Raw genomic sequence first — 72,089 nt, 5'->3', positions numbered from 1 at the left:
GTCGGAATGTAATGACAAGTCCTTGAGAATAGTCGAATCGCTTTGGGTAGTCAATGTCTAATAGCCGCAGACAATCTATTTCTCGATCTTTACATGTTTTGATTCTGAGCTCGCAACTGCCGACTCTGATGACTCGTTGATTTTATGTGTTTATATGTGTTTAACTGTTTATGTGTATAAATTTTTAGATTTACGAACGACTCGCAAGCTTTGAATGATATGTTTATGTGTTTAAAATTTCCTCTCACTTCGATCGACACACACAGCCCGCATTGCTCTCCTATCTCAATACGCCAACAAGTCGCTACAATAAGAACGACATTATGCTACGATATACGCTTATACTATACTAATCGATATGCTATACGTGATCGCTATATACGAACGACTCGCAAGCTTTGAATGATAGGTTTCTGTATTCTGACTGCCTCTGTGATTAAATGCGTATGTGCTTCTGTGTTTCTGTGCTTCTGTGCCCTACGTGCTTACGTGCTGATGTACTTCTGTGACTACGTGAATCTGTGGTTATGTGCCTATGTGTTTATGTGATACGTGCTTCAACGTGTACCTAAGCTTTAGTAAGTAGTAGACGTGTAAGGGTGAGATTCGATTTTGATGTGTCTAAGACCTACGACGATGTTTGTTGCAGACAATGTCGTCATCTGGACACCGAACCCCACTTACTCGCCAAGAGAAGAGAGACAAACGTCTTGCTGCTATCATCGCCAAGCAAGTAGCAAAGGCTGTGAGCGAAGTGTATGAGAACGTCAGCAAATCATCTGAGGAGTCGAGAACCGAAGCTCCCAAAGATGCTGCCAAGACTGTTTTCAGCTTCAAACAGTTCAAGGCATGCGGACCAAAGGAATTCACCAGAGAAGATGGCCCTACAGCTATGTTTCAATGGTTTGATTCCGTCGAAGTCACTCTACGCCAAAGCGGTTGTCCAGAAAATCTCCGTACCCTAAACGTAACCGGCGTCTTCTAGTCCCGAGCTCTAGACTGGTGGACGGCCAAACGAAACAAACGCGGGAATGATGCAGCTTATGAGCTGACTTGGGAAGAGCTGAAAGCCATTATGATGGACGAATTCTGCCCTCCTCATGAACACCAAAAGCTGGAGGACGAGTTTTGGAAGATTAAACAGAAGGATGGAGACAACGTTGCCCTAACTGCTCGTTTTAAGCAGCTCAGCATTATCTGTCCCGATCAAGTCAAGACGTCAGACATGGCCATCAAGAAGTACATTCGAGCTCTACCCGATTGTGTTGCCGATTTTGTTCACGCCGTGAAGACATCATTAATTGAAGAGACTTACTTGCTTGCCACCGAGATCAACGACAAGCGAGTAAAAGCTGGTTTTTGGGATAAGCCCTCCAAGTCTCTACATCAAGCCACCACTGCACCGACCGCCAACACCGCCACTGCTCAACCATCAAAGTCATCACGACGCAAGAAGAAGAACAACAATAGCAGCTCCAGCAAAAAGAACTGTGCTGTCACTACCACTGCTGCTCATCTGCAGGCCGTACCGACTCAGCAGCAGTCTCATCATCGACCAGCACCAGTTACTCATGCACCGCCAGCAAAGCGTGCATACACAGGTCCCCACCCGCTCTGCCCGACATGCTCATATCATCATCTGGTGGGTCTTGCCTATCGTTTCTGCACTCATTGCAATCTGTACGGTCATTTCACTGCCAACTGTCGCTATGGTCCCCGCAATACCGCAGCTCCTGCCACTGCTCATCAAGCTCTACTCCCAGCCCCGCAAGGCCAACACGCGGCTCAGGCACCCGCGATCAATGCTCGAGTCTGCTTTGCATGTGATGATCCTAACCACTTTGAAAACATGTGCCCGAACAGGGTTGTGAAGCAAGAGCCCCAACAGCAACAGCAGCAGCCTCAGCAGCAGCAACAAACAGCACGTGCCAGAACCTTCAACATCAATGCTCGTCAAGCCCAGGCTGACAACAACGTGGTTAATGGTACGTTCCTTATGAATGGTATTTATGCATCGTGTTTGTTTGATACTGGAGCCGATACCTGCTTTGTGTCGTTCGAATTCGAGAAGCTCCTTAGTCGTAAGCGTTCTTACCTGCCCTCGTCATTCGAAGTTGAAGTCGCTACTGGAAGAACTGTCGCTGTTAACTCTGTACTTCGTGATTGTACCCTCGAGCTCAACAATCACATCTTCCCAATCGATCTTATTCCGATGCAACTCGGAAGTTTTGACCTCATAGTAGGCATGGACTTTCTTCGCGAAAACCATGCTGAAGTTGTGTGCTTCGATAAAATGATTCGATTCTCGCTCGCGAATGGTGATTTATTATGTGTATATGGTGAAACTGCTTCGAAGGGTCTCAAGCTCATGTCATGTGTCCAAGCTAGCAAGTATCTCCGCAAGGAATACAGAGCTTTCTTGGCTAACATCGTAGTAGCGGAGAAGGTAAAGAAAGAACTGGCGGTAGACCAGGCACCTGTTGTTCGTGAATTCCCCCACGTGTTTCCTGATGATCTTCTAGGACTTCCGCCAAGTCGTGATATCGACTTCCAAATCGACCTCATTCCTGGAGCTAACCCCGTTGCCAAAGCCCCTTATCGACTCGCGCCATCCGAAATGCGGGAACTCTCGAATCAACTCCAGGAATTACTTGAGAAAGGCTTTATTCGCCCAAGCACCTCTCCTTGGGGCGCGCCAGTCCTCTTTGTTAAAAAGAAGGATGAGTCGTTCAGGATGTGCATCGACTACCGGGAATTGAATAAGCTAACCATCAAGAACCGCTATCCCCTACCTCGCATCGACGATTTGTTTGACCAGCTGCAAGGTGCTACGTGTTTCTCGAAGATCGATCTCCGTTCAGGCTATCACCAGCTGCGTATTCAGGAAGAAGATATACCCAAAACCGCTTTTCGCACTCGTTATAGCCACTATGAATTTGTTGTTATGCCTTTCGGTTTAACCAACGCACCCGCAGTTTTCATGGATTTGATGAATCGCATCTGTAAGCCATTTCTAGACCGTTTCGTCATCGTGTTCATCGACGATGTCTTGATCTATTCGAAGTCGAAAGCCGAACACGCGCAACATCTACGCTTGGTTCTCGAGTTACTCCAGGGGAATCAACTCTATGCCAAGTTCTCCAAGTGTGAATTCTGGCAGGAGGAGGTTCAGTTTCTGGGTCACATCGTTAATAGTCAAGGTATTCATGTCGTTCCCGCGAAGATTGAAGCAGTTAAGAGTTGGATTACGCCTAAGAACCCGTCTGAAGTCCGTTCTTTTCTCGGATTAGCGGGCTATTATCGACGATTTATCGAAGGATTCTCAAAGATCACTGTGCTGCTTACCACTCTTACGCATAAAGACAAGTCTTTTGTTTGGGGAACTGAACAAGAGTCTGCTTTCCAAACCCTCAAGCATAAGCTTTGTAATGCTCCTATTCTCACATTGCCCGACGGAAACAATGACTTCATTGTCTATTGTGATGCTTCCAACCTTGGTCTTGGTTGTGTTCTTATGCAGCGGGACAAGGTTATAGCTTACGCATCTCGTCAGCTCAAAATCCACGAGAAGAACTATACAACCCATGATCTCGAGCTAGGCGCGGTTATTTTTGCATTAAAGATTTAGCGACATTATCTGTATGGTACCAAGTGTACGATCTACACCGATCATAGGAGTTTACAACACATCTTTGATCAGAAAGAACTTAATATGCGTCAACGCCGATGGGTAGAACTTCTCAACGAATACGACTGTGAGATTCATTATCACCCAGGCAAAGCAAATGCCGTTGCCGACGCGCTCAGCAGACGGATTTATTTGCTCAGCATTCGTAATACCCAAGCCCAATACGATCTCGAAACTCTCATCCGCGAAGCTCAACATGCTTGTTTTAATGAACGCACCTTGAAGAGGGAAAGAATCTATCACGATGGAGCTCAGCTTGTAAGCAAATCGAATGGGGTCTTCTATTTTCTGGACCGAATTTGAATCCCTAAGCGGACCGAATTGCGAAAGATTTTAATGGACGAAGCCCATAAATCCCGATATTCTATTCATCCCGGTGCCGATAAAATGTACCAGGATCTTCGCTACAAGTACTGGTGGCCGGGCATGAAAAGGGATATCGCTCTCTACGTCGGAAAATGCTTGCCTTGTGCAAGAGTCAAAGCTGAACATCAAAGACCCTCTGGCTTACTCGAGCAACCCCCAATCCCTATATTGAAATGGGAGAGCATAGCTATGGACTTCATAACAAAGCTTCCGCCCACGTCATCGGGTCACGACAGCATCTGGGTTGTTGTTGATCGTTTGACCAAATCAGCCCACTTTTTGCCAATGCGGGAAGACTACAAGGTAGAACGATTAGCTTGAATCTACACCGACGAGATCATTTGTAATCATGGTACGCCTCGTGACATCATCCCTGACCATGATGCCCGGTTTACCTCGCGATTATGGGAAACGTTTCAAGCGGCTCTCGGTACGACGCTTAACTTAAATACTGCATTCCATCCTCAAACCGACAGACAGACTAAAAGAACGATCCGTACTCTTGAAGACATGCTCTGTTCGTGTGTCATAGATTTCGGTGGTAATTGGAACAAATTTCTGCCGTTAGTCGAATTCTCGTATAACAACAGTTATCATACCAGCATCCAGATGGCACCATTCGAGGCTCTATATGGAAGAAGATGTCGATCGCCTATTGTGTGGCACGAGATCGGTCACTTGCAATTAACCGGTCCTGAGCTATTGCAGGAAACGATTGACAGAGTCCTCCAAATCCGATACAACTTGTTGAAAGCTCGGAGTAGACAGAAAAGTTACGCCGATAGAAGACGCAAGCCCCTTGAATTTGACGTTGGCGACTACGTACTCTTAAAGGTATCACCTTGGAAGGGTGTGGTCAGATTCGGCAAGAAAGGGAAACTAGCGCCTCGATATTTTGGACCTTTTAAGATTCTGGAAAGGATCGGAAAAGTCGCCTACAGACTTGAACTACCGGAGGAACTTAGTAATGTCTACCCAACTTTCCACGTGTCAAACCTCCGAAAGTGCCTGGCTGAGCATGATTTAATTGTACCTCTCGATGACCTTCAAATAAACGAAACACTGCACTTCGTGGAAAAGGCTGTCGAAATCATGGATCGCCAAACCAAGCAGCTCAGACGCTCGCGCATTCCTATTGTGAAAGTTCGATGGGAAGGCAAACGAGGCACGGAGTTCACTTGGGAACTCGAAAGCGACATGAAGGCGAAGTACCAGCAGTTGTTTAAGTGAAAGTCTAGAGAGAGAAAGCTCTCAAACGTGATTCACGGTGTTGTGCAGCTTTCCGCCTAATTTCAGGACGAAATTCCCTAAACAAGGGGAGGCTGTAACACCCCGTGTTTCCGAAAGTCAAATTCGAAGTCAAGATTGAAGTCAAAGGAGGAAAAGATCGATAATAGCAATCTGTCACTCCTTACTCAATTACTGTTTTGACTTCTTTGACTGTAATTATTCTTTTTTATGTTTTTACGTTAGTTGTATTATGTGGAGTATTTAATTACACTCGAAGTAATCGAATGTTATCGCTACGAACCGCTTTACGACTGTGAATAATAGGAAATAACAATGCCATAAAGTCAATTGATCAATAATCGAACTAATCTAATCATCAACGAACTCGAAACTCGAATAACGCAAGGGTTGGTTATTGTTATATGTGTGTGTGCTTTATGTGTTGCTTGTGCATGCTTACTTTATGTTATGTGAGGTAATCAATCAAATCGCAATCGAAACTCGAACCACGATCAAAACTCAATCGATCTCAATCGAAACCGAATTATGAAAATTGGTGGAGAAGAGATAGCGCGAGATATAGATGCTTGTATGTTTGATATAGTAGTTGGGATTAAAAGTGATTTGAATAGGAAACTCTATCGTACTCGCATCGTCTTCAATCAAATCGAAATATCAAAAATCGTCGCATCGAACACTCGAATCGTGCAGCTGATCGATTAGGCTACCAGCCAACCGATCAGACTGCTGTCCGATCGGACAGGCTGTCCGATCGAGCTGCCTGGCCGATCGGCCAGCACTTTCCTCTTTTGGCATCCTATAAATACCCCTGTCATTTTCATCCTTTCCACTTTTGGAAACCTCTGTCTGACCAGCACGCTTAGCTCATCCTCTTCTCAGATTTCTCCCGATTCTGGTAAGATTTTGTCCTAAATCTTGTACTTTCTTGATCTACACGCACTCCTACACCTTTCTATCTTTCAAATCTCAACTTTTAACCGTGAAATCATCGAGATTCAAGTGTTCCAGGATGATGTCATCATGGGTTCTTGAAGAACTTCATGTTTTGGCCTCAATCCAGCAAGAATAACTTGGATCTAGCCGATTTCCACATAAACAAACAAAGATCTTTCATAGATCTAAACATATACACGGTAAAAAGGATTGAAAGATGGTTTCTACAACTTTCTTTCAACTCTTTTACACTCAATGCCTTCAAACCGATAGAAACGGAGCTTGTGCCGACTTGCTAATCATTCCGGTGGTTGCATGGCTCAAGATCCGGATTCTACCCATGAGGTTCACCGATTCCGGGTTAAACGTTAAACTCCGTTCCGAACAGTTCACCGGCCGGATTTGGGTGATTCCTGTCCGACCAGGGGAAACAAGCTCCGTTCGATCAGGTGACACCCTTCTGAGAACTTGTTTTGCTAAAAGTACCTAACCGATCGGGTTACCGGCCGATCGAACGACCGTTCGATCAACCAACCTGAAAGGTAAAGATACTTCAATGTTTTCAAATGCTACAACGAAAACTTCATAAGCCAGCCATCATACACAAACACATCTTACTCTAAATAAGAAACAATCCACTCGAACATCCATCCGATCGGCCTAAAGACCGACCGGACAGCTGTCTGAACGGACTGTCCACCGAACGGTCAGCCGTCCGATCGGACTACCATCCGATCGACCAGCTGTCCGACTCTCCAACACTTGTTTTCCGTTTTACGCATTGCTTATCGTTATGCTATCAAACTATTCAGGCTAACCCTACTCTCAAGCGCTCCCTTCAATCCATCAACCGCCGTGAGTATACTCGAACCCTTTTTGCTTTAGCACTTTTGGGTGTTACATACGTTACTTATTCTAAAATCACAATCGAACACACTACGCAATGCTTTATACGCTAACCGTTATCGCATGTATTACGTGACTAAATGAATGCTTGTTTTTATGTTTACACGTGGAATGCTGTCTACCTGCCTTAACGACGATAGTACTATAGTTAGGACTCAGCACTCGTTCACACGAGGGTTGTTAAGGACAATTACTTGCATGGATTACTGTGGTAATCATGTATTGTGAACTGCCTCGGGCAGTCAACTCGCAGTCATTGGTATCGATAGATCCATGTCGATAATTAACACGCATCGTTTTCCTCTGTGTACGTGCTGGTTATGCGTAAACTAATTCGAACTCTATTATGCTATTATCAAACTTGTATGCTCACATTTACATTTTATGTATTGACTTAATTTTAACGTATGTGACAGGTGCTTAAGATGCTTATCTGCTAGGAAAGCGTGGCTAGAATAAAGCTCTAGAGCCCAACAAATAGTTGTCTGTAGTAGTCAAATTAAGGGTCTCTAGAAGCAGATAAACAATTGTTGTTTAATTAAATCTGAGTTGTCGGAACAGAATATTTTCCTGGATTTTATCTGTAATAATTTGTCTACTGTTTGAGATATGGTATGGGATGTGTTATTTAAATTAAATAGTAATGATAATTGTTATGGAAACTTCTGGACAATCTGTTTCGCTCAGTGCCATGCCCCGATGATTCCGGCATCGGTTGGGGTGTGACACCCTGGTAGAATGTCTATCCTGAACTCTACTTGCCTCTCAGGAGGTAATCTAGGTAACTCATCAGGAAAGACATTAGGATACTCAGAGATTATTAGAATGTCTTCAATCTTAGGCTTCGGATCATTCACAGTTACTTATGCCATGTAGATGACACATCCGCTCTTCAAACACTGCGATACCTTGAGAATAGACACATTGCTAGGAAATCCATATTGTGTATCTCCTTGAATAGTGACTGATTCACCAAAAGGGGTTTTGATAATAACTAGCTTTTTATCACAGGCAATTTGGGCTTGGTTATGCGACAACCAATCCATGCCTAAAACTATATCAAACCCAGCCAATTTCATTGGCAAGAGGGATAACGGGATAGAATGATTCTTAATGGATATAAATCATCCATCAAGAAGAGTTGAAGATGTTTCTAAGGTACCATCGGCAAGCTCTACCTCATATTTTATGTCTAGAGTCTTAATAGGCAAATTCAATAACTTACAGAACTTATGGTCTACAAAAGACTTATCAGCACCGGAATCAAATAAGACTCTAGCATAGTTATTATTAATGAGGAAGGTACCTGTTATGATGTTCTCGTCGTTCACCGCTTCCCTAGCATTCATTTGAAAAACTCTTGCATTCGTTTTCTTCGCCTCCGCGGGCTTCTTAGCATTCTTGGGGCAATTGGGCTTGATGTGCCCCTTTTCATTGCAACCGTAACAAGTTGCGTCCTTGATGTTTCGGCACTCAACAGACTTGTGCCCTTTCTTTTTGCAAATCCCACATGGTTTAGCCTGTGGGTCTTGGTTACACTTTCCAAAGTGCCTTTTGTGGCAAATCTTACACCTAGGCTTGTCGTTTGACTGCCCCTTTTTGCAACCCGAGTTCCCTTTGCTTTTCTTGTTTGTTTGAGGAGACTTGTCTTCCTCCCTCTTCCTCTTCCCATCATCAGTAGCTTTCTTTGCCCTACTCTTCACAATATCTAGAGTAAGGGACAAAGATAGATCCATAGCAGATCTATATGTGGCAGGCTTAGAAGCCTTAACATTTCCTTTTACTTCGGGGGCTAGACCACTGACGAAACGCGCAATGCGTTTGGGTTCAAGAGTGACCAAGTATGGTACAAGCCTCGACATCGAGTTGAAGCTGGTCACATAGGACCTACAATCCAGATCCTTCATTACCAAAGTGAGGAAGTCAGTCTCTATCTTCTCGACTTCATGTTGAGGACAGTAAGTGTCCTTAACCAAATCAACAAACTTGTTCCATGAAAGGTTGTACAAAGGGACCTTTCTAATGGCTTGCACTAATGCTTTCCACCAAGTGAGGGCATCGCCCTTAAAAGATTGAGACACAAACTTCACTATGTCTTCCTTAGCACATCCACTGATGTCCATCACAGTCTCCATTTCATCTAACCATTTCATGCAATCGATTGCCCCCTTTTCTCCTGTGAAATCCATTGGTTTACAGGAGACGAAGTATTTATAGGTACAACCCTTGGTGTACCTGGGAGTCGGTTTGAGGACAATCTGCTTCTGAGGTTCACTTCTCTGATTAGACGAGTGTTGAGACTCGTCTTTCTTCAGTGTATGCGAACGAGATAGGGACTTTGAATGAGTTTTGGACCGAACGATACTCAGCTCCTTGAACTTATTATCCACAGCTTGGGCAACCGCTAAGGTTATCATTGCTTGCAATTCAGCACCAGTGATATTAATCCTGGTATTGTTTTTTTCTTCCACGGGATGACTGTTTGCTTCATCACAGCTAGCCATGATTCATGTACTATATCAAACAATAATGATGTATTTAAATTATATAATGAATCATCGCATTGATGATCAGATGGTCATGGTATTATTAAACCATATAGACCATTTTAAATAAATTAATTCAATCATGATTTGCCTAGGCTATAACAGAACCATTATAAGCAATCAATAGGATTAAAATCCATTATATCTATGAGACGGAGGGATATAACTCACAACTGTCAACGTCATGAAAGACATTTTTATTTAGCACAAGGCTCGTCTCGAAGGACATTTAGATGGCACAAAAGGCCTTGTCACAAGGACGATCAAAACATAACCAATGATCTCTTGGATCATTGATCTTTTAAGGGTCGAACATAGTTCATCACCTTTTTGACAAGAAGTTTATAAATAAAACTATCATTGTCATTATTACACCTTTGCTTATAAGCATACATCTCTAATGGATGTTGTGGTGTATACATCATATTGATGTTTATTTGCCATGATTCACATTGATCATATAGGTTATACATAAGTAACTTGGAAAAATCCAAGTACATTTGGAAGCTTGTGTGGTTTCTCGTACCGCACAGCCAGGAATGTTAACATGTTTTCAGATGTTAACAGGGATTTATTGTCTTAAAAAGGTTGTACCATCATAGCCATTTAATATTTTGGCTAGGTTATACCTCTAAGAATTTTCTTTGGCAGATCAATTAAAAATTGAAATGATAAAGCATGATGATGTAATAAAATGCATAATTAAAATCCAAAGAAATTCCATTAAACATTAAACTATTACAAGGTTCCCTAAACGGGTCTCAAAAAGAACATACTGCCCACGCAGGGGCTACAGAAACAGAAATAAGTCCTCGCAGGGACTAAGTACTGAAAATAAAATGTCCTCACAGGGACTTGATTGAAAATAAAATAAAATATAATAAACGGCTTTCTATTTCTTTTTGCCTTTGATGAGACTTGCAAGGCCCTTAAGAAAGCTGTTATGCTTCTTTTTGGTTTCATCTGCTTCACGCTCAACCCTGTCTAACCTCTGCTGTATTTCTTGGGTTTGCTCCTGTTGAGGAGGGGAGGTTGCTGATATGGTGGGTATTGATACCCCTACACCGGATATCCAGTTGGGTAAACTGGAGGGTAAGAAAAAGGGTAAAGTGCATCATACTGTGCAGCAGTAAGATATGGATCATGGGTTCCATAATCCGTTGGGTATCCAGATGGGTTATACCCAGATGAACCTGGGTATGTTGGTATTGGGTTGTCAAAACCCACTGGCGGTGGTGGTGGTGCATAAGAATGTAACAACTCTCATTAAAAATCAATACTTAGGATGTTAATTAGCTATTAAGGAAACCCTAATTAAGATCCCCAGGCGATTCTGCACAAACCCTGAAAGTTTTAGAACAATCAGAATCAGGATTAGGGCGCCTAAAACTCAGGGGGGTATTTCCTACTTGATGATTATCCACATAACTCGTTGTAGAAATCTGATTGGTCAAAACTGTTAACTCAGCTAGGCTAGTCCCGTGGAGGGCAAGCCAAAGAAATATAGGTGTCCCTTACGGACCGTAAGGGATAAGGCATACGGTCCGTAAGCGGTTCAAAATTCGGCTATAAATAGCAGGCCTTGGGACTTAGATTTTGGCATTTGAACGACGAGAAAACTCTCTCTGTAGGCTGAGATATCGTCTAAACACTCCAAAAACACACACAATCACTAAGTGCTGCTACGATTCAGGGTATTAATTCGATCGCTATTACGATACAACGTCCGATCGATTGAAACTATCCAGCGTATGATTAAGTGCTGCTCAAATTGAGCTGATACTTTATTGATTCGTCGTGATTTCGACTTGAATATTTGAGTGCTGTTCGAATTCGGACTATGCTCTGTTATTCGTTGTGAATCCGCTGAATTGTTAAGTATTGCACTTTGTTAATCGTTGTGAGGGTTTAATCTCGTGAATTGTCGTAACTGCTGTATTGGTTACTTACCTAATTTCGTGTGCATTAGATTATTAGGCTTATCAGTAGGATAAACTCTACCCTTACAATCAAGGAAGATAAGCAAACCGAGCAAAGCAAAAGCAAAGGTGAGTTCACGAACTTTCTACAAGGCACGGCCATCCTCCAGAGGTAGGATGCCACTCCACTAATCTTCGCACACATGCCTGTAGGGCCGCGATACGATAAGATGTGACGTGATACGGATACTAACCTTCGCACACATGTCTGGGAGACCGCGATACGGGCTAGTAAGCCAGTGAACCAACCGTGAATTCACTCAACTTTGTTGTTGACTCGTTGTTACATGCCTTGCAGGTCGTTAGGTCCCTAGCTTAAGGAGCTTGCATTGGGAGGCGTCGTCGTTGTGGGAAAACTTATATTAAACTTATGTTTTGCTTCCGCTGTAAACTCAAACTATGACACCAATTGTATTGTATTGGTTTTTATAAATAAACTAAACTACATGCTTGTTCAATATGATTGGTGGCTATGATCCTGGGCATGTCACGCCTCCAAGGCGGGGTGGGGTCTTGGAGGGGTGTGACAGAGTGGTATCAGAGCCATTGGTTATAGTGAACTTGGTTTTAAAAAGGGAAATTTTTTTTGATAAAACCGGACTATAACCTGTACAGTAATCCGCAACGATGCTTCACTCCAAGTGCAAAGACTCAATACTTTACTGCATTCTGTAATATTCATTTTAAGTGTTACGGCTAAGGCTAAGTCTTCCCTAAGTATTTCATGTATCCAACTTTAAGAAATACCTATCTGACGAATAGCTGATAGTACCTCTTCAAGACATATAAGTGAATGAAAAATTTAAAGATTAGTTGAGAAACCACTTTAGATAGAAGACAGGTTAAGTTTCTCGAGCATAAAAGATTAGTACTGGTATCCTTACTTATTCGAGTAAATCTCGAGGACGAGATTTCTATAAGGAGGGGAGAATGTAACAACTCTCATTAAAAATCAATACTTAGGATGTTAATTAGCTATTAAGGAAACCCTAATTAAGATCCCCAGGCGATTCTGCACAAACCCTGAAAGTTTTAGAACAATCAGAATCAGGATTAGGGCCCCTAAAACTCAGGGGGGGTATTTCCTACTTGATGATTATCCACATAACTCGTTGTAGAAATCTGATTGGTCAAAACTGTTGACTCAGCTAGGCTAGTCCCGTGGAGGGCAAGCCAAAGAAATATAGGTGTCCCTTACGGACCGTAAGGGATAAGGCATACGGTCCGTAAGCGGTTCAAAATTCGGCTATAAATAGCAGGCCTTGGGACTTAGATTTTGGCATTTGAACGACGAGAAAACTCTCTCTGTAGGCTGAGATATCGTCTAAACACTCCAAAAACACACACAATCACTAAGTGCTGCTACGATTCAGGGTATTAATTCGATCGCTATTACGATACAACGTCCGATCGATTGAAACTATCCAGCGTATGATTAAGTGCTGCTCAAATTGAGCTGATACTTTATTGATTCGTCGTGATTTCGACTTGAATATTTGAGTGCTGTTCGAATTCGGACTATGCTCTGTTATTCATTGTGAATCCGCTGAATTGTTAAGTATTGCACTTTGTTAATCGTTGTGAGGGTTTAATCTCGTGAATTGTCGTAACTGCTGTATTGGTTACTTACCTAATTTCGTGTGCATTAGATTATTAGGCTTATCAGTAGGATAAACTCTACCCTTACAATCAAGGAAGATAAGCAAACCGAGCAAAATAAAAGCAAAGGTGAGTTCACGAACTTTCTACAAGGCACGGCCATCCTCCAGAGGTAGGATGCCACTCCACTAATCTTCGCACACATGCCTGTAGGGTCGCGATACGATAAGATGTGACGTGATACGGATACTAACCTTCGCACACATGTCTGGGAGACCGCGATACGGGCTAGTAAGCCAGTGAACCAACCGTGAATTCACTCAACTTTGTTGTTAACTCGTTGTTACATGCCTTGCAGGTCGTTAGGTCCCTAGCTTAAGGAGCTTGCATTGGGAGGCGTCGTCGTTGTGGGAAAACTTATATTAAACTTATGTTTTGCTTCCGCTGTAAACTCAAACTATGTTTTGACACCAATTGTATTGTGTTGGTTTTTATAAATAAACTAAACTACATGCTTGTTCAATATGATTGGTGGCTATGATCCTGGGCATGTCATGTCTCCAAGGCGGGGTGGGGTCTTGGAGGGGTGTGACAAAGAAACCGGCGGAGGATCGTCTTCCGGCACCGCGTGCGAGGGTCTACCCATTTGAGGGTCCTCGAGAATAGGAGGGTAAGAACTTGAACCTTGAGGAGAACTGAACCGAGGTCCTCCCCGCACGGATATTTGTGCATTTCTCCTTCGTCTAGGCGGCTCAGGAGGTGGCTGAGGTGGCTGTTGAGGCGGCTCCTCAACAGGAAGAGGTGGAGGAGTGACAGCTTGAAGATGTGGCTCATTCAAAGGAGGTTGAGCCGGGGAGTTGTGATATGAAGGGGTGAATTCCCATTCATACTTTGATCACCATTCTTTAAATGAATCGGGTCCTTGGTACGGCGATCCTTGATATAGAGAACCGCTCGAGATGCTAATAGGGTGGCCCGGTGTTCCGGTTTGCATTTCAGGGTCCGGGTCGTCGTCCATCTCCATGTCATGAGGAAAGTGATCCTCGGGTCCCAAAGGGTTGTAACCCAAAAAGTCGTTGACGTAGTCATTGGGATTAAACTGGGCTGGAGAGTAGGTAGAATCCGAATGATGAAAGGAATGAGAATGCAAGGAATGGTAAGATTGATGGGAATGTTGAGAAGCATGCGAATGATGAGAGTCATGGGAGTGTTGGGAATGTTGGGCTCGTCTGGAACAGGCGGCCCGAATGATGGATGAAAAGAAGGTGATGAGCTCAACGAAACAGAGTGTCTCGCTGGTTCGAATGAATGACCCCAATGGTCACGGGAATCTGAACTAGAAAACGACACAGACGGGGTGCGCCGATGGGAAGGTCCCGCGTGTCCTGACGGTCCACCTCGCATTGGACCTTTTCCTTTGCCTCTCACTCTTGGCGGCATTGTTGATAATTAATCCTGTCAAAACAAGTAAAACAAAATAAAATATAAACAGCAAAGGAAAGTTAAGAATAAATCCTAGGTCATTGGCCTAGACTCGGAAGTCTAAGGAATGTGCTTATTGTGTCATTGAGATTAAATACAAAAGGTTAGTGTTTAATTCACTCAATGTTGGCTCTGATACCAACCTGTCACACCCCTATATTTCCACATATTACCGGTGGGCCCGGCGGGGAGTATCATGACGTAGTTGATATCATCATTGTCAATACACACAATATAATAGCACAGCGGAAGGCTTGGTAAATAAACTATTACAAACCATAATGTCTGAGTGTCCGAATGAAAGAATATACAGACTGGATTGTAATAAGATCAACAGGCGGATCATAAATAAATACAAAGAGAACAAATAACAGACTTCAGGTATCTTAGGGATTTGCAAGATCCTCTTATACGACACCTAATAGCTCCAGCCTATTACGAGAGGTACCTGTCAATCAGTCTTTAGAAAATACGTCAGTTTACACTGGTAAATACAATTAACTAACTCTTTTGAAAACATTTATGAAAATTGATTTAAGTGCACATGGCACAAATCATTTATAACTTGGGACAATTATTTAAAGATAATCTTGTATACAGATTTACATGTTTGTCATACAATTGGGGCCGGTTGGAAGCCGGTCATGATTAACTGACTCACCACTTATAGAACCCACAAAGGAGTTATTCCCAACATGTGGGTTTATATATTTTAGCATTTGCATCTGTCAGGTGTATGCCTACACCCCGTGCATAGGTCGTGGTTATTTTCAAATGAAATGAGCCGAGGAAATCCAGGACACGGTCGAATTAACCCCCAATGTTTATGTTATCAAACAAGACAGATTAAAACGGGTTATGTAAATTTATTAATCACAATCCGATTAAATGATTTCATACCCGACCAAGTGGTATTATTATAATACCATATCCCAAGCCCGTATAAGGGAAAATAAGTTAAAAGTGTTTACCTGAGCTAATGTGATAGGTAACTCAGCAGTATAATCCTAAAGCTTTATGATGGTACCTTCCACTGTATGCTACTTAATCTGTATAGAAGGTTTAATAACCTATTAGGATGCTAACGGGTCTTTAGTTAAGTCAAAGACTTAGACTGGCTAGCTAGAAAGAAACTTTACGGTTCTAAACGCTAGATTAAGCGAAGACCGGAATAGAATGTGGTTTAGACCTGACAAGCTTGGATGCTTGTATAATATGGGTAAACTAAACACATTCTGGAATTTGAGGATTTAATGATAAGGTTAAACCCGTTTCGGCTATTTTATGTAAACTAGTCACATAAACCGATCCGAACGCATAAACGCGTAACGGGTAACCAAATGAATTATATAGAGGTCTTAAATGTTATTATGCTTAAAATATGTTAATACATCAGTAGGATGTTAACATATATGCCCAAAAAAGCAATTTAAACCAATTTAAGTCCCGTAAGGGCATTTTGGTAATTTTAATGTTTATAAAAGAGATTTTATAACAAACTGAAGTTCTGGTCTTTTTTAATCAGTAAAAATATTTAATTTAACTCATTACATCAGTAAGATATTACATATATGTGAGGTTTACCATTTATGGCCAAACTATGCCCCGAAAGGGCATTTTGGTCATTTCACATAGGCTTTTAAGGACATTTTTGGAAACCTGAGTTCATAACTTATACCTACTGTAATAATATTTAAATTTGTTTAAAAATTCAGTAGGTAACAAGTCTTAGGTGTTAAATATGGTTTTAAACCATACTATACACCTAATTAGTGTAAAACTCGCTAATTGACGATAATCAAGATGTTTATGTAAATCTGAGATTTTGATCAGTTTTAAATGCTCAAAATAATTTATTTAATGTATGAAATCAGTAGGAAAAAGTTTGGCACTCAAATCCTTTGTGAATCTCATTTTATGCCTAAAAGGGTATTATCGTCATTAACCGAATTACACAAGAACTCTATGTTTTAAACAGATTATAATCTGATCAAAAATCTTAAAATTCCTTAAAATAATATCTTAATAGTAGGTAATGAGTTTTGGTTCAAAATCCAAGTTTAAAGGTGCATTATGCAAGATATCACATATTAATAAATAAAAAGATACTAATTACGATATCGAGCATAACTTCTATTTGGGACCAAGAACTGATGTCAAATTTTCGGGAGAAGTTTAAATATCAGTAGCAAAGGTTTTTGTCCTCTCATATTTCTAAAAATCTAATTCATGTGTCAAAAAGGCATTTACGGCATTTATAAGCATATTAACAAACAAGTGCATATAATTCAAACTACTAAGGACCAAGCAATATAACTCCAGAGGGTTATACTACTGAGTAATGTGGTCCTAATGGAAGCTTAAAACATGGGAGAATTAAGCTTAAATGGGTCAGAACTGAAAGTCAAAGCAAAAGTCAAGCTTTTGCGACTTTCCGTTATAAACTGACCTTAGACTGATAATTGTCGGGTTAGGCCTGATTAAACATGTTCTAATATTAATTACCAAAGTCATTAGAATGTTAAAATATAATTTAGAACCTCTGTTTTATTAATTTAAATCATTTTTAAACTTTCTGTCCAGTTTGGTCAAACTGGTTTGACCCGACAATTAACTAGTCGACAATTAACTAGTCAAACGAAATAATTAGGAGGTGCCCTTTTAAGGGTTAATCACCTATCTTAATATGGTTCCATAACCACTTTCGTTTCAGTCAGTGGCTAGACCACTTGTGATTAAACCGAAAGTCAAAGCTTAATTACGATATGTTTGACTTTTCGGGTTTTAAGCTAATTAAAAGGACTAAGCAGGAATTAAAACTCTTACTAATGGTCCTTGCTATCTTTTCTACACTTGAAAATCTTCTCCTAATGCTTGCAAGCTCCAGAAGTGTGTTTTGAATTGTTGCAAATGAAGTGAGCACATGAACATGTGAATTTAGGACCCTTATATACTAATTTGCCATGCATTTGGATCTTTGCAGCTGTTATGGAGGCATCTAGGATCACTCCAGGTGTCCTCGTGGTTTAATAAGACCGACATACAGCCCCTGGTATCATTTTTAATGAGTTAAAGTCGGTTCTGAACATAAACCCGCAGCTGGCAGTTATTTTCTGAACTGGTAAGGGTATGGCTACCCGCGACGGGCAAAGCCTTAGTCCTTCATGGGTCGCCACGGCCTCAAATAAGTTTCCAAAGTTGGCAGTTTTAGTCCTTATGCTCTAAAACTCAATATAACTTTCATTTTTGGCATATAAGGCCCTTGTAGTTAATTTGTAGAGGTTCAATGGAGTATAACCAAACTCCATTAGGCTCGGTTTCGTTAAATATCACTATAAACACAAGTTTCATCAATTTGACACTTTTCACCCAAAGTATTAAAAACTTGCTTAATGATCTCGAAACCACATGAAATTTATACCACTTATTCTTGAGAGTATTTTTGAATATTTCGAAGCCTCGGTTTCGCTAAAAGGTCACTCAGAGGTAAGAATTAGCATGTTGACATGTTTAATCCTTGTAGTTTTATAATCTTCCGATTATTTTCACAAACGGCTTCTTATATCCAATTAATCACTCGTTTAAGAATATATTCTTCACGTATGGTCATTCAGAGGCTCAAGTTTGGTATGTTGACACTTTTAGTCCCTTCGCATACATATTTTTACTGTTTGTCAACTTTAGTCCTTCAAACTCAATATTTTACATATTCAGAGTTTAGGACACGTGTCCTTATATAATTGGACACGTTTTTACGTGGTGTTATAGCAGGAGACGAATTAGAGGACGACCCGGCTATCGATCGAGGAAAGGAGGGATTAACCCTACTTGACGAAACTCGACCCGTGGACTAACCTCTCGGTTAACCACTGTTTCATCATGTTTGAACATAGACATGAACATAAAAGTCGCGTTGTTGCAGGACATGTTCAAATTTTTATTTCATTTTTGTATATTTAAATCTTTTTTTATATTCTTTTTAAGAAGTATATATTTTAGGAGCCCATATTTTATCTTCGCACAGGGCCTACATATTTTCGATGATTTTTGGAGACGGCCCTGACCTTATACCTTCTGACTGGAGGATTTAAAAACCAAATAAGAGCTGAAAACAACCGTAATACATACCTTTTGCTCCTTTCAAAACACATTATTCAACATACTAAAAAGGTGATTCATAATCTTGTGCAATATTAAGAAATGAGTCAATTTTAGCTTCTTGTTAGGATTATGGCTGTAAACGAAACAACAAACACGAACAAGACCTTGTTCATGTTCGTTTGTTAAGAAATATATGTGTTCACGAACATTTCATGAACACTAATCGAACGATATTTAATGTTCGTGTTCATTTGTTAAGAAAATGGACGTGTTTGTGTTCGTTTGTGTTTGTTTGTTAATTTTAGGAAACGAACGAAAACGAACGTTGATAAACACAGACTAATGTTCATGAACACTAATAATGGAAACAAACGAACACAAACAAACGTTCATAAACATAATATATATTATACAATAACACTTATTAAATTAATTGTCTGAATTTTGAAGTATTTAATTAAAATACGAAAACTAAAAACACTAATGAACTATCGAACATAAACGAACACGTTATCGAACGTTCACGAACATAAATGAACGAACTCAGACTTTGTTCATGTTTGTTCATTTAACTAAACGAACAAAATTCCTTATTTGTGTTTGTTTGTTTATTAACGAACTTCCCGCCAAACAGTTCACGAACTATTCAGCGAACTTTTGGTTCGTTTACAGCCCTAGTGAGAATGATCGTGTTTGCTTGACAACTTTGATTCATTCCCATCCTCCTCACCCACCCTATGATTTTAATCCATCGTCTCCCCCATAAATAAATATCCCATTGTCTATGACTTCATCTTTATGTGCATTTCAAAACTAAATTATCCATCATTCTTACAAATTAATTCATATAGATTAACAAAAAAGTAACGCCCACCGTGGGGCTCGAACCCACGACCATCCTCCCCACCCACCCTATGATTTTAATCCATCGTCTCCCCCATAAATAAATATCCCATTGTCTATGACTTCACCTTTATGTGCATTTCAAAACTAAATTATCCATCATTCTTACAAATTAATTCATATAGATTAACAAAAAAGCAGCGCCCACCGTGGGGCTCGAACCCACGACCACAAGGTTAAGAGCCTTGCGCTCTACCAACTGAGCTAGACGGGCTTTTGTTTGTTTGTAGTTATTTATTTCTAATATTAAGACTAATATATATTCCATGATGGCATGTCAGAGGTTATAAATTTATAGCTTAGTTAATACCAATTTATCTCGAAATCTTCTTTCTATAGCTTGATAATTTTGTAAGCATCAATATTACAAATATAAAAAATTAAGAGTAAAATGTAAGACGATAGTTATAAAGGAATAAATAATTATTAATATATTATGAAAGCGTGAATGTGTCAACTTTTTTAATATATTTATACGTCAGTGTTCATGTCGGGTAAGTTTTATTTACTTTCACTGAGAAGAGTTCAAGTTAATGTGATATAACTCAAAACAGCTTACCCCTATTGATAACCACAACCTTGAGGCCTAAGTTGAGGATATGGTGGTTGGAGGAAAATATGTTTGTTGATATGGAAGATACCTCTGATACCCTTCGAGGCCATTAACATGACGTTGAGCTCGAAAAGTGTCGTTTTTGGAGTGCTGGAGGGACTATCCTTGGGCTGCTTACCGTAAAAGTTTAGAGGAACTAAGTTGGAATGTTGGATCCCAAAAAGATTAGGTTAATTAGTAACATACTCTCATCAAAGTCACCAAATTAAGGGCATGCAAAGCATAAATGGAAAATATTTCAAGCGGACCAGAGGAAGTTAAACATTCGGTATAGAATCAGTGGCGGATCTAAGAACTTTTTTCACTGGGTTCCTTTTGGTAGGTTTTCACTAATTCTCACTATTTTTTTCCAAATCATACGAGGTTCTCATTAATTTTTCCCATTTTTTCTAAATTGAATGGGTTCCTGGGAACCCACAAAAGTGGCCTAGATCCGCCCCTGAATGGAATGGATGGGAGAATGGATTATTACCATTCCATGGCGTTTGGTTAACGAATCATTACTTTGTGTTGTTTGGTAGGCAGGAAAAAAGAAGAAATAAGATCGGTGGTGAGTAGCAGGTTAGTCGGGTGCTAGTGGGTGGCAGTAGTGGCGGCGGCGGTGAAAGTGGGGGTGGGTGGTGACAATGATTTCTCAAAAGCACCGCAAGAAATAATTAGAAAAGCACCGCAAGAAATAGAGAAAAATGCCCAGATAGTCCCTGTGGTTTGCCCATTTTTCACCTTTAGTCCCTAACTTTTTAAAATTACACCTATAATCCCCAACTTTTGCACATTTGCTCCCGGATAGTCCCTGAAGTGGATGAAGGTTAGTTTTTAGTGTTAAATGGGTGTGAATTGACTAAAATACCCTTACTTTAAAAAATAACAATTAAAACATTTAAATAAATATACTTTAATATATATAATTGAGGTGGGGCAACCTACCATAAGACCGTGTGGTATGGTGGGGCTTGGGTTGGGGGCATGAGTTGACACGTGGAGTTCGAGCCCCCCCACCGCCTAGTGACGTGTCCGTGGGGTATGGCGGGGCGTGGGTGCACCGCTTGGGTTGGCAGGTTATTGAATAAAATTACAAAAAATTTAAAAAATTCACACAACATTTATAAAAAAAACTAAAATTTTATTAAATTTTTAAAAATTACATAATTCCTAAAAATTACAAAATAAAAAAACCTAGAGCGTTAGGTAAATTTCAGAAAGGGCGAGCTTGTCGAATGTCTTTCGCTCCTTGCCTCGAAACTCAATGTTCGCCACCGCCACCCGGTCCTCGTGGCTTAAGTCGCCGCTCGGAACGGCTTCGTAGTAGGCCTTGAAACGATCGAGCTTGGGCCGTAGCTCGCGCCATTTATGTTGGCACGCGTTGAGGTTGTGCTGGTCGTGTCCGACGTTATGTCGGTAGCTTGCGAATGCTTCAGGCCAATATCGTATTTGGCCGGGTTGCCGGCCCTTCATAGCGTCAACGACGCTTGTGACGAGAGCCAATTCTTCTTCTTGGGTCCAAGAGGCCATCTTCTTCGGGTTGGGGCAGCGGGTTGGTGGGATCAAGTGGGTTATGGTTGGGGTAGCCGGTGGGATAGCGGTGGATAGCGACGGTTTGGGATGGGGTAGCCAGTGGGGTTTGGGGTTACATTACTGTGGGGTATGGGGCTTGGGTTGGAGCGTGGGTTGGCTGAAAACGCCCAAGCCACCACCCCGGGTGGGCTTGGGTTGGGGCGTGACCCCTTGGCGGGAGTTTAAAGCCGGGCGTGAGGCGGGCTAGTGATCCTATGTGGCGGGCTCCTATTCGCTTGGTGGCCATGTCATAGCTTGGTGGCTTGTAATTTTTTTTTTTTTTTATAAACTGCCAAGCCACGCCCCAACCAAAGCCCGCCATACCCCACGGACACGTCACTCACCGGTGGGGGGCTCGAACTCCACGTGTCAACTCATGCCCCCAACCCAAGCCCCACCATACCCCACTGTCTTATAAGGGATGTTGGGGGTTGGGGTGACCGCTTGGCTTGGCCAAACGGTTGGAATTTAAAATTCAAACCCGCTATGACATGGCGGTGGACAGCGAATAGGAGGCCGCCACATCGGATCTCAAGCCCGCCCCACGCCCGGCTTCAAACCCAAGCCCCAAGGGCCACGCCACAACCCAAGCTCACCCGGGGTGGTGGCTTGGGCGTTTTCCCCCAACCCACGCCCCAACCCAAGCCCCATACCCCATAGTCTAACCAATTAACCACCTGCACCAAAACTCCACCATCTCCGTCACACGTACCTGCAACTCTTTTTCGGCAACCGTCATCAACTTTTCCGGCAACCGTGATCATTTTAGTTTTGTGTGCTTAAAGACATCACCAACAAGAAAGTTTTCTGTTCGGATCCCATTAATATATCTCATACTGAGAAAATCAGTTTACAAATAATATAATAACAAAAAAGTAAATTACGTTTTTAGCCTCTGTGGTTATATCACTTTTACTATATTAGCCCAAAATAAGAATTTTTAACATATCTGCTCCCATGGTTTCTATAAATAACCATTTTGGCCCCTAAGTCTAGAGATCATGTGGGCCAAAATGGTTAGTTATAGAGACCATGAGGGCAGATATGTTAAAAATTCTTATTTTAGGCTAATATAGTAAAAGCGATATAACCACAGGGGCCAAAAACATAATTTACTCAATAACAAAATAATAAAATTAGTATCAATCTAATAAGACATAGCAGATTTAAGAGGAACTAATCTACATACCAATGATGTTGTTGCTTCCACAAAAGCATGTACAAAGTCATTAAAAGAGTTTGGGTATTTATACCTAAACAGATTAAGGAAGACGAGGGCCCTCCCCCTAATTTAACTAAAGAGAAAACAAATAATATTAGAGGAGAATAGTGCCCAGATAGTCCCGTCAGAGTGGTAGTGGTCAACTTCGGAGTTACAGATCAGAGTTGGTTGTGGTAACGCCACCGTGAGAGTGGTGGCCGCGAAGGAGACGAGCTTGCGATCTAAAATCAAATATCTCCGGCAACATATCTCTTGGGTAATGGTGGAGGTTGTTGAGAGGTTGAAGATGGTGGTGGTGATTGTCGGTGGGTCCTAGCAGGGGCAGACCCAAGCCCAGCCCAAGGTGGGTGGGCGCACCCCCGGGGGAAAAAAATTTAGTGCTAAGTTCCGTCGAAAATCCCGTCCGCACCCCTTGGAATTTTTCGTCCGCACCCCTTGGAATTTTTCGACCGCACCCCTTAGGTAAAAAGTGTTATCAATTTATATTTTAATTTATTTTTAGTAAACTCTTATTTTTAAAAAAAAAAAATACTACCTAAATTATATAACTTTTAATACCTAACTAACTAAACCCAAATACCCATCCCTTACCCACTTATAATTCCTAACTAGCTAGCCCACTAAGTCTTAGCCCATTAACCAAATCCAACAATATTTCAAACTATAATAAAATAATTAAAGCCCAAAACCTTTAGATTTTCTCTCCCGCTCTCTCTCTCTCTCTCTCTCTCTCTCTCTCTCTCTCTCTCTCTCTCTCTCTCTCTCTCTCTCTCTCTCTTGCGTCCCTGCACTGCCAACGAACAACATCACCCAGCGACAACAGTCCAGCAGCCGACGATCACCGTAATCAGCCACCATACCACCGTCGTTTGACACCAAATCTAACCGGAATCCGAACACGGGTAAGTTTCTTTGTTATTTTGATGATTTTGGTTGATATTATAGGAGAAAAAAGGGTAATAAAGTTGTTAAATAGGTTTTAAATTTTGTGTGTTTTGACGTTGTTTATGGTTGTTTAGGTGATTTTTAGGGTGATTGTGTTGTTTATATATTTTTAGGGTGATTATGTTGTTTATATATTTTTAGGGTGATTACAACTTACGTTATCATTTCTAGGGCTTGAATAGTTGAAAATTAAAATTGAAACATTATGTTATGGAGCGATGAACTTATGTTATATAGAGAAAGAATTGCTTAAGAAATTAGTTTTAGATGATGTTTTGGATAGATTTAAAAAAATGAAAACTCGTAGGGTGTCGACGTTTTAATTATGTTTGTAACAAGTTTTGACATGTTTTTGATGATTATATAAATTTAGTTTTATGTTCGTTTGTTTTACACATGGCCGGCCCTGAAGGTGGGCGGGGAGGACCACCGGCCAGGGCCCGATATTTCGAAGGGCACGTTATTTTTTAAAAAACTCCGATATATATATGTAAAAATAAATAAATTAATAGGATACACCCATACAAACACCAACATAGGCCCGCTTACAAAACTATTTTTATGGTTTAGATTAGTTATTAGCCCATTGACATTAGATTTAGACGTTTAATGAGCCCAATACCCAATTTCGTTAAGGCCTAAGGGCCCGTTTTTTCAAGCTCGAACAGGGTACATGAATTCTCAGGACCGGCCCCACTTTTACATGACCTGACCCGATACGAACCAATTTTTTTACTTATATACCTAGGGGCCTAAAACTTTTAAAAATGTTCTGCACCCCTATGGAAAAATTCCTGGGTCCGCCACTGGGTCCTAGAAAAATGGTTGGAGGGGCTGATTGTTGGGGTATGGTTATGGTGGTGGTGGTGGTGATTTGATGTGGAGTGGATGTGTTGCAGATAAAGAACGAGAAAGAGAGAAAGGGGAGATGGGGTAGGGGCAAGGGTAAGAAAAAGGTGAGGGCCCACTTTTTTTAATATTAACTTTTTATTTATTAAATTAAAAGTAAGGGCATTTTAGTCATTTAACATCCACTTAACTGGACAAACTAACCATCATCCGCGCCAGGACTATCCGGGAACGAAATTGCAAATGACGGGGACTATAGCTGTAATTTTAAAAAGTTAGGGACTAAAGGTGAAAAATGGACAAACCACAAAGACTATCCAAGCATTTTTCTCCAAGAAATAATTACAAATGCACGAAATCAATATAACTATACAAATATAAAATTTATATTCAATGATCCAATGTTAAGTCTGTTTTAAAGCCATAATTTTAAAATTTAGGTTTTTGGGTCAAATATAGTATGATTTTCATAGCAGATCAAGAACTATCTAAATCTTTCTTTCAAAATCATAAACACCATAAACATTGATTTTAGGGGCCCTTAAATCTTGTGTGAAGCCGACCCCTAACCATATATATATTATGGTCCTGTTTGTACTAATTGACCATGCAATGGCTCTGAGCCTCAAACCAATTTTCTGGCTCTAAAAGATTCACATAAAATCACCAAGAAAGACCGAGCCAACTCGATAACACAAAAGAGAAAGACACAATCAAGCCACAAGATTTCGCATACCATTCACACCCAGTTTTAACCGGTCACTAGCATAACAAGTCACAAAAGGACTTAGACAACTTAAATCGCCCACAATCTCTAAAGCTACAACTAAAACAGCACTTAATCCATCAAGCAGCAGCACCATCATTCAGGAGCATCTGATCAAAATGCCAAACACCTGAAATTGGAATACGGTTACTATTTTTGAAGACTATGAACAACGGTACGTCAAATTAAATGACACCTAGACCTTCATAAATTAAAATGTGAAATGAAATTTTGAAACTTTTACCATGCCCTTTGCCGACTCTTCTTAGTTGAGCAACATACTCGGATATCTTCTTAATTGCTTCAACCTTTTATTAAAAAAAAAATAGATATTAGAATCACTATAAGCCCAACGGTTAACTTAAAGTGAAATTTGATATTCACCTGTTCACCAAGAAACTCACTCTCCACAAAATCAGCTAAATGCACATCATTGTTCTCATTGGCTACCTGTTTCATTCCAAAGTTGCATGTCAGAAACACGAATTAAGTTGCGGTTATGCTATATTTTAATTTTCTGTAATTTTTTGCACCTCATGGAGGTTTAGAAGTTTATCATTTGTCAACTTCTCCAATGACAATGCAAGCTCCATTGCTAGGAAAAAAAAGTAGTTAAAAACAAGTTAACAACCATAACTTTGATATTTGCTTATTAAAAACACAGAAGGTATATGTATATACAAAACTTACCATACAAAGCGTCTCCTTTCTCTTCATGATCAAACTCAGACAATGGCATTATAATCGATTGCAGCTTTACTTTCCCGCCTCGTTTGTTCTGCAAATTTAAAAAAATTCTACCAGTTTTATCCACACCCGAGAAAGTGCCACTACCCATTTTCTCACATATAAAGCAAATTAAACTAGAGGTAGCTGATAAATGCTCGAAAACCTGGTACTCCATTAACTTCTCAGCGTGTTCCCTTTCTTCTTCGCTAGACTCCTTAAAGAACCTATAACGTTTAATGTATCACAAGTCAATAAACCAGACAAAAACCGCGTTTCACTTGGTTATTGTAAAAAATATTAAGATGGGAGTAGTAACTTACTTGGCTAAGCCTTTGAGAGCAACATTGTCCCTATCAAAGTATGCATACATAGCGTGATACACATAGGAAACATTATACTCAACACTGAAATGAGACCAAAAAACAACAACTCATCAGTGATTCTAATTTGCCCTTCAAAAAAAAATAAACTTATATATGTTTATTATTATTTCTTTTAGAACGGCTAATTTTTTCTCCTTAAATACTTATACCTCCCAATGATTGAACGTCTCCCTACATGTATATGTTTGTTATTATTAATTTTACTTACATAACACAATATATATATATATATATATATATATTATTTAGATTTTTTAATCATATTAATATTAAATAATAGGCCCGCTTCAAGCTTGTGAGCCTGCTCGAGCCCCATAAGTGAAGCTTGGGCTTGGACTCATTTGTTAAACAGGCTTATTTTTTGGGCTCGAGCTCGAACCCGTTAAACTCAGCTCAATTTGAGCTTCTGGCGAGCCGCTCTCTAAAAACGGTTTCCCAGCATTAATGTATGACACTGTTTCTCCTAGGCCTTATATCAAACACTTGGTGGGCAATTTATCTTCACATCAACTTCGACTTTTTTTTCCCAAACAACAGACATTCACTTACCAAACATAGACTGACAATAACCAATCGCACTTTAATTGCAAACATTTACATAAATTAACAGTAAAAACTGAGTAATAATAAATAAGAAAACTCACTTGATCTGTTCATTAACAGAAGCTTCAGCCGCATCAGCATATTTCTGGCGAGCAATAGACTGTTGAGGAACCGAAGGTACAAGATTAAGTTCTTTCTTCACCTCCTCAAACGGCTCAAAGACAACCCCAGCAAGTGGGGCATGGTTTGAAGACCCACCCTTCGTCGCCGCACAGACGACGGTGGACGGCGGCAGAGACCGGTACTGGGTTTCATTGGAGGTGGGTCGGGTCAAGAAAGAGAGAGTGGGTGGGGCTCTGAGGAGCATTGTAGTTAGAGGAATTGTGAGGTTATGGAACAGGGGAAATGAAGGGTTTTGAGTGAGTGATGAAGAAGATGATGATTGGGTGGGTATATAGGGATTTAGTGAGGGATTGGAGCCGTTGGATGAGGGACACGTGGAGGGGTGAGATTGAGGAGGAGGAGTGGCGTGTGGTTGGCTTGTGGTGTATCTGGATATTTTGTTTTTTGGGGTTTTGTGGTGCGGAATCCGATATTGCCTTGATTGAGACTAGGAATGGCAAGCTTGGGCCGGGTATTGATAATCTTACGCCCGTATCCGGTTATAATTCTTTGTGCTATACTTGGCCCGTTATTTGTTGGATATTTTTTGGGTAATTATCCGTCAGGTATCGGGCATATCCACAGGTATCAGGTATACCTATTAATTTCTTAAAAATACCCGTTGGGACAAATGTGCAATTTTTACTTTGTTGTTTATATAATTTACTATTTTAAAGAGTATAACAAATGAAAATATGGTTAATAACTTACATATCACATTCAAACCACATATACTAAACTAAATTAAAACGATTACTTAATTAAGTAATTGTATTAGGACCATCTAATTGCATAAAACATCCACATAATAAAGGGTGATAGATTCCATATTCAATATATATGCTTAAAAATAAGTTATATGTTCACTAAACACTTGCCAAATACATATCCACATATGACTATAGAGAAGGTAATAAGTACATGTATTAAGTTTATATATATGGAAATCTATAATATGATACTTTCGGGTATTATTCGGGTAAATGGGCCGGGTATCGGGTGGGTATCACTAAATCTCATACCCGTACCTATACCCTAATTTTTCTATTTTTAAGCCCGTACCCGGCCCATACCATTGGGCTTCGGGTATACATGGCCCGTATGTTTCGGGTTTTGGGTATACCCGTCGGGCTTGGGTTTTTTTGCCATCCCTAATTGAGACTCATGATCAAACGAGAGGAGGGTTTTTTCCCCAAATAATAAAATCGCACTTTAATAAATAACTAGGATTTTTTAACGGTAAATTTAGATTATGACGAACCACTAGAGTATTATCATGGCATGAGTGAAACCACCCGATATATATACACCAATTCAGGAGAAAACCCAATAAATATGGGAAAGCCCTCTTTGTGGGAATCAAACCCAGACCTATTGGTTCCAGAGTTTTATCCTACCTCCAAGATGCCATTAGGCTATAAAGTCATGGGCAATAAATTACTAGTACTTTCAATTTTCTACCTAATTTGGTTTTATTTATTTTTTCACTAAAAATTTTCATAAAAATTTAATATGGCGGTTTGTTTAGTTTAGACAACATGGCGTGGGCGTCGTTTAGTGGCGTTTATGCCTTTCTACGCCGCACACACCAACCTGGGAACGGTGTTGTAAGTGGCGTTGTGTGTGGGGCGGACCATTTTCCACCAGCGTTGAGGCAATGGTTGGGTCGACGTAACGTGCGTCTATTGGCGCAGCTAATACCCGTTGGACCCCAAAGTCACAAATTAAATAAAAAAATCATATAAAAAATATATACTCCCCTATATAAAAATCCAAAATTTTCACAATTTTTCACCTTATTCTTTTCTAACCAACTTTATACTTTATAAAAAAATCATGCATCCACATAACCGCAACTTCGATCCAAATAATCCACATGGCCAACATCGAAGATCAAGTAGTTACGTTCAATAACATCCAACAAGAAAGAAATACCCAAAATCATTAAACATTAAATATGAACCAGATACGAGTAAAAATAACCCTCAAGCTACTCAAAAGTATATGAAATATTTATATGAATATATATATAGGATTGGGTTATATGGAAAACCCCATCTTTTTGAGAAAACCTTAGAAACCCAACCTCATCTATTGATTTTGTTTCATCCAAGTAGATCAATGGTTGAGCTTTTTTTGGTGTCTTTTACATTTAAATAAAACCATAAAATATACACAAGTAAAGGAGAAGGGCATTTAAGGTATTGAAATCTGACTTTTCTCTCACACACATCAACTTTATTTCTCTTACACACACATGTTATCTCTCTCTCCTCTCTCCTCTGTCTTCAATCAAGATCATGATGAACACCAAACACAAGTTTAGATCTTCAAGTTCAGATCTACATCGTGAGAAAAGAGAAAATGGTTGAAGATTGTTGTTTTAGAGAGAGAACGACGACAGGATGAAGGTTTTTAGAGAGAGGAATTTGTTGTTTTAAAGAGAGAAACAACAATCTTCATCATGTTCATCTATAACACCAAGAACACACATACAAGTGTGTGAGAGAGAAAAAGTTTGAAGTTATTGTTTTAGAGAGAGAACGATGGCACGATGAATGTTTTTAGAGAGAGAAAGTTGATGTTTTAGATAGAGAAACAACAATCTTTATCACAAAGACACACGCACAAGTGTGTGTGTGAGAAGAAGGTTTGAAGATCTTCTTCGTGTTCATCGGACGGTTCTAGATCCGGTAAGTGTTTTTAAAATATCATTTCACACTTGATTTTTTGTTGAAGTGGTTGTTAATATGTTTTTATGGGTTGAAAGTGTTCTAGTAATGGTTAATGTTCATGTAATTTAAATAAATCGAAAACTTTAGGATGAGATTTTGAACGGGTTTTTTTGTTGGTTTGGTTGCTTGTTTGGGGATTTTGATCTTGTCAATAATTGTTTTTTTGTTGGTTTGGTTGCTGGTTTGGGCTTTTGATCTGAACAGTAAGTGTTTTTTTTTTGTTGGGTTGTTTGATTTACAGAAACAGGTGCTTAACATGTGTTAAGCACCTGTTAGAATGATATATAACGTGTGTTGATTTACAGAAACAGATCCATAAAGATATTCAATTGATAAGCTGGATGGATGTAGGCGACGTTAATGGGGGGACATTGAATAAGTCACATCTTTTGGGAAAGAACTCTTCGTTCGTTTATAACATGTGTTAGTGCAGAACACCATAATGTAACCTGACATGTAGTATAACATGTGTTAAGCTCCCGATAGAATGATATATAACGTGTGTTAACCTTTGTTAATTTTTAAAAAAAACAAGAAATATCTATTTTATTTTTAATGATGTTTAAAATATCCGATAATGTGGATACCGAGCGTAACACTTGTACAAGTATTACATGTACAAGTTAGTATGTAACATGTAATATTAAACGATCCATTAATGGTAACACATGTACCGGTAATTTTGGTATATATAATATGAAACGGGTCATTTGTTGTGCACATTTTGGAATATATAACATGTGTTAAGCCTCTGTTATAATCTTTTTGTAAGTTTAACTTTAGGGCCTTAACACTGATGTACATGTAGTTACATTTGTGTTAATAAGTTTAACTGGCCTTAACACTAATGTACTTGTTTTGTTCATAGGTGAATGGATGTCTATGTTCAAAATAAAGATGGTTATCAACACGCAAAACGTAGCTAGATTTTTTTAACCTCTATGATAGTTTTTGGATCATCTTTATATATTTAAGTTTGTATAAACATTTTTGTTACCTTTAAGTATGATTGTAATGCGTGCAATTACTAACAACCCCTGATGACAAGTGACTTTTGTTTTGATTAACATTTGTAAATGTTGGTCACTTCATTCCTTTGGTACACATGTGTTACATACGTTAAAAAGGCAACGTTACATATGTAACAATGGTCGTTACATATGTAACAATGGTTGTTATATATGTAATATATTTAATGAAAAATAATAAACTACTATTAAACGTATGAGCTATTGTATCACCCTGTATGCAAGATATATTACCCCGAAGTGTAACACATGTTACAACATATAAGACAAAGTAGATCATGCCCTACGTTCAACAATGTAACACTTCTTATCCCGAAGTGTAACACATGTTACAACAGTATATGCACATCATAGTGTTACGATCAGTATATGCACATCATAGTGTTTTGCAAACCACTTTCATATACATTAATACAAGTCGGGTTACAACAAAGATTACAATGGATGCTTAACACATGTTATCATATGTATACAAGTCAGGTTACAACAAGATTACAATATTAACTAAGCCCACCATTAAACCCATCGCCCCCGTCGACTGTTTTCACCCTTATCACATGTTAAGCAACTACATGTTCCAAGTAATATCTATGTTAACACACGTTATATATCAACAGGGGCTTAACACATGTTATACATGAACACATGTCAGGTTACATCATGGTGTTCTGTTACAACATTACCACTAACACATGTTATAAATGAACGAATAGCTCTTTCCCAAAAAATGTGACTTATTCAATATCTTTTTTTAACACATGTCCCCGCATTAATGTCGCCTACATCCATCCAGCTTGTCAATTGAATATCTTTATGGGTCTGTTTCTGTAAATCAACACACGTTATATATCATTCTAACAGGGGCTTAACACATGTTATGGGTCTGTTTCTGTATTATAACACACAAAAACAACTACTATTCAGATCAAAAGCCCAAAACAAAGCAACCTAACCAACAAAAAATAGTTACTATTCATATCAAAATCCCCAAACAAGCAACCAAACCAACAAAAAAACAGTTACTATTCAGATCAAAATTCCCAAACAAGCAACCAAACCAAACACAATTTTTTAACATAAAAATGATTTCAACACAAAAATAATTAATCCATGGATCAAAATCAACAAGTTGGAAACCAAAACAAGTAATCCATGGATCAAAATTAAAATTTATAAACACCATTATTGATTGTTGGAGACATAAATCAACACAGAAGAATGAAAACCAAACTAAAATCAATAGTATTGAAATATTATTACCTATAAACGTCCTTCTTTCTTTTGAAACAAAAATCAATGGTATTGAAAATTAAAAATCTTGTGGCAGCATTCTTAATTCTGGAAAAAATAAAACCAATTGTGAAGAACGAAAATCAAAGTAAATGGCAATTAATTATCAAAACCAATTTATTATTGAAAGGAAACTAAAACCAAAATGAAAATATTTTGACAGCATCTTGATTCTTTGATTTCTTTTATGAAAATAACAACATCAACGGCATAATCGTTGTACAAACCTGAAACGTTTTCTTCATTGTCGTTGTCAAACTCGATGCCAAACTCTGGTAACATTAATTCAAGCATTGTTGGTGGAGGCTCCATGGTACATTAATGGTGGATCTCGTACTAAAGATCTTGTTTAAGAAGATGAAGAGGATTTGAAAATTTTTCCTTTTAAAATAAATAAGCTAAAAGAAATGGTGGTTGTACAATGATGTGAGATGCATTAATTAGAGTTGTCAAATCAAATGGGGGTAAGATCTTTTGGGTTTGGAGGTTAAATGTAAAGTTACAATTATACCCTCAAAAGCAAAAAGTATAGTCAAGTTGTTTGTGTATACATGGCTGATTGTAGGCCTTGTGATGGGTTTCCAAGGTTTTTTTAAAATAAATGATTTTCTATGTAGCATTATCTTACTTATATACATACATATATATATATATACTATATATAATATACATATCCAAAGGACTTCTTAAAGTCATTAAAATTTTCTTAAAACACTCCTAAAGCATGATGTACATCCCATTAAAGCACAACAACATATACTATCCCAATTATACCCTTTTGGTCACTGAAACAAAAAAACATGGACACAAATTAGGGTTTCACAAATCTCCTCATTCTTATCCGCCTCCGTCTCTCTCTCTCTCTTTCTCTCTCTCTCTCTCTCTTTTGCGGCGATTCAGAAACACGAAGCTATCTTCACCAGATCTGTTTGAGATTTTGCTTTATTCGGCTGCTATTGATGGTGGTTGTCTGGTTAAGTTGGCATTCCGACCACTGGACAGCCGTAAGGTAAGATTTGCTGTTGATTGTGGTTATTTCCTTTGAAGATTTGACTGTTGTTATTTCCTATTAACATGTGTTCACCACAGATCGACGGAGAAGAGGTGCAACTGACACTTTCGTCCTCTCTTCATTGAAACACATGTTTGTTTTCTGACCTACATCTAGACGTAATTGTAGTCTTAACAGAGGAAAATTAGGGATTTGAACTGGGTTTGAAACCCTAAAGCTGTAAATGAGTAGATAGATCCAGATTTGTTTTCCTGATATTGATTTTTGGATTTAGTTCTGGATTTTGGTGAGGTTTTGAGAGTAAAATTTGTTATTCTTGTTTATTTGGTAGCTTAGACGGTTACAGATTTGAATCCAGATTTGAAGGTTTGGTAGTTTGTATTAAAATTATGTTGTTTGGATCTAGATATGCACAATATGTTAATATTTTTGCCATTATCATGTTTTTTGAGATTCTGGGACTTGATATTTGTACAGATATAATGTTTGGAGATGCCATGAGGAGAGGAATCCTAATTGGTGAAAAAAAAAAAGATATACTACAGGTAACTTCGGCATTTGCTTCCTTATTTGGTACCTATATTTATGTTGAAAAAACAATCGATGGGAGTAGTGCGAGGAGAAAAACATTATCCCATCATTACGAGTTTTCCAATGGTAATTTTATATTTATTGAATTTAAACGAAGTATATCCATAAAACATGACAACAGAAGAAGGCTCTATTTATGTTCTACCAATTTAGGGATAAACACACTTTACATAAAAGATAATAAATTTTAGAATGTAATCGACAAAGTTCCCCACTTCTATGTGGATTATTTATTTGCCTTCATGCAAGCTTTTTTCTTGCAGGGATGTTAGGTGATTCATGCTTAAATTAACTGGCTTGGATGTTGTTGGTAAGCAACTCTTTGAATGATTCCAACTTTCAAGTTCAAATAAGTATGCCCTTTTACACAAATGACTTTAGCTATTGAATCACATAGGCAGGCTTGCTCAATTAATTAATGATCCGAGAAAATTATATAGTTTTATACTTATATAGATGCAAGAAGAAATAAAAAATAAACAATAATCAGTTTCTAATATATTTTTGGTATTGACATACAAGTGTCATTTTTCGAGAGAGTTGTAGAGGAATTTGGTATTCCAAAATTTGAGGATGATAACCTGCTTGGCGGTTTGGAAATAGAATGCTTGACGGGTTTTGTCATTTTGGCTTTCTTATAAGGGCGTTGAAGAGCCGTAAAGCACGATCTTGACACTATGGGGCTGGTTAGTGTTTCACTTCACCATGTTTGCTTTGTAGCCGGAAATCACAGTGGGTATGGGCTTGATAATTGGGTGGATATAGATATGTGTGTGTATCTTTATGTAACTGTTAATTGATTTGGTTGTATGGGCTGACATGTAGTTCATTCCATCTTCTGAAGATGACCAAAAGGCGAAGTTATATCTCGAAACCTTTACACAATTCAAAGAAAGGGAGATGTACGACAAAGCACGGGTCGGAGCGGTTTGAAGAAATCCCCATTCGATTCGCAGCTTATGAACACTGATTTGAAGAAATCCCCATCTATTTGCAGGTTTGTTCTCTCACGTGGCACTTTCGGCACCCTCACTTCCTCTCGAATTTCGCCTTCGGTACATTTTCATCCACTTTTGATTCTTTGTTAAGATCAATTTTACAATTTCTCACTAGCTTTCTCTTTTTGGTTTTGGTTACAAGGTTGAACAACGGCGGTGACAACTTAGGGTGTTAAGATCTAGGGTTCCGACAAAAACGGAGATGATTATGACTTCCGGTGGTGAATGTGTTAAGATCCTACAATTATCAGATAAGTGGAGGATCGAACCTTCCAACCAAGTTCCGTTGAAGATTCCGGCAACTCCAGTAAGGTTGTTTCACAATTTTATTTTAGGTTTTTTTTGGTATTTGGTTAATTCTTTAGTTTAACAGAAGAAAAATGGTTTGTTATTAAACCAAAGTTGGTTGTGTTGAACACGGTTTGCATTATGATTGTCTAAGTTAGTTTGTTCATTTTTTTATTATATGTTTTGATCTTATAATTTTATCAATCTTAGCTTCTATAACATTGACAACTTTACAAAAAAGATGATGAAATCACAAATCCTTTATGAGATTTTAGTAATTCAAAAACCTCATGGTATTGGTATATGTTGATTTTGTTGTAATTTGATGCTTATTGATGATTAATTAGCTTGTTATTATCAGTTATATGAATTTAGATCTTGTTGCGAGTGGTTTTTGATGCTTAGGGTTCGTTGATGTTAAACTTATGTTTTTTTGTCATTGATTATTCACATAATTGACGGTATCGAGAGGAAAAGTTTCTGAAAATGAGGTATGGTTATTGATTTTGCTATAGGATTTGGAGATTTTTCTTTTGTTGATGATCTGTGTGAAGCTTATTTCGATTCATTATTGTAAATATGTGGCAATTGTATGTGAAATGTTTACTGGTTTCCTCATTATCAATTGTGTATGAAGTATTGACTAATTTATTCTTTATCATTTGTGTATGAAATAATTATTTGTTTATCTTTTATCAACTTATTTATATATATTTGTTATAAATTGTCTGTGGCCAAATGCATATGAAATATTGACTAAATTGTGTGAAAAATTGGCTAATTTTATCAATATCAATTGTGTATGATTTGTTGATTTATTTATCTTTCATTAGTTAAATTAGATATTGTTGCCAATGTGGGAGTGTATGAAATGTTGACTACTATATTTTTTATCAGCTCATTAGATAGGTTTATGTAGTACCTTGATGGGGATTCTTTTTTTTATATTTAGCTGACATTTGCTTGTATATTTACCTTTTGTTATTTTGTTATTTTGCGATTTTTTATTAATTTACCTTCTATTAAAGGCATATGATAAAAACTATAATAAGGATTTTCGAAAGCTGGATTTATTTCAATACCTTGTTTACTGTTTTTCATTCGCTATTACAAATTACATTTCTTAGTTTATAATCACAATAGATAATTTTGTATGACAGAGCATAGTTTGTTTTTTCTTTGTTACTTTGTATTATTGAAATGGTGCAGCAAAATTGATAATTACCACACACATTGACTGTTTTTTTAATTCTACGGTAAGCTTCAAAGTGAAGCCCTTAGAGAGGCAATTAATCAGATCACTACGGATGCAAAGGAAAAGAAACGTAACTTCACTGAAACCATTGAGCTACAAATTGGTTTGAAGAATTACGATCCACAAAAGAACAAACGTTTCAGTGGAACCGTGAAGTTGCCCCAGGGATTGGTTTGAAGAATTACGATCCACAAATTGGTGGCTGCAGGAAACTTCATCAGCACAATACATACTGCAGCAATACCTGGCGGCATCTGGCGGTCAGAAGTTCTAGAACTCGATTCACAACGCTTATGCCATGGGGAAAGTGAAAATGTTGGCGTTTGATATAGAGACAACTACAAAGGTTATTAAAAAAGAAATTCATCAAAGACCGTAGAGTCTGGTAGTTTTGTGTTGTGGCAGATGAACCCTGATATATGGTATGTCGAGCTTGCACTTGGTGCAAGCAAGGTTCATGCTGGTTGCAATGGGCGGCTCGTGTGGCGGCACATGCCCTGGCTTGGTGCACATGCCGCTGAAGGCCCGGTTAGACCCTTGCATCGTGCTCTTCAGGTTGTAATCTTTATCATGATTTGTTTATATTTTTATAATTTTTTTTTAGTAAAATGCCATTTTTGTCCATAAGATTTGACCATCATTATGACTTTCGTTCAAAGGTTTGTTTTTCCACATATGGATCCAAAAGGTTTAAAATCTTGCCATTTTCATCCGGCTTATTAACTCCATCCATTTTTCTCCGTTAAGTCAGGGGTATTTCCGTATTTTTTGTTAACTTAAAGGGCAATTCGGTCTTTTTCAGGGGTATCGGTCTTTTTACACAAAGTGAAAAAGACCGAATTGCTCTTTAAGTTAACAAGATGGAAATACCCTTGACTTAACGAAGAAAATTGGATGGAGTCAACGAGCCGGATGAAAATGGCTAGATTTCAAACCTTTTGGATCCAAATGCGGAAAAATAAACCTTTGGACATAAGTCGCAAAACTAGCCAGACGATAATGACATTTTACTCAAAAACAAATAAATAGGTTCGGCTGCAAATGTAGTGGGATATGGTCACCTTGGAGACGGCAACCTCCATTTAAATGTGTCGGCTCGACAATATGATGATGCTGTAAGATCTATGTTCCCGGGCTTTCAATTGATTGCTTTATTCCACCAGCTGAGTTACGATTCGGGGACGTGAGTGTTGCATCTGAGTATTCTCAAGAAGGCCGGGTTAAAACTGCTGCAATGGCAGCTGCGGCTTATCGGGCTAAAGTCGGGGCATTAGAACGATCATGCGACGGGCTGGGTCATAATGTCGGGTTGAAGAGGGATGTATGAAAAGATATATGAAAAGAATCGGTGGGATTGGATACTAATAGGGATAGATTTGACTCATAAAATGCAATAGAAACTCTTGATTTTGAGTAAGTTTTCTTGAATCTGTTAATATTTCTAAGGATTATCATCTTTTGAGGCTTTGATTTTTGTTTCAGTCAAGAGTTATGTAATGAAGGCAGCCTTTTTTCTCTTGATGTATTGTATTTGCATCATATCTTAGTTAAAAGTGGTGTTATGGTTAGAAAGAAATTTGACCCATGTAATATCTTATTATCTTTGTACAATACACAAGTTCTTTTAAAGTACAATATTTTTAGTTTTGTTACTCATTTGACTTTTGACAAGTAAATAACTATTGGGATCAGGTGGTCTTTATGGGTAAACAGTAGAAGCTGAATTTGAACATGAGAACATTGATATAGAGGAATAATATGTTTACCAACAATGTGCCATAGGGGCGGACCTACATAGCAACCCATGGGTTCACGTGAACCTACAGAGTTACGAACTTTTGACCTACATAGCCCATTGGCAAAAGACACCCTATACGCCTGCGACCGCAGCCAGTGCTGGGTGGCCAAGCCCACCATCACCAGTTTCGGGAAAAACCCATCACTCGAAGGCCCATTATAGCAAAACCCGATTGGGATCGGATTCAACCTTGGGACCCAAATTTTAACTTCGCCTGTAATAGCAATCAAGCCAGTGCCTGCTGAAGAGCAAGTTAAATGAGTCATTAGCTTAGAGCCACCAACTTTTAGGGCTTCTCATCTTGGATTTTTTTCATATCTGCGACTTGGAACGATTGTTTCCACATGACTGTCTACGACTTGGAACGATTCCTAACCCAAATGAAACCAAGATACTTAATTTCTTCCCTTAAACCAGTTAGATTCTCCTCATCTCGATTAAATACCAAATTGTTACTTTTATTCCATATGCACCATATTGTGGTTTGAATAATTGAATAAAGTACTTTTTTTATTTCGAGAACCCCTTGCGTGTGTGCACGACAAATCAGTCTTTGACTTCAAAAAAAAAAAACAAAAAACAAAAAAAAAAAACCCTGAAATCTACACCAGTGTGCCGTAGAATCCCAAACCAATTGAGTAAAGTAACACACTACAAACAGATGGTTTGTTGTTTCATTAGTCTCACCACAAAATCTACATCCAAGGGATTCCAAATTAACATTCCTCTATGCTAACGTGACCAAGGTTGGTAGCCAATCCAAGACCAATCTCCATGAAAGAAAACAAGTACTACGTTGTGAATTATCGTCGCCACTACATCGTATTGCAAAGTTTCACCCTTAGAATTACTAACAAGTGTTGTGTTTTCCGTTGCATCACGAATTTGGTTTTGGTTATGGCTCAAAATCGAACCGCCCCGTACATAGCCCTAAACTCACCAACCTAAGTGATATGTTTCCCGCTGCATCGCGCGGGTAAACGACTAGTATATATATATATATATATATATATATATATATATATATTTATATATTTAGAGCATATCAGCAGGCCTTTAGCAAATTCGGGCTCCAACTATGCAAAACTTCTCTGATTCAATGGAATATAGCGAAGGAAATAGTGTCGCAAGACGAGTCTGCCCAATCCAAATGTCCTGTCAAAACAACAAAGACACACCATTCCCAAAATTGCCCTTGATTAGCGATATGAAATTGATACCAACTTTAAGAAACACATCCTCTATTTTAATGACATTTACCCACGACCCTAGAATAGATATTTTAGCTAAAACTATTGACCAAGCTCTTACATTACTATGGATTGCCCAAACCACTTGCCTTCGTAGCCCATTGTGCTCCACCTTGAAGTGGCCCCACCATTTGGCAAGCATAGCCAAGTTGGCATCTCTGAGCAAGCCTAACCCCAACCCCCAAACTGAACCAGGGATATCACCTTTTTCAAAGCAACCCAACTGAGTTTCGATTTATCCTCAGAACCACCCAAAAGAATTTCCTACGCAAGCTTTCCAAAAATAACATGCACGTGAGCTTTTTATAGTGAGAAGATATAAGTAGGCAATGAGTTGAGAACCGACTTAATTAGAATTACTTGGCCTCCAAATCGAGAGGAGGTTCCGAAAGGTATACCAATTTCCAGATCCTACCCAGATTTATGTTTGCTCCCACTATTAGGCCCAAATACTTGAAGGGTAAACTCCCGACATTGCAATAAAGAATAGAAGCCATATAGTGAATCTCATTTCCAGTCACGTGTATGCCGAATAACTTACTCTTTGCCAAATTGACTATTAAACCCGAGGCCAAATAAAAACAACTAAGAATTCTTTTTAGCATTTAAATGAGACCATTCGCCACTAAAAACCACATCCTCTGCGTAAAGTACGTGAGATAAAACCGGCCCATTAATCATACATAGAATACCACGAAAAAGTCCTACTTAGCATGCCCTCTTTATAATGCCACTCAATGCCTCCATAGCGATTAGGAACAAGAAAGGTGATAAAGGATCACCTTGACGGAGTCCATGACTGCACTGGAATTCCACTGTAGACTAGCCATTAATTAGAACCGAGGCTTGAGCCGAAAACACAATCCCCATAACCCCAAATCTCCGTTACTTTGAATAAAAGGTATATTAGACAATTATATTAAAACCGTTATTAAACCAAGTATTGAAAAAGAAAGAATAAAACTCCTTTACAATCTTTCTTTTGGGAAAAAAATAAAGGTACAAAGCATCTTTCGACTCCTCTCTCTAAATAATAAGAAGAGTTAAATGCTTGGTTGGTCCCTGTGGTTTGCAAAAATTGCAGACTTGGTCCTAGTGGTTTACTAATTACACGCGTGGTACCAAAACTTGTCAAAAATGCACTTGGTTGGTCCCCAGCCCTAACATCAGTTAAATATCTCTGTTAAAAGACCCCATGTGCTTGGCACATGAGGGTAATTTGGTCATTTCAGTCTAATTGGTCTCACCCCACCCCCTTCTTCTTCACAATAATCAAGAAACCCTAGAACAACAATAATGATGGTGGAGTATTGATTATCCCCCAACTCAGCTACCATTCTCTCATATATCCAATTAAAATCATCACTCATTCAATTTGCTCCTGTTTCTACACTCTTCTTCATCGATTCTGTTCAAATTTCAACCTAATTTCATCCAGTTAGGGTTTCAATTCCTTTCGTTTCGCTGATAAATTAGGTCAAAATGTTGAAACACATGTTGTTGTGTCTATAGTTTTGTCTTGATTAATCGATTTGATTCAGCTTTTGTGACTAATTATTAATAATTAGGTCAAATTGAAGCTGTTTGTGTGTTGCACTCTGTGTTTAGGTGTGGTGTGAGAGAGAGAGAGAGAGAGGAAGATGGTGGAATGTGAGAGTGTGGATCGCGAGTTGCAGATTGAACCGAGTTTCAACCAGTTAGGGTCTCAATTGAAGCATATGTTGTTGTATCTATAGATTCGGCTCGATTAATTGATTTGATTCAGCTTCTGTAATCAATCATCAATAATTAGGTCAAATTGATCAGGATAAATTGTTGGTGATTTATTTGTCTGCTGCACTGTGTGTTTAGGTGTGGTGTGTGAGAGAGAGGTAGGGAGGGAGGGAGAGGAATCAGGTGGAATGGGAGTGTGTGGATCGAAGGAGCAAGGATGCGTGTGAGTCGGAATAGGTTCTAGGAAGAAGAAGAAGCATGGGGATAGAGCAGATGGAGAAGCGGCACCGAGAGTTCATGGAAGAAGAAGGAGAATGCAGACAGATGGTGATGGTGGTGGTGGTGGTTTAGGGAAGAAGAAGGGGGTGGGTGGGGCCAACTAGACTGAAATGACCAAATTACCCTCATGTGCCAAGCACATGGGGTCTTTTAACAGAGATATTTAACTGATGTTAGGGCTGGGGACCAACCGAGTGTATTTTTGACAAGTTTTAGTACCACGCGTGTAATTAGTAAACCACTAGGACCAAGTCTGCAATTTTTGCAAACCACAGGAACCAACCAAGCATTTAACTCGAAACTCACTTTTTGTATATAAACATTTTAAATTTTATCTGTCCATATTAGTGGCTAACAACTTGTTTAAAGTAACATCTTAATAAATAAATCCTCTCAATCTCTCATAATTTAATGAGTTAATTTATCTACAGACGATGGTAACAATGATAATAAAACTGGGAAAAAATATGTTTAACGACGTTTAAATATTTAGGAAATATTGATAATCAAAGTTCCTAAAAAATGAGAACGACATATTATATATTCTTATGTTCCTCTTAAAGTCAAAGGGAACAAAATGCAATCTCAACCGTTAGATGAAGATGAAATTAAATCCTGACCCTTATAATTCAAAAAAAGGAGGGGAGGTTTTTTTGTTCACTTTGACTTTCTCATACCCCACGATCTATCTATAGCATAACATATGTTTTAATTACAAATATAAAACCCACGATCCACATAAAATAACTGACCTAAACAAGTGGTTATATATTCTTATGTTCCTATTAATCTTAACTGATTTTTGGGTTGATCTTGACCATTCAAATTCCATAACTTTTAATCTGGACCGTGTAAATTCACATATTTCTTCTAGAAGGAGCAGTTCAGAGAGGTTTTGCTCTCCTCCTTAACCTGCGGTGGTTTCCTGATTTCTCGTGGATTAACCACGTTCTCCCTCTTTATTTTTTCTCCATAATCTCAGTCTCCTTCTCTCTTCATAAAGATCGCTCCTTTAATTGCATAATATACCCTGAGAAAACACGCAGGAGATATTGGCAATAACCCTAACCCTTCCCTATAAATTGCAAAATCTCAATGCGGGCTAATCTCTTTCATGCAATTGCTGATTGGATTTGAATCTCATCTTCGTTCTTAACTTCAGGTAATTACGTTGTAAATATGTTGCATACTTAATTAAAGGATTTGAAATGTCAATTTTGGGTTTTTTATGATGTGCATATATTCACTTGTGAACTGTGTGTTAGTTATTATTTCAATTGTTGATTACAAGATTGATCATGTTCATATACTAACGATAATGTGTTACAGGTTGCACAATCAGTAACGTTTGTTTTCCTTTTTATCTGAGTTTAGTTTTCGGTTTTCGACCAACACTCACCGCCCCGTCGGGGATCCCAGCATTTATTTGAATACTCGATCAGTGGGAAAAAGGCAAATCCGTTATATTCAGTCAGCTCACTCCGATAATCAAAAGCCTCCGATAATCAACACCATGCCATTATATTCGAATAGCTTTTCGTCTTTTAATGATTGTTTAGTGTTTGTGTTTGTTTTGTGAATCATATGATTTGTAGACTTTTGGTATGCTTACACACTAATTTAATTGTTGCGGGGAGGAAATAAAGGGTGTCTTGTGTGCAAGAAAAAGATGGCAACTTCTCCCAAAACACTTTCTGGATTCTGCCCTGCCCCATTTAGAAATCTTTTGGAATATGTTGTTAATTTGACTTTTGGTATGCCTACGTATGCAAAAATTTCCATTTGATCGGCTGAAAGTTCTAATCGTGTGACGAGGAGCCTAATCATTTAGGTTTCGTCGAATGCTGAATGATCACACATTCTTTGGTACCCACAAAGTTTATTACCTCCTAAAGTCATAATTGCATTAACTTTATCTTCAAAAGGGGAAGGTATATTATAGTAAAGAAAAAAAATGTTTTATCCCTGAGTTATGTAGTTTTATCGATTTAGTTTTTAACCATAATTATTTTTGAAATTGTAGGTCAAACTGATTTCTTGACCAAACGTCAACTGACATGGAAGACTTCATTTTGTAGCCTTAATTTCATGTTAAAGAAGAACATTTGTTACCTATTTTATGGTACTTATTTTAAATTAACTAATGTGAGTTATTATGTATGTGTGTTACATCTCATTAAAGTAGCTATTTTGCTGAAATACATGTCAAATCTTTGTGTTAATTTGTTGGCCTATTATATGGTATTTGCAGGTTCATGAAGAGAACTCACATCATAGTACTTTGGCTGTTTGTTTGAAGCCGTGAAAATGAAGCCCTTTAATGGAAGGTCTGTTCTTTTCACTTAAGTCATGTATACAATCAACAATTATCATAGTGGTTAAATTGCATATACTGAACAAGAATTTGTACTCTCTTTTAATAACTTGTGTCACGATTATGTAAGTTTATCTAAAGATTATTAGGCCAACTTGCTATTTGGTCTTAGGGATTACATCAAACATACTGAACATCATCGCTATAAACTAATGATTATTAGTTGCGTTAAAAGCTGTTTTTACATTTGTTGTTTTCATGGAAAAAGAGAAGCTTGCATTCTGAACTTTGGCATATTTTATTTAAACTATTTTGGGTTATATTTCAATCAGTTGGTTTATATACGACTTCACTCTGGTTATGTTGATTCGAATGTATTTTTAATGCATAGAACTTCTGAAATATGTTTTTTTAAAGACAAGATTAATTGTATTGATATAGCTGACACTCTAATTTTATATAGCAAAATTTAAAAGTCTTGATAAAATTTGCTTCGAGTTAAAAAAAATTGGGATTCCGGCTTGCGTTGGTCCATAAAAAACCTTGCATTTGGATCTGAACCTGCCCATACTGCGACCCATAGAAGTAATTCAAGTCACCATGCATGTAAGCATGTTGCACGCATAAATCTTTTTATAGTTATAATCATTTTGATTCTTTTTTGTTTCCAGTTTCTTTAATTGTTCTCTTTTCTTTATATATTTATTGTGTGACTCAAAAGTGTCATCAGGTAGATGTCGAGACCAATGAGGTTAATACTCAAATGACGTTGCCACTATGGAGCTTGGTATGTTCTTCCCATTTAATAATTTTATGAATGTGGAGGTTTATTACCAATTTCTTAATTATGTTTCAATTGTTTTGCAATGTATGTAAGAAGAGTAAAAGAAACATTTCTTCCGATAGATTTGGATGCCCCGGGCAAACAATATACAAATTATTTTTGTTAAATATTGACTGCAAGTGACGCTAGCACTCACAGTGGAATTTAGTTCACCGTCACTCAGTTGAGAAAGTGTCTCCTCCACTATTAAGCTAGAACATATCCCAAACAAAGTAGCATAAAGTTGGTGCATTTCCTCCACTCCCCCACTTACACACCTAATTCTGGGTATCAACCATTTCTTAATATTATACAGGACAGTGTTTTGGAGCTTGAGTGTCAAGAGGATATTTAGCATACTTCAGGTCTTTTTTCTAATATAATGGTCAAATTTGTTAAGTTTTTTTTTTTGTTCCTACACATGTGATTTCTTATTTCTATGCACTTCTTTTTCACATACTTGGCATATACGTGCCTCTCGGCCTGCGTATGACCTTTATCGTAGAACATATGTCTTCTGAAATGGGTGGTTTCGAAAGGAATAACAATGAAACTATATTAGTATTTGGTCTTGGGGCGCTGTGCCTGATCTAACCCCTTTGGTTTTTAATAGTTATATAATATAATATATAAACGACTTTTTCTCATTAACATATATGTGTGTGTGATACAATAGCAGGACCACCCGATTAGCATGGAGCAGCTAGAGTTATTTTCCGGGTCAACACTCAACCCATTAAAAGAGAAGTCTCAGCTTATGTTGGGTTAGAGGGGAAGGAAGTTATGAGCAACAGTTATCTCTATTTTCCAGTTTACTATTTAGACTAGACTATCGTTGTTTTGTTCTTTGTCTTTGAAAAACTCAGTATTTATTTCTTGTATTTGGAGATTAGCCCATCTCAAATAGGCCTATTATCAGTTGTTTTAATTTTAATCAAGCCGATTTCAAGTTCTTATCAGAGTGAGAGAGTGTGTGTTTGTGTGTGTTCGTCCTGATAACCTTAAACTACCCGTCCACCGGACGGGTATAGAACTAGTTGTAGGCATGTAGCAACTGAAATTTGAGAGCCTAGGAATTCCCATTTCCTATATTAATCGCATACTTTTATATTTAAAACTCATTTCTATTATCTTCTCTTCTTTTTTGTTAATTTTTTTTCGGTTAGTAATTCCTAATATGATTCCAAATCAACCAGATTATGATTTATGGGGCGTCATATCTATCATGTTTAATATACATGTCGTGTTTGGACATGACATGCATAACTCATTTAATTAAACATGTCATGTTTAGGTTGACTTATTTATATAAACATGTTGACCCGTTACCCATTAAGCTTGAATAAAAAATAATACATTTTATAAGGTCAAGTCGTCAACCCTTTTACGACAACTTTCACACATTTACTGCAACCCTTCAACCCGTTTACAATTTAATTCCATCCCTTATACAAACCGTTTGACTCATTTAGATAAATAACTTACATGGTATCAATCTCACGAGTTTAAACATGTCCAAGTTAGAGTTGTTATCTTTGACATGAGTCGTGTTTAGGGGTGCTAAACGGGCCAGGTTCGCGGGTTGGCGAGTTCAACCCGCCCCGAACCCGAAAATTTTAGATGAATCCGAACCCGACCCGACCCGGAAATCTTGTCATATATATGAACCCGGACACGACCCGAATACTAGCTGGTTGACCCGAATACGACCCGTTCAACCCGAATTTTCAAATTTTTAATTTTTTTTCGCAAATTAATATATTAGAATTAAAATTTTACGAAAAAAACACAAATGTATATAATAAAATTTCTTTTTAATTATAAAACTTTATGTAAATCTCTTTTTTTAAGTTATAATTATGCATAAAATACACAGCCAAATTAATTTATGACATATAACACATTGTAAAAAAATAAAATATGATATAAATGGGTTAAACGGGTTAACCCGTCAACCCGATCGGATTGACCCGAACCCGACCCGTTTAGCTAAACGGGTTCGCGGGTTCAACCTGAAACTGACCCGAACTCGTTTAGACTAAACCTAAACCTAAACCTGCGAATTTCGTGTTAGGTTCGTGTCGTGTTTTCGGGTCATGTCAGAAATTCACACCCAGTGGTGGACCCAGGAATTTTTTCTTGGGGGTGCGGAATATTTTCAAAGATTTTAGGCCCCTAGCTGTATAAAAATATCGGTTCATAGCGGGTCGGGTCGGATCATGTAAGACAAAAGAACATCAAACTAAAATTTATAAATCATCAAAAACACGTCAAACGTCATTACAAATTACAAACATATTTAAAAATGTGCCCTACAGGTTTTTTTTTTTAAATATATCCAAAATATCATCTAAAGATACTAAACACACCATAAGTTCATTACATTCTTACTCATTGTTCCTAACACATATAATTTGCTCCATAACTTCATAAAACAACACTGAACACTTAAACAAAATAAACAATCATGTTCAACCATAGCCCATAACTTTCAATTATATTTTTAAACATTCAAGCCCTAATATTAAATGTTGATTACTTGTAACTAATCATTTAAACAAACAAAGCTATAAATAAAACAACAAAATCATTTAACTACAAGTCTAGAACAACAAAAAAATCAAAAAAATATAAAAAGATTAAACCCTTACACATCTATATTTTCTCCTAATCATCACATAAAACAAAATAAATAAATAAATAAACCATACTAGTTCTATATTGGAATTCTGACGTAATATGGGTCGGTCCAATGGGAATTTTGGTTTTTCCGGTAAAAAAAGCAACCAGGTCGTGAGCAGTGGCATCAAGTCGCTGAGAGTTTTTTTGGGGCGGGATTTGGAAATGGAATGGGTGGATGAGTTTGAGTTATTTTATTTAGTTCAAATTTCTTTAGGTTGGGTTTGGGCTTGTGTTACAAAAATTGATTGCAGAATGAGTTTTGACTGGATTAAATAATTAAGTGAATAAGCGGTTAATAATTATTTTTTTTCCAAGTGCGGTTGAAATTTTTCAAGGGGTGTGGGTGAAAAATTTCAAGGGGTGCGGTCAGAATTTCCGGCGAAAAATAACACTAAAAAATATTTTTTCATGGGTACGTCCGCCCACCCTTGGCTTAGGGTGGGTACGCCCTTGTTCACACCCCTAGTCGTGTTTATCGGTTCAACCCAACCGTACCGCTTGAAAACAACCATGTTTCATTTTGGGCTTCATATATACATAGGCCCAGTCCAAATCAACGAACACCGATCACTTCCAGTTCCCAACAACGGTCACAAACTGCATCAGAAATTTAGAACCCTAATTCTTCATTTTCCAGAATCTAATTGCACCAACTCAAACAAATCTCCAGCTTTAACATAGAACAATCAGAATATGCAATTACGGTGTATTGTTCTCCACATCATCAGTTTACTCATAGTCGTTGCAATTAAATCGGCTTCTTCGATCTGTGAATTCAGTGTTATTCAAGACAACAAGCTTTATAGCTACAGTTTGGCATCTGCTTCTGCATCGTTTCCTCATGGTGTTCTCAGTGAAGACGGGTACTTGTTCACTCACTTCCTATTTCATCATATGTTAATGTTGATTAGTGTATAGAGGTTTACTGTCTTCAATGGTTAATTTTGATTACTGCTTTATGAGATACTAGTCGAGAAGTAGCTTAAAGTAAATGGAAGCGGTGTTAAATCGGTTAGTATTTAGTATTTAGTATAGGAAATTCTGTGTTGTTGATAAATTACAAGCCAAACAGCAAAAAGAAAAGAAAAAAAAACCCTTTAGTTGCTACATTGTTCATAGAATTTTATCATGTGACAAGATTCATTTATTCTTTTCACTTTTTAGGCAAATTGGAAATAAATAATCCCAACTTTCTCAATTTGGCCGATAATAATTCCAAGTCAGTTATTAGCCGATAATAATCCGAACTGGTCAATTTTTTTTTTGTAAAATAGTCCGCCGTTAAAAATAGCTTAACGGAGTTAAGTTTTTTTCCGAATTACAAACCGATAATTTAGGGCTTTTGATCAGAATGAGGATACGAGTCGATTGATGTAAAACTTACCTCAAAATACTGCCCTCAACCACGAAAACGGTGCTTCAATTCGGGTGTTTAAATTCCAATTAACAAAAATCAAGCCATTTCGAGCACAATTTCGAGGTAAGTTTTACATCAATCGACTTGTATCCTCGTTCTGATCAAAAGCCCTCAAACATTGGTTTGTAATTCGGAAAAAAACTTAACTCCGTTAAGCTATTTTAACGGCGGACTATTTACAAAAAAAATGACCAGTTCGGATTATTATCGGATAATAACTGACTTGGGATTATTATCGGCCAAAGTTAAAAAGGTGAGATTATTTATTTCCAATTTGCCCACTTTTTATAGAGTTCCAATACTTTAGCCAACTGATATCTTAAGAAATAAGAATCGTGGCTATAACTCTTTGATGCGTTTTCAAGAACCGCTTTTATTCCGCTTAAAAAATTGGCCTCTTTAATAATGCCCTCTCGTCATCAGGTCATTTAGTTAGGTTGGTTTTGTGCTTTGTAAACTGAAAGTGAAACAATGACATGGAAAATTTTATACACTTCTAGTTGGCTAACCGTATCCTCAATTAATGTGAATCAGATTTTACAAGGTGTCGTCTAACGGGACAGTGGTTTGGTTTCAGGTTGTCTCTAACAGGTTACACTTTTGTGCTTTATTTGCCTATGAATTTTATACTTCTTTGCAACCGTTACAAGATAATATAATTCCAAAATTTCCATTATACTGCTTTAGCGTATCTATAAAAATGAGCGATCATGTTTTTTTTTTTTTTTTTTTTTCAAAAAAATATGTTTGTCTAGCCTTACAAAGATTTATATTGTTGCTTTCTTCTTTCTTTCGCCTCATTTTAAGTTCACATTATACGTAAATGTACGCCACTAGCCATGTTACTCATAGCTGACTTATATTCTTTGCGGGGCAGCTTTGCGATGGAATGATTTTCAACCATGATCCACCAAGATGTTTTGATTGCTGGGTGAGTGTCATTCAACATGCATTTAGTCGTTTTACAATGATTTGGATGGAATATTTTAGTACCCAAAAAACCTTTTCAGCCCTATCTAATCCTGTTGAAACAGTATCCATTTCCGAATAACTGATATATGAATTTTGTCATGATGGTTTCATGTTACAGGAATGTGGGGGATCATCTAGATGTGGGACGGGTTGCAGTGCCCTTATGTCGAATAATACGCTAGGTATAATCTCAAGAAAGCATTTATAAACACAATATGTATCATCGTATTTTTTATATATAATTGTATGTTATAAGTGTAGCTTACACATAAAAGCTTCTAAACCAGCTAATAAAAAATTATGTAACGTGTGCAGGGGATTATCCTGTATGTACTACTATTGGAAGCACCCAAAGCATCACCACAAATCTCATTGGTAATTCTTTTATAATGACTTGTAACTCCGATCCCAATTGGATTTTCTTTTTCTTTTCTTTGGTTTAGAAAAAAAATATTGTTTTTTTAATGTTTGTGACATTCATATTTACTTTCTTTCGGTTATAATGTGGCAGATAAAGAGAATCCAGGCAAGGGTGTCGCTGTTGAAATGTGGCACCAAGGTCCCGAAATGAATTGCTCACTCTCTGTTTCTGTTATCTGTGATTCAAAGCAAGTGCAAGTGAGAAATCTTACATTTTCTTTTTATTGGTTTTATTTTTTTCTAGGAAAAATTACAAGTTTTGTCCTTTATCTTTATACCACTTTTTAGGCGGTGTCCTTTTTAACGAATGTTGACATGCGGTGTCCTTTACTAGGTATTTTGTTGCAAGTTTAGTCCTTTACACCCAACCCAGTTAAAAAACCCTGTTAATTGTTGGGTGTAAAGGACTAAACTTGCAACAAAATACCTAGGTAAAGGACTAAACTTGCAACAAAATACCTAGTAAAGGACACCGCCTGTCAACAATTAACAGGGTTTTTTAACTGGGTTGGGTGTAAAGGACTAAACTTGCAACAAAATACCTCGTAAAGGACACCACCGCCTATCAACATTCGTTAAAAATGACACCGCCTGAAAAGTGGTATAAAGATAAAGGACAAAACTTGTAATTTTTCCTTTTTTCTATATAAGTAAAACTCTATTTTGTGTTGCTTTTTGCAGGGACCTAAGACACTTGAAAAAGTTGGCAATTGTCACTTTGTGAGTGTTCCAAAATTCAAACATTTCATTCTACATGCAGAGATGTTATTAAATAATTAGTGTGTCAAATATGATTACGATAATTATTTATTTCAATAATAATCTAAATTTTTGAATGAATTTATTCAAAGGAGTTATGCATAAATAAAAATACATATTAGGCAACTTTTGACCAAATTGACTCTTTTTTTAACAACTTTTTCAGCTAAGCCAATTTGACTCGTCAGAGATAACTATATCCCAAATCACCCGGTTAATTAATAAACGGGTCTAAATTGCCTATAAAATTTCAAGCTTTACATTTTGTGCACATAGCATTATCGAAACAATAAAATGATTTATTGTCGAACGTCCAAGCATTTAGCTTTTAACTTTTAGCAGCCGTTTTTACAAGTTACAACCACTACATATATTATTCTGCAGGCTACTCAAATAACACATCCAGCTGGTTGTGCCAATGTTTTGGCTACCAAAGGCAATGGATTGGGCTGGTTCAGTACCCTCTTAGTCATGTAATGGTCAAACTAAAAATCATACACCATACAATCGTGTTTTCCTTTCGTGATTTTTTTTCTTTTTTCTTCAGACTTTTGTGTCTCTTTGGAATTTATCTGATAACTGGATCTGTTTATCGTTTCTTCTATCTTGGCATTCGTGGTATAGACGTAAGTTTCTTGAAACCTTTACGAATGTGGATGCTATAGTTGGGGATTTTTGTGTAACTCAATTCTTTTTTGGTTTTAGATTATTCCGAACTTGGAATTTTGGGCCAGCTTGCCACATAGGGTTCAGGTATTGTTTCATTCTTTTGCTCCTTGAGTTGAGTTGTGTGATATCTTTAATGGGCCAAACGGGTCGAACGTCACCCAAGTGCAATTTTGATGCATCTGTTAAATCATTTTACTTAAACCACTATACTATCATTGACATAATATGCTTTCTGAAACCATATTTATGCTAACAGACAAGTTATCTATTGAATTTTTTGACATAATTATGTTTTAACCCAACACTACCAAACCAACCCATTTGCGCGCTTCTAGTTTTAATCCAAACTATTAGAGGGCATGTTAGATGTTCGACTTATAGTCTAAAAACAAATTTAAAATTTTACTAAGCGGTCATTTTCCTTCCCTTTTTCAATTGCTTCCGCTAGTGAGAAAAGATTGCAAGTAGACTTTATGTGAAATCGTAAATTTTACTAAGCGGTCATTTTCCTTCCCTTTTTCAATTGCTTCCGCTAGTGAGAAAAGTTTGCAAGTAGACTTTATGTGAAATCGTAAATATGCACATGTTACTGATTTTTTTGGTAACTTTGAACACAAAATAGTATATATTTATAGAAAAACTATATCGTACATTACGGCTTAATGTTTTCAATATGCGTGATTATTGTGTTTCAATATGCGTGATTTTGAATTTTTGAGTTATAACATGCGTGATTTTAAAATGAACGTGCGTAATTACCTGTCGTACGTGATGTACGTTAAGCCGTAATGTACGTTAACCTTCCTCTATATTTATATGTATACATGAGATATAAAATTATTAATTTATAAGTTTGCGTTCTTGATGAGAACTTTAAAACAAGCTAAGATGCATCCATTGGTTTTTTGAAAAGTGTGACGTGCTGAGGCGTTTAGGCCCGGAAAGCCAAGGGGAGAGCTTTCATGTATGTGATGCATTTGGTATTAAAAAAATTACTAATAAATAATTTGTAGATGATATTTTAACTTGTTAATTTCTAAACATAAAAAAATAAAGTATAAGATAATAAATATGTACATACAAAAGGCTCTACATAGTACATACAACCAAATAAATGTATGATCAAAAGTAGCATAATTCGCAGTACTACCCAAGTACAAGTAGTCCATGCATGAGGTAAACAGCTCAGTCCACCCACAATACACTATTTAACATATCTTTGTTTAAAATTAATATTTAATAACTATTCAGTAAATTGTATTATTTCAATACATGTTTCTGCTAGAATATTACTAGAATGTTTCTTTTTTTAGCTGACTTATTGCAATGGAATTGTTTACAGAGTTCATTTATGTCACTGGTTCGAAGATTCAGAGGACCCTCTCAACGTTACCGGAGCTCCTACTCCCCCGTTGACTTTTGACTTTCTAGACATTGTTTCGACGATTGCTCTAACATGGTTGGAAGTAATTCATATACTGACTGATTCGGTTCGTGCAGAAACAAACATAAATTGCTGTATTTTGTATGCATCTGTCGTCACGGAAATTATATTTGATTAAACATGATATTATACGCGAGGTGTACAATGCGGATTTTGCTGTATCAGAAGTTTAGATTTCGAGGTTTTCGTTCCATTGTTTATCAGATGTTGTGATCATCATGCTTTGCCGAAAATGTTAGATGGGAGGATTCATTTCAGTGTTGGTATTTCTGAATGAGTGTAAAAGTCTGAATTGGTTGAGACAATATTTTACGTATAAAATATTGTATTAAATGTATTTTTCAAATATCTCAATGAGCATTAAGTTTTAAAGTTTTATCCACTAAGAGATGCAAATCTGCATCTCTTGGTTGGTGGACGTTAGACCATCCGTAGTGGGGCAGTATTTGGGCGTGAATGCCTCAAAAACGCCCCAAAACTTGACGTGCTTAGATAATAACAATAAAATTGACACAAAACACAATCGAGTTTTAAGGATAAAACCATTAATCCTACTACGCACGTTCTAGGCAAACGTACCTATCAGTATATGGTATAGCCTACGTAAGTACCCAAGTGTTAATCCGTGGGCACTACAATCTACTAGTACTGAACCTATTACTTAATATGCAATTGATGAACTAAGAAAATTAATACTTAAGATGTAACAACCTAAATTATTGAGAATTACTACCAAGAGTTAAGAATGTATAACCATCCTAGACTTGAATCAACAAAGATTGCTTAGATTGATGATGGACGATCCTACTAAACCACTACAAGACTTAACTTGCCTATGGTGTATGAAGTGCTTAGATAGACTACGGCCGCGCAAGGTTAGTCTTATCAAACTAGGGTTAAGGCTATAGACATACCTTTAGACCTATTTCAATCAAGCTAGTGACAGCACAAATTCTTATGATTTGAGGTTTCTAGCCTAGTGCTCAAGGCAATTAATGAACCGAGCGAATTACAACTACCAAGGTGAGGCATTTAGAAAACCCTAATTTGTTCTAGACTCTTTTAATCGAATCCTTCCTGTAAGCAGCACATATGTCTAACCAGTTATGACGATTAGCTATCTATTACAAATTAAAGTATCAAGCCTTAGGCTAATGGACGTCAATATACCCTAGAGATAGCAAATATTGAATCAAACATGCATAACCTCATAGAAAAATCAATATCACCACACAACTAACATCATAACCAATTTCAACATACACACATATGCATCATAAGAACTTTACCATACTACACTACTAAAATCATACAAGCAGGAAATCTATCATAAATCATAAACAATCATTGTATCATCTCATCTGGACAGTTATAACTAAGTTTAGTCAAACATGACAAACAAATTCAACATCAAAATCAAATTCATCATCATTACAGAAAGTTCAAAGAACAGAAAATGTAAAGAATAACCCATAGAATCGGTTTTATTGCTTCCCATGCTTTCAATCTTCAGTCTCGTCCTCTTTTCTCTTTCAGTTTGTCTTCTCATTTTTTATACAACCCTTTCTTCGCTAGTTATCGAATTTCAGTCTCTTAGGGTTTCCAATCGTATGCTTCTTATATCACGGATCAAACCCTGGCTTTGTCTTCCTACGGGCCGTAAACATGGGCTAGGCCCATGGCTCGTAACCTCAGTGGGACCCATTCTCGCCCAATTCCTAATGCATATTCTTATTAGTCGAATAGGCGGCGCATACGATTCGTAACCCCGGGTTGGGTACGGGTCGTAAATCTGTTAGTCTCCTCATCCTTCCTCTGCTTTTCACCTGTTGTTCCATTTATACCTTTTTTCGTCTAAAACATCCTCTTTTCAGTATTTACTTGCAAATCTCAACAAAACGTCAGTTTATATCTATTCTTATCAGATTTGCCACAATTGCCCCTTAAAATTGGGTCTTTTAACTTTAGAATATTACGTATCCTATGATTAGATCATTATTTATCATTATGTAATTACGTAACAATAGTTGATTATGTATTATTACGTGATTACGGTGATTTTGAATATCCATTACGTGATTTTGAATACTCATTACGTGATTATCTGCTTTCAATATAGTATTTTAAGGTGTAACCACCCTGATGATTACGTAATTATGTAACATTAGTCAATCAACATATAATAACCAAATAATGTCATTTATTAGATATTTAATCTACTATAATAAAAGAAACCAATAAGTGACACGTGTCATTCATTGAAGACGTCTATATTTGTAATTTCCTGCATTTTCATACTTATCTTATATCAATTAATTAAATAATAAATAATCAATTAATATTAAATCTTATCTTACTTTGAATGTTAGGGATAGAATCATTCTATTTTTTCTAATAATATATTATCTTCAAATTTAAGTTATAAATTAAAGATATTTTTTCTTTTTAAAATAATAACACAAAACAATGATCTTAAACTTAAAAAAACAATAATACGCTCATATAAAAAATTTAAAGTAAAAACAAAATATACAAAATAACTTATTAGACATTAGATCAAACTTAAAAAAAAAAAAAAAAAAAAAAACGCTAATTAGAAAGAGAAGCTAATAATATAGTTATATTTTTGATTTTTCAAATTAGGGTTCTAATCAATTCGAATTAAACTTAACCAAGTTTGTGATTTGATTCGAATTAAACCGAACCAAATTTATGATTTTTTAAACGAATCCAATAGCATGTTATTTACCAAAATTACAATTATTTAACCCATGTAATAGTGTTTTTTAAAGATATAACTTTTTTATTATTTAGTATATATTCGCCCCGCTTGCGGTATACAAGGTTACAAAATTACATTTATTTAACGCGTGTAATACACAATGTTTTTAAAGATATATTTTTTACTATTTAGTATATATAATTAGATTTATTCAACCCGTACAATACACGAATTTTTATTATTTGATATATAAAATTACATTTATTCAGTACAATACATGGGGTTCTTAGAAATATAATTTTTTTTATTATTTAATATATAGAATTACATTTGTTTAACTCGTGTAATAAACTAGATTTTTAAAGAATAACTGTTTTAATTTAGTATATAAAATTACATTTATTTAACCCGTGTAATACACGGGATTCTAACCTAGTTACGTAATAAAGTATAAACAATTAAGTTCTTATTTTATTATTGAATGTGTAATCACGTAATAAGCATAATTGTAATATCATCAATTATAACATATCATATTGAATGTGTAATCACGTAATGATTTATGTTGAATGTGTGATCTCGTAATGATTTATATTAAATGTGTAATCACGTACCCTGTACATTTTTTTAAAGGAAACTATATCAATAGTGTACTCGAATTAAAGAGTATGAAATCCTTGTTAATATAGTGTAATTTTTTAAATATTAATGTATGAAAAAATTATAGCAGTTTGAAAATCAAAGGAGGAGGGAGGAAGGAATTCAAGTGAAAAAACCAAAATACCATTTCTCTATTTATTTTTTTAGTTATTTGAACCTGATTTTTACCAAAATGCCACTGCTTAAATTTTAGTCTTTGATAATTAAAAATTAATGGCTCTCCTTCTCACTTATACTTCTTACAAGATTCATCTTTGATTCATCTCTTGTACGCGAGCTCTCTTATTTTTATGTACTAGTTTTATATTACGTTAGGAGCGTAACTATAATAAAAATACATACAACTCGTGTTATTAAAATAGCATCAACATGATTAGCGGGTGGAGATATAATAGGAAGTTTATTTGGCTAGGAAGGCTAGGAAGTGATCTTGACCATCCATTTACTTAATCAAGGGCTAAGATTAAATCAGGGAAATTGAAAGTAAAAAAAGAGGCGCGTGACTTTTTTCAGGGGCAATCTAGTCAATCCAAGCCAATAGTTTCTCTCTCCTCCAATTCCCCCCATTTTTTAAACGTTAATAACTCTTTCATACGACATTATTTTTTTATAAAAATTGCACCAAAAAAACGAGTGTTTTTTTATCTTTAAAACGAGTATACTATTGCTATATTTTGAAAAAAAAAATTTAAAACCCAGTTGCGTAAAACGCAATAGAAAAAACCCCAGTATCGTAAAACGCAATGAAAAAAAAACCCTAAAAAATGACATTTTTCTAAAACGCAATGCACAAAAAACACAAAGAAATGACTTTTTTGTAAAACGCAATGGCCAGAAAACACATAAAAATGTGTTTTACCTAAAACGCAATGCACCAAAAACACAAAAAAATGACTTATTTGTAAAACGCAATGGCCAGAATACTCTTAAAATGTCTGTTTTCTAAAACGCAATGGACTGAAAACACATAAAAAAGTGTTTTACCTAAAACGCAATGCACCAAAAACACAAAGAAATGTCTTATATGTAAAACGCAATGGCCAGAAAACACTTAAAAATGACTCATTCTAAAACGCAATGGACTGAAAACACCTAAAAAATGTGTTTTACCTAAAACACAATGACTAAAAACACTTAAAAATGTGTTTTTTTCTAAAACGCAATAGCTGTCTGTCACTGTGAACTGTCTGTCACTGTGAACTGTCTTATTTCTAAAACGCAATGGACACATAAAACTGTCTGTCACTGTGAACTGTCTGAATTGTCTACGAATTACTGTCTTCGAAATGAGCCAATTTATGGAAATTTAATTTTTCTGATGCGTTTTTAGGTCAGCTCAACCCCAGCCAGGGGCTCTGCCCCTTGGACCCCGCCAGGGGCTGCCGCCCCTGGGACCCCGCTACCAGGGGCTGCCGCCCCCGGACCCCCGCAAAGATCGTAAAACGCAATGACTAAATAAAAAACCCAGATCATGAAAATGAAATTAAAGAATTTCTTACATGGATCGAAGCCGATTTCTTCATCAATTGACGGAATTTGAATGATAGAAACACTTATCAACGCTCGAATCGAACGAATCGAGTGATTATCTCCAAAATCACCGGAAAAAACGAGATTTTTTTATGAAATTAAACTGGGTTTTCTTCAAAAAAAAAGCTGAAGAACACGATGATCGGGTTCTGAATCATTGATTTGTGATGAAAATCGCACTATAATGTAGTGATTATTGAGATATAAAGTGAAGAAATAGTTGAAGATGGTGGATTTTGAAAATGATGGGTTTTTGAATTTACTGGGTTTTGAAAAAGGAAGAAGAAAGAGTTGGATTGACTAAAATACCCTTTCTCTTTATTTTAAAATTTGCCACATGTCATAATCCTATGGCTTCCTATCCTTCCTAGAGAAAATTAACTTCCTATTTGATCTTTACCCATGATTAGCTGCTATATAATGGAGAAAAGAGGACTTTTGCAAAATTGAATTTTAATATATTGCTTAGGGTTTACTTTATTGTTATTTTATGTTTTTAATAATATACTAATCAATTTAAAAACTAGACAATAAAAATAAAAATATTGAAAAGAAAAGAAAAAGGAGATATGCAATGCAAGCATTCATGATTGATGGGGCAATGTCAACTCATCACTAACTGTTCCATATGTTAGCACCAAACATATGAAGTTGATATTTTACCTGAATATCACCTAATACCCCCTTTTAAAGTTAAGAGTAAACTTCCGTTTTGCTCCCTGTGGTTTGGTCACTTTAACGGTTTTGCTCCAAACCTTTAAAAATAGCCATTTTACTCCCTGATGTTTTGGTTTTTTTGTCAGTTTGCTCCCCGCCTCTAACTCCATCCAAATTGTTTGTTTTTCCATTTTGCTCCCCGCTGGGAGCAAACTGGCAACAAAACCAAAACATCAGGGAGCAAAATGGCTATTTTTAAAGGTTTGGGGCAAAACCGTTAAAGTGACCAAACCACAGGGAGCAAAACGGAAGTTTACTCTAAAGTTAAAACCAACGCACGCCCGTTTTTTCAAATATAATCTTTCCTCCAGAGTTCTAGTAATATATAGAAAACCCATCGTTTTTTTTTTTTTGTTTGTTTTTTTAAAAAATCAAAATACCAATCATAATCACTGATGTTATTTGATCTATGGTTAGAAACATTTAGTGATAATTTTATATATTAGATAGAAGGTTGTGAGCTTACATATTTGGTTTAGGGGTAAAAGGTAAAATGGGATCCACCATTTTAGGAACATGTAATCTTTTAAACAAAATCTTACGGGTTTCCTTTCTCATCTTTAATTGCATTCTTTATGTTGAATCATTCAACAATTATAATAATCTCAACACTAATTATCAAGTACAATATGAATATCAATCTTGAGAAACAATCTCCCTTCCTTGGAACGAATGGGGTAGTAATAATTATTTAGCGAATGGAGTAGTAATAATTAATTGATAAAAAATAATAGAAATGATTGGTCCTTTTCCAAACAAAACTTCGCTTAAAAGCCAAGCTTCCATAATATATTCCATTCAACTATCGACTTTACCCTCCGTCTATCGTATCCTTCTATAATTTGTTACAATTATTTTAGGGAAAATAATTGTTTGGTTTTTATTTATAGATATAAATTTTTTATAACAGTTAATTATTTTTAATAAGCCATTTAGAAGTTAGAACCGATTAAACCAACTCGTTATTTTAGGGAAAATAATTGTTTGGTTTTTATTTATAGATATAAATTTTTTATAACAGTTAATTATTTTTAATAAGCCATTGTAGATAAGTTAGAACCGATTAAACCAACTCGTTCAAATAGAATTGGATGGCAACACTTTTTACTAGGCATACAATGTGAGGTCGAAAAGATTTGCTAGCCAAACATAATTAAAATATGCACGACTGTAAAAATTATATTCACTAACATAACAAATAGCTTGAAAAACGATTTAAGAATTGTACGCAACTAAATACTAACAGTTAATTATTTTTAATAAGCACGACTGTAAAAAGTTATTGCGAACATTTTTCGTTTTACTAACTAAACTCATTAACAGTAAATTAAAATTTTAATAAATCAATTAACACATGCACACATTATGTATTAAACATTTTTGCCCTTTGGTTCTATCATCTTTGATTGAGAGTTACGTGTAGGGGTGTTCATCGAATCGAATATCGAATTTTTGAATTATTCGAATCGAATTATTCAAATAATTTCTATTTTCCCTTGAATTCGTATTTGATTCGAATTTGATTAAAATCTACCAAATTCGATTCGAATTCGTATTCGAATAAAAAACCCAATTCGTATTCGATTAAAAATTCGAATCGAATTCGATTGATTTAGATTTTTTAAAAACATGTAAAAAACTATCAAAATGAAACATAAATTTTAAAGCAACCATAAAACAAGATATCATATTAAAACAATTCCAAATAAAGTATCATAAATCTAAAATTCAAAACGAGAAGTCGAGAATAACCACTTCACATTACAAGTTAATATTTTTAGGATTAGAAATCAATTGATAGATTTGTTACTTAGATTTTAGTTATGGGACATGTAGTTGGTTTGGTAATGGGTAATTTTAATACTTGGAATAAAAATTTTGAAAATAATTTGTAGTATAGCCTAATAAAAGTTATATATGTATTATATGTAAAAATAATAAATAAGAATGTATAATTTTTATTCGAATTTCGAATCGAATCGAATTTGAAATTGTAAATTTGTATTCGATTTACTTGACTCGAATTGAATCGAATTCGAATTCTTATAATCGCGAATTCTTGATAATCGAATCGAATTTAAACGAATTTCGAAATTTTCGAATTCAAAACGAATTCTGAACACTTCTAGTTACGTGTAAGATTTTGGAGGTATAAAAGTTTATTACAATATTTTATATATACATATAATCTATAAAGTTACACGAGTAGTATTTTTTTAATAAAATATAGCTTTTCTAATGTTTTATTATTTTAATATTATAATAGTTTATCATATTATTTACTTTTAATCTTAAACATATTTTGATTTTAACTTTTAATATTTTTTTTTAAATATTATCGATACTGTTCGAACAACATTCATGCTGTTTTGGTCAAAAATCAAACAAAGGATAGTGTAACCAAATCTGATTTTGAGGTAGTGTGCTTGAATGTTTGTCAAATGAATGAACAAATGCGAAATGTAATGAACCATGAACACATGGATTTGTATGAGGAAATATCCGTTGATCACAATGTGATTTCCGGCACAAAAAATCTCGAATAGTGAAAACTATCACTATCAAATGTATGAAGCTAACAAGAGTTTACAACTTCGGAAGTTGATCAAGTGTCGTACAATGTTTGCTAAAGTGTAAGTGTATTCGAGAGCTAGTATTCGCGAGAGAGTGTGTGTGTGTTATCTTAAACTTTGATCAACCCCTTTAAAATAGAAATAACAAACAAGTCCGAAAATGGTGCAAGACCACGTCAAACCATGTTAACATTGAAGCATTTTTCACACGTACGACATCTTCAACGATCCCAGTCCAATATTCTCGCCATGACTCAGTCCATATTGCCCATGACCTGCACGCCATTACGAAAATATACAAGGAACAACTGTTAGTTAAGTTATAAAAATAATAAGGATCCGTGATCCTCAGACTTCCTACATCAGACTTTAAGGATCAGTGATCCAGGTGGGTCTATGGATAAGTGATGCATAAGTATTAAAAATTAACCCCTAACACATGCTATTACTGTATAATATCGATTTAACTTTTTTATAAAGAGACGTCGATTAATATAATATAATATAACGTTTTATAAAATTTCGAACATATTATCTACGATTCGATAGAATTTCTATTCAAACTTGTCAAATATAGTTGATTTTTAACGGCAATTTTGGATCACTGACAGACCACTGAAGCATCATCATACCACCAGCGGAACGCCCGATCATAACCATCTCCCTAGGCAATAATGCCTACGCACCAATTCAGGAGGAAACCCAATAAATATGAGAAAAACTCCCTTGTGTGGATCGAACCCAGGACCTACTAGTCCCTAAGCCTTATCCAACCCTCAAGATGACTCTAGGCTATAATCCCATGAGCATAGTAGATTTTTTTTTATCATCACAAATCGAACCCATGTTGACCAAAAAATATCGGTACCGATACTGTATTCATTGTTATGATTTTCTTGACGTGGTAGTGTAAAATTCGTTAAACATAGAGTAGTATTTGTATTAGAGTATTTTTCGGTATCGTAAACTATATCGAGTGTTATTACCATGGATGTACCGTAATGAACCAAACCAATACTTACCAAACAACACCGGTATGGGTATGGTATGGTATTCTTTTTATGATTTTCAATCGATGTAGAACACGTTTCAATTGCTATGCCAAGTGTCGGTATCGTACTGTACTGTGATGAACCGAACCGATACTGAATTAAAGCCCGCCGCTAAACGCGAAGAATTAATCTAACTAGTTATATTATATTATACTATATTATATTTATTTAATATATATATATATATATATATTATAATTGGAAAGTGGCTATCAATAGTATTTTTAATAGTGTTTTCTTTTTTTAAATAATATTTATGTACATATTAAATTTAATATTATTATATATATATATATACATATATACATAGAAAGTGGACACAAATAGTACTTTGTCCAATAATAAATTTTGATTTAATTATGTTTTCCAATTCTAAATAATAGTTTTTTATTACTTTACCCTTTAATAATTTGTGATTATTAACTTTAAAAAATATAGATAAGTAGTTGTATTTAAATTTTTTACTCGTCATTTCGGCATAAATTTTGTGCGAACTGGTACTAAGATGAACCGAACTGATAACGCTCGAACAACATAGGTACCAATAGCAGTATTAACAGAAATGGTACCGATATTCGATTTCATTGTTTCCGACCGATATAAAACATGTGTCGATATATGCTTGGTATACCAAAACTTGATTTTTGGGTTTTATTTTTCTATTGCTAAAAATTTCTGTATTATTTAATCCTCTAATAATATGTGATTATTAGCTTAAAAAATTTAGATACACGCATAGTTGATATTACAATAGATTATTATTATATTTACTTTTAACCTTAAACCATATTTTTTTAATTTTAACTTCTAATGATTTTTTTTAATATTCATGATATTGTCTGAACAACATCGATATCGGTACCGTATAACATCTGTATAGTTTTTATTGTTAACGTCATCATGTGCCTATTATTATGTATGATTCGATTAAAGTTCTACTTGAACGGGTCATATATAGTTGATTTTTTTTATCATCACAAACTGAACATATACCGACCAAACAACATTAGTATCTGAACGAGTCATATATAATTGATTTTGTTTATAATCACAAACTGAACATATACCGACCAAACAACATTTGTTTTCGAACGAGTCATATATAGTTGATTTTTTTATCATCACAAACCGAACATATAGCGACCAAACAACATCGGTAACGGTACCATATTCGTTTGTATAAAATTCTCGCCGTGGCGGGATAAAATTCTTTGAACACAAAGCAGAGCCGACCCAATGGGCTTGTGGATCTAGGTAGGGCTGCAAACGAACCAAACGTTCGGCGAACAGTTCGTGAACCGTTCGGCGGGAAGTTCGTTTGTGTTCGTTCGTTTATTAAACAAACGAACACGAACAAGAAATTTCGTTCTTTTAGTTAAATGAACAAACATGAACAAAGTTCGTGTTCGTTCGTTTATGTTCGTGAACATTCGGTAATGTGTTCGTTAGTGTTCGATACTTCATTAGTGTTTTTATTTTTTATATTTATTTAAATACTTCAAAATTCCGACAAATTAAATATCTAATAAGTGTCGCTGTATTATATATTCTGTTTCTAAACGATTGTTTGTGTTCGTTTGTTTCCATTTGTGTTCATGAACATTAGTTTGTGCTCATTTGTGTTCGTCAATGTTCGTTGCCTAAAATAAACAAACAAACACAAACAAACACGAGCAAATTCATTTCCTAAACAAACGAACACGAACATAAAATCTTGTTCGATAACTGTTCGTGAACGGTTCACGAACACATATATTTCTTAACAAACGAACACGAACAAGGTCTTGTTCGTGTTCGTTCGGTTCGTTTGCAGCCCTAGATCTAGGCAAAGGCCTAGGGCCTCCAATATTTAAGGGTCTCAAGATTTTGGATTCTGGGCCTTTAATAATATTAGCTTTCAAGCCCAAATGCTCAACTATTGAATATGGGCTGCTAATGATTCCTACGTTTTTAACTCCAAGCGCCGAGTTTTATTAGGGATTTAGGGTTGCTCTGCTTCTTATCTTTCTATGACCCTAAACAAGCTGTCTTTTGGTGCTTTGACCGGTGAGATAATCCGGTTTGTTTGCTCGGAATTTGATCTTCCTGTACCCGAAGAGTATACAAGATCTCGGTTCGCTGAGACACTAGTGATTAATTAAGCGGTTTTAATATAAACATGTTCGCCACTCTTCAAAACCTGAAACTTGACAATCCATGTAAGGTGGTGTTTGTTTTTTGGGCAAAAGCTCTTCTGAGCACTTATGTCTGCATTGCGCAGACGCGCGCAGACCTTTGGGTCCTGCAGCTTGTTTGTTTTCTCGCAGACCTTTCATTAAAAAAGGTCTACGAGACCTCTTCTTGATGCAGACATCAACCCATGTCTTCTAACCTCTTCAAACCTCTTCTCCCTCTTCTCCTCTTCTCCCTCTTCTCCCTCTTCTCCCTCCAGCCGACACCACCTCCTCTGCCACCACCTCCACCTCCGACACCACCTCCTCCGCCGCCCACCTCCACCTCCAACACCACCACCACCGCCGCTGTCACACCCCGACCACGTAGAACATACAAAACATGGCGGAAACGTCGGGGAGTGTTGTAACAGAATCAAATATTTCAAATCCATGGCAATTGAAATTTCGTTTTATTAATCAAACATGAAAGTTTACATTGTTTTATACAAGAACCAAAGAGTACATAACATAAATTAACTAGTTCTTGTCTCGTTTTAAGTCACTAAGGCACAGGTCCGCCTAAGTATGTCTTGATAAGTCCTATCCATCATCTCCTGAAAACACATGTGAAAATAGGTACGTCAGCATAGAAATGCTTGTGAGATACATTGGTTTTGTGAAAACGGAATTCATGACTTATGTTTTGAGAAAATGTTTAGTCATGAACCTTGTATTTTGCTTTGTCTTGTAAATCATTTGAAAAACGGTAGGATCAGATGATATGTAAAAATAAGAGAACACTGTGTGGTTAAATGGATAACCATGTAAAATGAGTTTGTATAAGATAAGTCGTTTGTAAATCAATGTCTCGTGAAAAGTGTGTTATTTGTATAAAATGTTATATGTCTCAAATTGAAATGATTCAAGTAACGCTACGATATGTAATACCATACAAACACTTATATATAGGAAGTACCAGCGGCGTATCCACCATGCTTGTATCATATTACACATGCCTCGTTACTTAGATCACTTGCTCAAACCAAACCATCAAGATGAAGTGTTTAACAATTGTAGAAATGTTCATGTATAGTCGAATGTCTATTGTCAAATGTAAATCATGTCAACAGATACAACTGGTTCACACGGTTCAATGGTTATGAATGGTTCATATAATCAAAGGGGTAAGACGGTTTACATAGTCAAATGGTTACAACGGTTCAAAATGTAGTATAATGTGTTCATATGCTGGATGAGCATATGCAACAAAAATGCAATGTAGAATAATGTACTACGTATGCACACAATGGGCGTACGTAGCATGAAATGTATTGTAAAGTGATGTACTAAGTATGCACACAATGGGCATAAATAGCATGAAATGTAATGTGAAACAATGTACTAAGTACGCACACAATGGGCATACATAGCATAAAACGTAATGTAAAGCAATGTACTAAGTACGCACACAATAGGCATACATAGCGTGAAATGTAATGTGAAACCATGTACTAAGTACGCACACAATGGGCATACATAGCATGAGACGTAATGAAATCATGTACTATAATGTAATAACGAATATAGCAGGTATATGATGTGAAAACATGGAAAGCATGAAAGTAACAAGTAGGCACATGTGTTCCACCCCAAAACAGTTTGGAAAACAGTAAAAGAGGGGTTCAATGTACTCACCTGAGATTGCTTTGAAGTTCTTGTGTAATAATCACACAATGCTAGAGATCACGGAATATCAAACGGCACCTAATAGGTAGCTATGTTAATATACCGGACCTAAATCGGAAGATCGGATAGTACGCGGGTTCGTAAACCAAACGAGCATGGAGACTCGTGAAATATGGTTTAACACAGCCTACATACTAAAATGAAACCTAACCTAAGTGCTTGCGACCCATTACGACCCGTTTAGGTAGCTTATGCTACCTTAACGCATCGTTCGCGTATAACGCGTTTGGAACGCCTAACATCGTGACCACAAGATATAACCTCGGAAGGTTACAACTATGGTCACCTAATGTGTTTGGTCGGATCCTAATGATTGACCAAATGGGCTGGGTTCGAAAGTATAAGCGATGGTTTAGATCGCTCACCTTACGACCCTAAATAAGCACTAAACTAAAAGTGACGAGCTAAGCATGTTAGAACATGCTTAACTAAGTTTAGAAAACAGGTTTGGCATCAAAACAAACGGCTTTGATGCTCACGAGTAGTTTGGTTACAAAATACGCAAGAATGCGCATTTTGGCCGAAACTACGACTCGTCACTAAGCCTAGATAACGTGGTAATCAGTAGGTATAGTCACTACGGACTATAACCATCGTGATCACGCTCACGTTATGAAGTTCTATTGAACTTCGTGTTGACCATAGGCTGGTCAACGCAGAAAGTCAAACAAAACGTTGACTTTCGGACTCGAAAAGCGAATAAAAGGACGAAAGAACACTTACGAAGGGTCCCCGAAAGCTAATCTCGATCCAGGAGCTCAGGTATGAAGCAAAGGCCTCAACTTAGAGCTTTAGATCAGATTTTGTGGGTTTTTAGCAAAAGGGGGGGGGGGTATTTATAGGAAAAGCAAGACCGTTAGGATCGTTTATTGAATACTGTGTCACGATCCAAGCCGTACACTTGTCGCAAAGTTGTGGTGGCTCATAATGACCCTTAGCTCCTGAGATTGTGAAAGGGCATTGCCCTTTGGAGTGTTTGAAAGGCCAAGTTCAGCCAAGAAAACAAGTTTCTGCATCTGCAGGGGCCATGCGGCCCGCGTCAGGATATGCACAAAACTCAGGCGGGCCGCCTGGGCATGCCTGATCTGCACAATTTTTCAGAAATGGCAGTTTTGGTCCCTGTTGCATGTTTAAGCCATTTCCGACACTTCTAAGGCCCGTAAAGCCAACTTTAAGGCCCTAAAATGATGCATAAACATTGTGGACATGAAACATGCTCGAAAATATGTCAGGTGTTGGTTCGTTTGGCCGTACGAATGCGATGTTCGGTTAATTACGACGGAATGCGCATAAGCGCGAAAAACGATCCAAATGACGCGACGAATGGATTTTTCGCATGCCAAACACTAAGGCATAATATAAGGATGCTTACATAAATTTTTGGATGTCCGGATGTATTCAGAACGTAAGTTATGCGCGAAAGTGCAAACTTGTGCACTTTTTGACACTTTTAGCCCCTGAATGATCCAAAAGTTTGTTTTAGGATACCAAACCCCTCAAAGCCTATTTCTAAGCTATGTAAAGGATAGTTATGGTATTTTTAACTTATGGACGTGTTCCGAAATGCTCGTTACAGTTCAGATTGGCGTACTTTCGCAGTTTGTCAAGTTTAGTCCCTGTAAGCGAATTAACTTGTTTTTGCCATACCAAAGCCTTCAAAACTTATTTCTAAGTTATGTAAAGGTTATTTAAGGTATGTTAAGTATATGATGGTGTTCCGGAGTATTTGTCGCATTTAAACTGAGTACGTTTACGCACCAGCTTGCGTATAATTCTCCAGAAAGCGATATAAAGTTTGAAATTGAACAAGAATTGTTATGTGCAAAAGATACACATATTTATACAAGGTCCCAAGTATGAAATACAATATTTCATCAGCTTGGTATTTGTTTGATGGTCGCGGTGACACAGGTGTCACAGCTTTCGCTGTCGGGTACTTGCCGGAAACATCATCATCACAGTATCGTCCTCAGCTGTCACCACCCCTGAAAAACTACTAGTTACGGCGTGAACACTCGAATCTTAAGAAGATCTAACAGAAATGAAGGAGAACAAGGAAAGAGCTTGAAAAGTTACGAGAAAAACTACTGGTTCTGCCGTCGTCGGAGTTCCGTCACGGCCGTCACTTCGGTTCTACTCTTTTCTGTCTCTCTCTCTTCGTCTCGTCATCGCACCACCACCAGACGGTGGTGGTGGTCGGCTGATTGCACCGATCGAAGAAGGGGGGGGGGGTGGGTGTGTATAAAGGATGAAAGATGAAATGGAGAGAGGATGGTTGTGATTGATCGATCGAAAACCACCGCCGTTGCTACCAGTCATCTTTCCATCTTCTCAGATCTTCAATGCGTAGGTTGAGCAGGAGATGACAAGAGGGAGATGAAATGGGGTGTGGGTTGAGGAGGAAATGTTGTCTGTGTGTGTGTTGTGAGAAGAGAAGGTTTTTGTAGAAGTGAAAAAACAAACCCTCTTCTCCTTGCAGACTGCAGACCTTTGGTCTGCCTCTTCTCCTGCAGATGCCTGCAGATGTGGTCCGCAGACTGCTGACCTTTTGGGTCCGAAAAAACAAACACCACCTAAGTGTTAACCACTTCGCAAAATTACAGCCCATAAGGAAAACAAATTCTCAACCAATGTTCAAATTTAAAACTATTACCATCCACCAATATAAAATTTCCTACCCATTAGCAATAACAAAGCCATAGCAAATCTCCAAGCGTTACTTGATACGTTATTTTAACATTACAAGATAATATTTTTTATGCATTATCAAACAAAGGAGACTTGTTTTTCCCAGGAAACCTATTATGATAGGTTTACTTGTTTTGAACAGATTCCATTAATCACCCAAGTATCTAGTCCTAAAAACGAAGAATAAGGTCGATGTCAAACAAAATATCGCTGGTGATTTCTTGCAAAAACATACCCTTTTGACAACTTGCTGCAAGATCAGATCGTAGCTGGATCGTAAATAGGATGTTTAGCCAACATGGATTTTAGGGAGTAGGCGTTTGAGGTTGGCAAAATAATGAATTTAAGGTATTAACTTTTTAGTTAGATTAAGGGGCCGTTTGTTTACCTCTTAATGAGTCTCTTAATGGTTCAGACCTCTTACTGGTTCAGTACTTAATGGTTCAGATTGTTTGTTTCGAAAGCAGATGTCTGAATGGTTCAGACATTTTCCTCTGAGTGGTTAAGTATTATACAGAGTCTGAATGGTTAAGACTTCTAATATGAATTTGTCAGACATTTGCCTTTGAATGGTTAAGCATTATACTGGCTCTTAATGGTTCAGACCTCTTACTGGTTCAGCACTTAATGGTTCAGAACTCTTATTGGTTCAGCACTTAACCATTCAGAAGTTGTCAAACAGCCCCTAAAAGGGCATTTAGAATTATAGATGGTATTAATTTACAGTTTTTCTTTCATAGACGTGTTGTTACATGCTTGTTTTTTTAACTACGCAAATTATAAATTTTTTAGTTTATAATTGCCGGTTCCAAGCCCGGATAAAGGAGGAGAGTTTTGTTACTAATTAATTATGTTGAAAATGATAACTTTGCAAAAGGGCCTCCACTTCGTAGTTCGATTAGGGCCTCCGAAGACGTAGGAACGGCACTGACACAAAGTAATATTCGCAATAAAGTATTTTTGATATCCTAAGCTATATCGAGTATTTGTGCAATAGTGGTATCGTAACAGACCGAGACCAACCAAACAACACCAAGGCTGAATCAAAGCAAATAGATCCTTATATAATTCTCAAGAAAGCGATATAAAGTTTGAAATTGAACAAGAATTGTTATGTGCAAAAGATACACATATTTATACAAGGTCCCAAGTATGAAATACAATATTTCATCAGCTTGGTATTTGTTTGATGGTCGTGGTGACACAGGTGTCACAGTCTCCCCTACTTTAGGAAATTTCGTCCCGAAATTTATTCGTAGGAGTCTATTTGTGACTCTGCCAAATAACCATCAGCGATATGCAAGGCAATATCCTGTCATTTCCTTAACGGTCATTCCTCAGAAACGAAAATGAACAGACGGAATCATTTTCCTCAACGAGTATTCTTCAGAAATGGAAATGACGGAATAAGCAAATGGATGTTCATTTCTTCAACGGACAAATCTTCAGAAACGAAAAATGAACAGACGGAGTCATTTTCAATGGTTGCTTCATCAGAAATGGAAATGAAGGATTACACAACGGATATTCATTTCCCGAACGGATAAATCGTCAGAAACGAAAATGAGCTAACGGAGTCATTTTCAACGGTTGCTTCATCAGAGTTGGAAATGAAGGATTACACAACGGATATTCATTTCCTCAACGGGTAAATCTTCAGAAACGAAAATGAACTAACGGAGTCATTTTCAACGGTTGCTTCCTCAGAGTTGGAAATGAAGGATTACACAGCGGATATTCATTTCCCCAACGGATAAATCGTCAGAAACGAAAATGAGCTAACGGAGTCATTTTCAACGGTTGCTTCATCAGAGTTGGAAATGAAGGATTACACAACGGATATTCATTTCCTCAACGGGTAAATCTTAAGAAATGAAAATGAACTAACGGAGTCATTTTCAACGGTTGCTTCATCAGAGTTGGAAATGAATGGGGTTAACTCTAGACACATGACAGAACTTGCTGTGATTTCTGTGCACTAAATTCCATAATTATGTATGCATCCATAATTGCGTAATCCCTTGCACAGTCCGCACAGTTTGTTTTGTAATGTTTTGGGGAAGGCTATCAAACTTGTAATGAGGGTGACTAGACTTCCATCGGTTCCCTTTAATTAGATCTACAGGGGATCTTATTAGCTAGGCCACCAAGGAGTCCTTTCAGCTATATCATCACATGATATCCCTGGCCAGATTTTTGGATCAATCTGTTTAACTAGACCCCTCAAGGGGTCTAATTATGAAGTAGTACTTTATAATCCGAGGGACTTAACTATAACATAGAAGTCCATTAAGGATTTTAAGTAATACCTTTGGGTATCCTACTATGAATCTCTTGTACAAGGATATGTAAGATTCTACGAAGATTTGGATAACATAATTTGGATCACACAACAACACATAAGGGAACACATAAGCACAAAGTCACATAATTGTTTAACTTGATTATAATTTGTTATTAACTTGTTATTGATTGAATACGGATATGGAAACCAGTCGATGGGCTACAATGTCCCCTGGGATCTATCTGAGAAGATAGGAAGATCTCCCAAAATTTGATTTTTGTTTACAAGGAATCACCACATTCGAATTAAGGCATACACAATTAAGGACTCACGGGAAATCCTTAGGTACCCTATTAAGGATTTATAGTGGTACTTTGGGTATTCGTCATGTGTTGTAACTTGCGCCTTGTACTTCGTTTTTCTTAGAAGAAACGGGTACTTAGGAATTACGTGGAAGATGCAAGAGATCATAGAATGGGAGAATTTTGGGGGTAGTTTGTTCTTTAAGGAATACGGTTCCTTGATTGTCGGTATTGTAAGGGATATGTCGTTTATACATGCAACCATAGAAATACATTGCAATGTAAATAAAAGATTTATTTATAAACGACGATAACAACTGTTTTCTTGGATCTTGACAACAAAAGAAAATAATACATAAGACGTGATTATTTCTAAACGATGTTGTCTTCTAGTCAGTCAGATGC

At 36.9% G+C, this 72,089-nt stretch overlaps 2 protein-coding genes, 2 long non-coding RNA genes and 1 other non-coding gene across 17 annotated transcripts; 3 read left to right on the top strand and 2 right to left on the bottom strand.

The window, feature by feature from the left end:
* Window positions 1–19,895: 19,895 nt before the first annotated feature.
* On the bottom strand, window positions 19,896–19,968 carry TRNAK-CUU. The gene has a single exon. It is a non-coding gene; the product is annotated as a tRNA-Lys (tRNA).
* Window positions 19,969–25,595: 5,627 nt separating this feature from the next.
* Window positions 25,596–27,799, bottom strand: LOC110921373 (ferritin-4, chloroplastic). Its single transcript, XM_022165693.2, has 8 exons — window positions 27,460–27,799; window positions 26,753–26,836; window positions 26,596–26,656; window positions 26,394–26,481; window positions 26,237–26,298; window positions 26,088–26,153; window positions 25,948–26,011; window positions 25,596–25,833 (listed from the first exon to the last, which is right to left on the bottom strand). The coding sequence occupies exons 1-8, from the start codon at window positions 27,723–27,725 to the stop codon at window positions 25,784–25,786; spliced, it is 741 nt and encodes a 246-aa protein (XP_022021385.1). The 5' UTR covers window positions 27,726–27,799; the 3' UTR covers window positions 25,596–25,783.
* Window positions 27,800–33,366: 5,567 nt separating this feature from the next.
* On the top strand, window positions 33,367–38,270 carry LOC110921374. 6 transcript variants are annotated; one of them, XR_002582377.2, is made up of 9 exons: window positions 33,367–33,582; window positions 33,663–33,717; window positions 34,063–34,130; window positions 34,440–34,486; window positions 34,699–34,862; window positions 35,002–35,231; window positions 35,317–35,481; window positions 36,724–37,272; window positions 37,747–38,270. It is a non-coding gene; the product is annotated as an uncharacterized LOC110921374 (long non-coding RNA). The 6 variants fall into 6 exon arrangements; XR_002582376.2 differs by having other exon boundaries at window positions 35,317–35,486; XR_004892952.1 differs by having other exon boundaries at window positions 34,723–34,862; window positions 35,317–37,272.
* Window positions 38,271–42,633: 4,363 nt separating this feature from the next.
* LOC110922653 lies at window positions 42,634–45,853 on the top strand. 8 transcript variants are annotated; one of them, XR_004892948.1, is made up of 7 exons: window positions 42,634–42,919; window positions 43,132–43,688; window positions 43,781–43,902; window positions 44,009–44,084; window positions 44,802–44,858; window positions 45,211–45,259; window positions 45,571–45,853. It is a non-coding gene; the product is annotated as an uncharacterized LOC110922653 (long non-coding RNA). The 8 variants fall into 8 exon arrangements; XR_002583339.2 differs by having other exon boundaries at window positions 43,087–43,688; window positions 43,781–43,879; XR_002583341.2 differs by having other exon boundaries at window positions 43,087–43,688.
* A 2,282-nt stretch (window positions 45,854–48,135) lies between these two features.
* On the top strand, window positions 48,136–53,514 carry LOC110922042. Its single transcript, XM_022166370.2, has 11 exons — window positions 48,136–48,439; window positions 49,528–49,570; window positions 49,871–49,924; window positions 50,084–50,147; window positions 50,281–50,340; window positions 50,477–50,583; window positions 51,067–51,105; window positions 51,529–51,617; window positions 51,692–51,770; window positions 51,850–51,897; window positions 53,156–53,514. The coding sequence occupies exons 1-11, from the start codon at window positions 48,270–48,272 to the stop codon at window positions 53,234–53,236; spliced, it is 834 nt and encodes a 277-aa protein (XP_022022062.1). The 5' UTR covers window positions 48,136–48,269; the 3' UTR covers window positions 53,237–53,514.
* Window positions 53,515–72,089: the final 18,575 nt, after the last annotated feature.

The sequence above is a fragment of the Helianthus annuus genome, chromosome 5 (assembly GCF_002127325.2).
Source record: "Helianthus annuus cultivar XRQ/B chromosome 5, HanXRQr2.0-SUNRISE, whole genome shotgun sequence".
Lineage (NCBI taxonomy): Eukaryota > Viridiplantae > Streptophyta > Magnoliopsida > Asterales > Asteraceae > Helianthus > Helianthus annuus.
The sequence above is the reverse complement of the archived record's forward strand: the minus strand, read 5'-3'. Positions and strand labels throughout refer to the sequence as shown.

Excerpts from the sequence above, each read along its gene's own strand:
- LOC110921373 (XM_022165693.2), bottom strand. The coding sequence starts at position 27,725 with ATGCTCCTCAGAGCCCCACCCACTCTCTCTTTCTTGACCCGACCCACC. Across the intron at positions 26,154-26,236 it reads AACTTCTAAACCTCCATGAG|GTAGCCAATGAGAACAATGA; the intron begins GTGCAAAAAATT and ends GGAATGAAACAG. Across the intron at positions 26,012-26,087 it reads GTGAGTTTCTTGGTGAACAG|GTTGAAGCAATTAAGAAGAT; the intron begins GTGAATATCAAA and ends TTTTAATAAAAG.
- LOC110922042 (XM_022166370.2), top strand. The coding sequence starts at position 48,270 with ATGCAATTACGGTGTATTGTTCTCCACATCATCAGTTTACTCATAGTC. Across the intron at positions 51,106-51,528 it reads AAGTTGGCAATTGTCACTTT|GCTACTCAAATAACACATCC; the intron begins GTGAGTGTTCCA and ends ATTATTCTGCAG. Across the intron at positions 51,618-51,691 it reads TTCAGTACCCTCTTAGTCAT|ACTTTTGTGTCTCTTTGGAA; the intron begins GTAATGGTCAAA and ends TTTTTTCTTCAG.